This window comes from Megascapheus bottae, chromosome 20 (assembly GCF_031878675.1).
Source record: "Megascapheus bottae isolate mThoBot1 chromosome 20, mThoBot2.hap1, whole genome shotgun sequence".
Taxonomy (NCBI): Eukaryota; Metazoa; Chordata; class Mammalia; order Rodentia; family Geomyidae; genus Megascapheus; species Megascapheus bottae.
The window spans coordinates 16,740,079-16,812,167 of record NC_143528.1 but is presented as its reverse complement, the minus strand read 5'-3'; the positions used below and the strand labels follow the sequence as shown (position 1 = coordinate 16,812,167).

The 72,089-nt window shown below is 38.5% G+C and overlaps 1 protein-coding gene and 1 pseudogene across 1 annotated transcript; one reads left to right on the top strand and one right to left on the bottom strand.

Annotated features, from left to right (window-relative positions):
- Positions 1–26,893: 26,893 nt before the first annotated feature.
- On the bottom strand, positions 26,894–28,310 carry LOC150049229 (ubiquitin carboxyl-terminal hydrolase 14 pseudogene; annotated as a pseudogene).
- A 16,622-nt stretch (positions 28,311–44,932) lies between these two features.
- Frg1 (FSHD region gene 1) lies at positions 44,933–66,837 on the top strand. Its single transcript, XM_090354046.1, has 9 exons — positions 44,933–45,171; positions 46,943–47,013; positions 58,107–58,232; positions 59,095–59,152; positions 60,373–60,487; positions 61,737–61,841; positions 64,310–64,401; positions 64,889–64,999; positions 66,733–66,837. The coding sequence occupies exons 1-9, from the start codon at positions 45,110–45,112 to the stop codon at positions 66,767–66,769; spliced, it is 777 nt and encodes a 258-aa protein (XP_090210172.1). The 5' UTR covers positions 44,933–45,109; the 3' UTR covers positions 66,770–66,837.
- Positions 66,838–72,089: the final 5,252 nt, after the last annotated feature.

Sequence of the window (72,089 nt, the reverse complement as noted above, 5' to 3'; positions counted from 1 at the left end):
CTGATTTTCAAGAACACCAGAACACAGGCAATTAAATTAGTACTGCCATTTGTTGTGGTTCTAATCATTTGGACAGTACGAGAGTTTGAACTCAGAATTATGTGCCCACTAGACAGGCACTTGCTGAGCCATGCCTTCAGTTATGTTTTGCACTGACTGTTTCTGAGCTAGGATAGTGCCTTGTGCTTATATGCATACATAGACTATGATCCACCTGTTTAACACTCCCCATTGTGGCTGGCATGTAGCATCTCATAGACTTTTCTGCACACATAGCCTGGAGCACTGAAGCCCCACTCATAGCCTCTTCTTGTATTGAGGATGACCAGTCTGAGCCACTGGCTCCTAGACTGTATTGGGATTTTTTTTGGAGGGGGGGTTATTGACCTATATTTCTTTCAAGTTTGGGGATAAAAGGTATCTATAAAGAAAGATAACGATATATATAAATTTTCTTTATACAATGTAAATTCATTCATTCTGTCTAATTGTCCTTTTATTGCCTTTTTAAATCTGAAATAAGAATTCAGTATATATACTAAAACCTCAAAATCTCAGTTGATAATCACAATGATGAATTCAGCAGCCAGGCTGATTAGGTTTGACAAACAATAAACACTGGAGTCACAAGAAGCCAGTCTTCTGCCTAGAGTGATATACCTTTGCTTCCAGGACAATGTAATGATGAATGTAACTGTAACCCCACTATACATTATCCCAGCAATAAAAAAATTATTCTGAATTCTTGGTCTGTTATCTCATAGAGTTCTCTCTCTCTAGGGTTCATTGTTGGACCTTTGTTCATTTCTTTTGGAGGTGTCTTAGTTATGTCTGCATTTGAAGACATAACCACAATATTATCTTTTCCAAATATTCTTTGGCAGGGTTAGTATTCAGCCTATGATTTGGGTGGCTTCTTGTTAACAACTCTGAAAAGGCAAAGGTTGCTTTTACTTTCTTGAGTTGTCAAGGAGGACCTTGTCCTTAGCTTTGATGACTGGGCTCTGCTATCCAGCTTAAGTCAAGCCGAGTTTCTGAATGAATACTGGAAGTAACCTCTGATCAAGCTACCCACAAGGCTTTCTGTTCAGATGGCTTAGTAGTTAATCTGGTTTGCAAGAATGGACCTGTGGCTAAGTGGAGTTGTTGATCAAGACAAATGGAATTTACTGCTATGCTCAATTGAACTGCACATTAGACATTTGTTTCTCTGACTAGATGAGCCTTAGATTGACCTTTGAGGCTGGATTAAGTGATGTTTCAACTCCTGGTATAACAGGTCTTCTACTCTGACAAAACTTGCTTCCATGTAACCAAGCCATGTGATGATCTTACTTATGATCCAAGCTATATGGGAATCATAGGTAAGGGAATCAGGGTCTGAGGCTGACCCTGAGCAAAACTCATGAGGCCTTACCCTAAACATAACTAAACCAAAAGAGGCAGGGACATGCCCCCAAGTGGTAGAGACCTTGTCTGACTTGGAAAGCCCTGAGGCTGAACTGCAATACTGCTAAAAAAAAAAAGAAGAGAGGCCAGGAGTGTGGCCTAACCATAGAGTGCTTGCCTAAGATTCACAAAGCCCTGGATTCAATTCCTTTGTACCACACACACAGCAAAAGCTAGAAGTAGTACTGTAGTTCAAGTGGTAGAGTGCTAGCCTTGAGAAAGCTCAAGGATAGTGCCCAGGCACTGAGTTCAAGCCCCAAGACTGGCAAAAAAAAAAAAAGAAAAGGGAAGGAAGGAAGGAAGGAAGGAGGGAGGGAGGGAGGGAGGGAGGGAGGGAGGGAGGGAGGGAGGGAGGGAGGGAGGGAGGGAGGGGAGGGAGAGGAGATGAGGGAAGGCCAAGGGAGGGGATGGGAGGTGGGTAAAGGAAGGAAAGAAGCTCAACTTTTTCCGTACACAGGGTTCCAGGACAGGGTCTGAGCCTGTCATTGAAAGCTAGTCATTTGAGATTCAACCTAGATACAACTTCCCACCACTGAGAGTGACCAGTGTGGTTTTGCAGGTGGGCTATAATGTTAGCTGCCATTAACAGATACAAATCAGATCTACTGGGCTGTTTTGCTATAGGCTTCACCTTTTCTTTTCATATATTTTTATTGTAATTAATAGAAGGGTTACATTATATTTACCAGATAGAAGGTACATTACTTCACACATGTTGATACCCTTTCTCATGTCATGGTCCCCATTTCCCTCCCCCTCCCCCTGCACAACTTGATTTCCCCCCTTCCCTCTCCTATTTCAAATAACCGATTAAGCATATATAAAATATATCAGATAACAAGGTGAAATATTGTAACAATATGAGATAATCAAGGGACAGTAAAAGAGATGAGAGATAACATAGTACATTAAGGACAACAATCACTCATTATATAGTTTTTGTTTCTATATCCTGGAGGTCCTTTTATTTAGCATCATACTATATGGCCTTATATATCTAGATTTTGATCTATTGTGAATCTCTGACCATCCCATTAAAAGATGGGCCAAAGACTTAAAGAGAGACTTCTCTGAAGAAGCAATAAGAATGGCCTATAGACACATGAAGAAATGCTCAACATCTCTGGTCATAAAAGAAATGCAAATTAAAACAACTCTAAGATTCCACCTCACTCCAGTTAGAATAGCCAGGATCAAGAAATTTAATAACAACAGATGCTGGAGGGAATGTGGACAGGAGGGATCATTACTACACTGTTGGTGGGAGTGCAAACTGGTCCAACCACTATGGAAAACAGTATGGCAATTCCTCAAAAGACTAAATATAGAACTTCCCCATGACCCAGCAATTCCACTACTTGGCATTTACCCAATTGTCCAGAAACAAGGACATACTAAATCCACTAGCACAACGATGTTCATTGCAGCACTATTTACCATAGCAAAAATATGGAACCAACCTAGATGTCCCTCAGTTGATGAGTGGATCAACAAGATGTTGTATTTATACACAATGGAATTCTCTGCTGCTGTCAGAAAGAACGATATTGCCCCATTTGTTAGGAAATGGAAAGACTTGGAAGAAATCATAGTAAGTGAAGTAAGCCAGACTCAAAGGAACATAGGCTCAGTGGTTTCCCTCATCTGTCATAATCAGTAGAAACCTTAGGCTTCATCTTTTTTACACTTTTTGCTCGGGGTACTCTAATCGTGTCATTTTCTGCCCATAATCTCATTTAGTTTAGGCTGGAGTGGGCTTTCTAGAAGGCATCTCAGAATGCTGAAAGTAGCTTCCATCTCCTTTCCCTCTGTGAAAACTATGGCCCCTAAGGAAATCCTCTCTGTGTTCCATTATGCTCACTTGGGGAAAGAACAATGGACATGAAGTCAAAACAAGGTAATCTCTTGTCGTTTTCATGCACGTCTTATACTTTGTGTACCTGCAGGTGACAAATGAAGGTTTTTTCGGTGTATTCTTTCTTCTCTGTGGGTAGTTACTCTGGCTTTGTTTGGGATTTTTTTCCTTCATTGCTTTGGGTCAAACTTTCTGTGGAGTTTAGTAAAGCCTCTTCCATCATTTGCTGCCATCATTCCTGTCACAATAGTTGATTTGGTTCAGTGCTATTGCACACTGTAGTAATATTTCTGAATTTGAAAAACATGTAACCCCACTAGATCATAAATTACCTGCAGATTGTCTTTTAGCCAAGTGTCATTTCTATGTGTAGTTCACCTATGTATTTTGCCTACTAAATAGGGTCAGATAGAATGGGTCATCTTTTAATAGAGGCTGGAGACAAGTATAGTAACTGTTTCTTCAGTTTTACCATCTCCTAATTCTATGTACCCTCAAGCCACGTTTATCTGTGACACATTTGGATTTATAGAATTATGTTCTTTGTGATTTACTTGTCTCGGGGCACAAGTGCAGAAAAAGCAGTCAGGAAATATGCATAATTTAAAAGATGAATTTGGATTCTGCTCTAAGGGTCATTAAGTTGGCTCCCTGCCAAAGCAAGGCAGGTGGTGAAGTCTGTGGTAGGGCCTGAGGAGCAGCACATTAGAAAGAATCTTTTAGAACTATTACCGAGAAAATCCTAACCTTAAATATTTCCTGCAATTAAATACAACATAGGAAGTTTATATTAACTTTTTAAAGAAAATTCATGTCTTATATCTGTAGTGTCTTTGCTATCTTGGTATTAAACAAAATATGAAATTTAAACACTGAACCTACTTAGTCATTAAATATCTAAACAGCACCTGTCACAAGGAATGAGGGAAAGAGAATTGACTGTACTAATACATTGCACTAATAGTGTAATAATCACCTAACTATATATTTCAAATGTATATAAAAATTTGGCTTTAAAGAAATGAGATTGCTTGTATCTTTTAATGCTGGGACATATCATTAACCTGTCAGAACATCTACTTCAACAAAAATGATTGAAACAATTTGCCTAACATTCTGCCCCATCACAATTTGAAAAATAGGTATTATTCTTTTTCTGTTTATCCTTCTGCTTATAAGTCTGAAAATGTATTTTCATTCATTCAAAAGTATTTATTGCATACCATCATTATAGTTGAGGAAACCTAGAAGAGAAAAACAGACATGGTCAGTGTATACTGGGCTATATAATCTAGAGGGGAAAGACAGACAATAAAAAGAGAATCATATAAACTGCATACATATTCTAGTCACAATCTGTAATAAATGCTATGATAGATGAAGAAAGTACACAGAAGAGTCTTCATTTAGAAACTAGTAGAGGAAAATATTCTAGAAAGGGGTCTTCAAGGATTTGAGAAACGATAAAGTTACTGAAGCAAAACATAGGTGAAAGAGTTTCCAGGGCAGAGAAATCTGTACATACAAATCCTCGAGTCACACAAAAGCTTGGCTTATTCAGGAAACCAAAAATAAAAAGGCCAGGAAAAGCAACAGAAGCAACCAAGGGTGTTGTCTCGTGGTAGAATGCTCACCTAGTACACACAAGGCCTTGTGCTCAATTCCTCAGTACTACATACACAGAAAAAGCTGGAAGTGGTGCTGTGGCTCAAGTGGTAGAGCACTAGCCTTGAGAAAGTCCAAGAACAAGTGCCTAGAACCTGAGCTCAAGTCCCAGAACTGGCAAAATAAAAAAGATATATAAGCAACATAAATCTAGGAAACAAAAAAAGAGAAAGATCAAAAAGGCCTAATAGCGTATGCTAAAGATCTCTGAGTTTGTATTAACTATAAGGGGAAGGCTATTTGTTCTGCAATATCTGTCAGCTCAACTGCAGGCCTGACCTCTGGAAAGGCCTGATTTTCAGTTTTTTCTTTTCTTATGTATTAGCTTTTGTTTCTCCATCTCTACACTACAGTGTTAGTTGCTAGAGCAGCCATAGCAAGCTACCATGAACTTGGTGATCGCAGACCAAAGAAATTATTTTCTCACAGTGTTGGAGCCACAAGTCTGAAAGCAAGGTACAATATGATTTGTTCATATATAGAAGTTTGGGTAGAGAAACTTCCCATGATTCTCTCCTAGTTGCTGTTGATTACTGATGAGCCTTATGGCAGTATAAATCTCTCTCTTCATCATCATCATCATCATCATCATCATCATCATCATCTCTTTGTGTATGTCTGTCTCTGAGTTCACATGTCCCTTTAATAATGGGTTCAGCTGTGGTGTTAGGGAGAACCTTAATTCAGTATTATCTTATTTTACCTTGGCTACAACTGTAAATATTTTTTCATATATTTTTATTATAATTAATAGAAGGGTTACATTATATTCACCAGATAGGAGGTGCATTACTTCACAATCATTGATACTCTTTCTCATGTCTTGGTCCCCATTTCCCTCCCCCCACCCCCACCCCTCATCTTGTTTCCCCCTTCCCTATCCTATTTCAAATATCCAAATAAACATATATACAATATATCAGATAATAATGTAAAAATACTGTAACCATATGAGATAACCAAGGGACAGCAAAAGAAATGAGAGATTTTTTCATAATCAGTAGAAACCTTGGGCAGAGATTTATAATAGAGTAAAACCTAGATACATAAGGTCATATAATATGACGCTAAATGAAAGGACCTCCAGGATATAGAAACAAAAGCCATATAATGAGTGATTGTTGTCCTTAATGAACTGCAAAGAGTTTATTTCCAAACAAATTCACAGCAGCAAGCACCAGGAGTGAGGGGTTGAACATATATTTTTGCCAGTCCTGGCTTGAACTCAGGGCCCGAGCACTGTCCTTGGGCTTTCTCAAGGCTAGAGCTCTACCACTTGAGCCACAGCACCACTTCCAGCTTTTTTCTATGTATGTGGTACTTAAGAATCAAACCCCCATCTTCATGCATGCTAGGCAAGCACTCTACCAGTAGGCCAAACTTCTGGCCCCAAACATATCTTTTTGAAAGATGCATTTAGCCCATAATAGAAAGCTACTGAAATATTTTCACCAAAGGAATAATATGATTTATTTGCATTTTAATGTTATTTTGGCTCCTGGCTGAGGTATGAATTAAAAAGAAGCTACAGTAAAAGAAGAAGGCAATTGAGAGGCTGTGTGAATTTTATTTTTTATAATACAGAGGAGTAAGTGTTCTGAAATGCTCATTTATTTTGCTGATCCAGAGGCTTGAACTCAAGGCCTGAGTGCTATCCCGGAGATTCTTTTTTTTTTCTTTGTCAGTCCTGGGCTTGAGCTCAGGGCCTGAGCACTGTCCTTGGACTTTCTCAAGGCTAGAGCTCTACCGCTTGAGCCTCAGCACCACTTATGGATTTTTTTTCTATGTATGTGGTACTGAGGAATCGAACCCAGGTCTTGGTGCTTGCTATGCAAGCACTCTACCACTAGGCCAATCTTCCAGCCATTCCCTGAGATTCTTTTACTCAAGAATAGCATTGTACCACTTGAGCCACAACTCCACTTATGGCTTTTTTTTTTTTGTCATTTATTGGAGATAAGAGTCTCACAGGCTTTCCTGCATGGGCTGCCTTTAGACTATGATCTTTCAATCTGTGCTCCTGAGTAGCTACGATTACTGACATGCGCCACCAACACCTTGCTATGAATATTTAATAATCACATAAATACATAATTGACCTAAAGCTGCCAATACGATTCATTATAATGAGAGAGAAATGTTAGCACACCAAAAGAAAAAGAATGAAAGGAGACATAAACTCAGAATGATTAACTGTCACGGAGAGAAGGAAAAAAGAGAAGGAGGGGAGAAGGGGAAAAAAGTTAGGAAAGGAAATGAGATTGTGTTAACTACGTACCATGGCTGTTACTATGCTCTCTACCTAGAATAAAATACACTTTCGTGCAAGTTATGTCTCAAAACATCAGATGGCTGAGAGGGACTAGAATTTAATGAGTGTAAGGGACAAAAACAAAATCAAACTTGAAGCCTATTTGCATACAAAAGAATACCCAAACCCAGTCACATTAACAAAGACATAGTTTGGATAACATTGTACACTGTCATATGAGATGATGTGTTAGGCTTTCAGGTAGAATAAGGGATACTGAAAAGTTCACGAAAATCAAGAAGCAATACATGGAAAGAGTGGGTCTCTACTGATTGTGCCATGAACTGGTTCTCAGTATATCTGTTTTGAATTTTCTTTTTTTTTCTTTAGAAGTATAAGCCCCCAGCCACTAAATTCACAAAGGTTTAAACTGTCAACTAGATTGTGCACTCTCCACCTATTTTGGCTAATCTTTACAATTTAAGGATCTTAGATTTTATTCATTTTTATCTTCAGAAAGGTTTAATGAATTCAATATGTTTAGTTAGTAATGATCTGACCATGAAGGCACCCATTTACCCCACTAGCTGATGAGTGGCTATAAAAACTGTTCAGAGCTGGGCGCCAATGGCTCACACCTATATTCTATATTCTAGAACTGAGAAAGTTGAGACAAATGGGTTCCAAGCCAACTTGAGCTGGCAGAATATAGGTATGTTCTGTCTCAAGAAAAAAAAGAAAAGAAAGAAGGATTGGAGGGACACAAGGAAGGAAGGAAAGAAGGAAGGAAGGAAGGAAGGAAGGAAGGAAGGAAGGAAGGAAGGAAGGAAGGAAGGAAGGAAGGAAGGAAAGGAAGGAAGGAAAATTATGCAGGAAAATTGAGAAGAAAACAGTTGTCATATTTCTAGACAGAAAAACCTATCTGTAAGGCAGAAAACAACATAAAACTCATTTAGGTTTCAATGTTCAACTCTTTACATTTGAATGAGTTAACTTTTATGTAACTATTAAATTAATCTGTATTCTAATCCATTTTTAAAACAGGGTCCGGGAGTTTGGCCTAGTGGTAGAGTGCTTGCCTAGCATGCACGAAAATGCAACTTCAATTCCTCGGTACCACATACATAGAAAAAAAAGCTGGAAGTGTGCTGTGGCTCATGAGAAAGCCACAAGGACAGTGCTCAGGCCCTGAGTTCAAGGCCCCAGGCCAGCAAAAAAAGAAAAAAAGAAATATGTACAATTTGATCCATACTTACAAAAAAGTTGCCTGTATCTCTAAATTTTGAGCTGCCCTTCACCCTTTCTGTGTGTGCACATCTGTGTGTATGTGTGTCAGTTTTACCCAATTTGATTATAATGTTCAAGTAGTAGGATTTTAAGTATATTTGTTCTTAATTTTCCATATTGCTTTAAACTTTTTATTTTTTGCCAGTCCTGGGGCTTGAACTCAGGGCTTGAGCGCTATCCTTGGGCTTTCTCATGGCTAGAGCTCTAACACTTGAACCACAGAACCATTTCCGGCTTTTTTCTATATATGTGGTACTGAGAAATCAAATCGGGGTCTTCGTGCACACTAAACAAGCACTCTATCACTAGGACAAACTCCGGGCCCAAAAACTTTTTAAATGATAATGCACTTTTATAACATCTTTTAAAAGTAACTTATACTGGGGGCTGGGAGTTTGGCCTAGTGATAAGAGTGCTTGCCTAGCATGCATGAAGACCCGGGTTCGATTCCTCAGCACCTCACATACATAGAAAAAGCCAGAAATGGTGCTGTGGCTCAAGTGGTAGAGTACTAGCCTTGAGAAAGTCCAAGCAAGTGCTCAGGCCCTGAGCTCAAGCCACAGCACTGGCAAAAAAAAAAAAAAAAGTAACTTATACTTATTGTGGAACATTTAAAAATATTAAAAATTAAATTTTAAAATCACACTTTTGCTTATGTTTTGCTTATATTTGTTATATCACTGTTAACATATTAGTATTTCCACCAAGACTAGTTTGAATATGCAACTTTTTTTACAGGAAGAGTTTTATTTAACCGTCTTTTTTAATGGAAAGGGTTTTCATTAACCTTTTCAAAACATAGAAAAAGGGTTCTATTCCCTAGTCAAATAATAAGGATTGGTGGGGAGGGCTGGTCAGGATTGGGATGGTGGAAATGGGTTTAAAAAGAAATATGAAGATAAAATTGGCAGGACAGGACAGGGTATCAGACTTGATGTATATTTTGAAATAACATGCAAGTTGTACTAATGTAAAGGTTTCAGAATTTATCATAAATCCTGCACAAAGACCAAAAAGTACAGTGATGTCTTCATTGGAGCTACATGAAAATTTCATCCCCAGGGGCTGGGAATGTGGCTTCGTGGTACAGGGCTTGCCTGGCATGCATGACACCCTGGGTTCAAGTACCACAAAAAAAAAAAAAAAAGCTGGAAGTGGTGCTGCTCAAGTGGAAGAGTGCTAGCTTTGAGCACAGTGGCAAAAAAAAGAAAAGAGAAAAGAGAGAAGAGGGAAGGAAAGGGGAGGGGAGGGGGGAGGAAAGGAGAGGGGAGGAGAGGGGAGAGTACAGGAAGGAAGGGAAGGGAAAGGGAGGGGAGGGGGGCACAGGCAAGGCAAGGAGGGGTGGGGCCGGGCGGGAGGGGAATGGAGGGGAGGACTGGAAGTGTGGCCTAGTGGTAGAGTGCTTGCCTAGCAAGCACCAAGACCAGGGTTCGAGTCCTCAGTACCACATATAAAATGCCAGAAGTGGTGTTATAGCTCAAGTGGTAGAGCTCTAGCCTTGAGAAAACCCAAGGACAGTGCTCAGGCCCTGAGTTCAAACTCCAAGACTGGCAAAAGAAAAAAAGAAAAAGAAAATTTCATCCCAGATCAATTTTAAATATGGTTTCTGTTCCAATGTATTTACCTAGACTCAAAGAGTCAGTTTATAGCTATTATATTTTCTAACACTTTGATTTGCCACTATGAATAAGTGTATTCTATTCTGAGTATCAGATAGAAACAATAAGACCTGAAATAATACAAGAGAAAAGGTCTTGGCTCTTAGAGACTTCTATGGCATATTTCTGTTTTCGCTACATAATAGTGAAGTCTATTTTTAAAAAAAAAAAAAACTAAAACTGAAGTAAACTCATACTGTTTCAATAATTGTATTTAGAGGGTCTTTGTTACACACTTGAAATATATTCTATTTTGAAAGCTAACTGACTGATTTATGAAGAAACACACATGTGTTTTCCTGCTTCCCAAAAGCAACCAAAAGTACATTTGGATATTATTAAACTGAAAAGATAAAATATTGCATAGGTCTGAAGAATTAATTTTAAAATGTTTCTTTAAGATAAACAGCATATCAACTATATCTTAAATGTCATCACTTTGGATGACCAACTAAGCAGATTTATAGACAACTGCATGGCTAAAAAGGAATTGATTTTGGTCTGTCTGTCAAAAACCATTATGACTAAAGACATAGACATCATCTTTGTCTTGCAAGAAAGCTGCAGAACTTCAGTGGAAATCTCTTCTTATCAGTGGAACTGACAAGGGAGAGAATATACTCCTCTTCATGCATAATTCTTTAAAGAATTTTCTCAGCTTAAGTTTGGCTTGACAATGCTCTTTTCGGTTGGAGAGGAGTAAAATCTTAACTACCACAGATACAAAAGAAAGAACTGTCAGCATCCCGTCCCTCAGACTGTAATTTAGAGATGGTGTATGGAGACCTAGACACCTGGTCTTATCACAAACCTGCTTTCTTAGGTTTTCTTTGCACATTCCAACCTTTCTTCACATACTCTGCACTTTTTTAATGATGAAATAAGAACTCTAACATGTATTCCTTAGTTGCTGTTTTATACTTTATTAATCAAGTTAGTGCTGTTTATATTAAATCATGCAAGAATGATTTTTTTTTATCACAGAAAGTTTCCACATCTGGCTATGACCCAGCCCATAAAGCCATGTGTGCCTGAGAATGATCACTGGCATTTCTTTTCAGGGTTGAAACTATGGCCCAACACCTTCCATTTCTCAACCATGGCACCTTGAAGAACTATGGGGTTTGGCAATCTACATTACAAAGTTCTGTATTCCCTCAGTTACTTAGTTTAGAAGAAGGTAACACAAGTTCCTTCCAGAAACAAGGAATAAAAAGACAACCCTGGGGGCCGGGAGTTTGGCCTAGTGGTAGAGTGCCTACCTAGCATGCACGAAGACCCGGGTTTGATTCCTAGGTACCACATACATAGGAAAAAGCCAGAAGTGGTGCTGAGGCTCAAGTGGTAGAGCTCTAGCCTTGAGAAATCCCAAGGACAGAGCTCAGTCCCTGAGCTCAAGCCCAGGACTGGCCAAAAAAGAAAAAAAAAAGACAACCCTGGCAACTGTGCAACTCACCAGCAGAATTTTCTCTCCATGTTAAGGTCACTGACAATCAAGCTGCAGTGAATATCTGTCCTAGTTTTTCTTGAGGATTTACTCATTCCACAAATATTTATAGAGGACAAGCACTATAAAACATGTAGGGATAAGACATGTGACAATAGGAACAAAAAAATCCTTTTTTTTCTCATGAAGCTCACATTCCACCACCTTTTGTTTTTGTTTTTGTTTATTTTGACAGCCCTGGGTATTTAACTCAGATCCTGGGCACTGTCCCTGAGCTTCTTTTGCTCAAAGTTTGCAGTCTATCACTTGAGCCACAGCATCATTCTGGCTTTTTCTATTTATGTAGTACTGAGGAATTGAACCCAGGACTTTGTGCATGCTAGGGGAGAACTCGACTCCTAAGCCACATTCCCAGCCCCTCCACCACATTTTGTAAAACTTCACCACCAAAAGAACTCTTAAAGGAGGAGTCCTTCCTTCTCCAGCATCATCCAGAACCACGGTTTCATACTCGGCAATAGGCAAATCTAGGAAAAAAAAATTAGAGGTCCTAGGGCCGGGAGTTTGGCCTAGTGGTTAAAGTGCTTGCCTAGCATGCATGAAGACCCGGGTTCGATTCTTCGGTACCACATACATAGAAAAAAGCCGGAAGTGGTGCTGAGGCTCAAGTGGTAGAGCTCTAGCCTTGAGAAAGTCCAAGGACAGTGCTCAGGCCCTGAGCTCAAGCCCAGGACTGGCAAAAAAAAAAAAAAAAAAAGAAGTACCTAGTTTGGTTTTGCTTGTTTTGTATTTTGTTTTAGTTTTAGTTTTTTTTTCTTTTATCTTTTGAGCCAGAGTCTCATAACTTCCTTCCTCAGCCTCCTAAGTATTGGCATTGCAGACATGTGCCTGACTAAATTTCTTATTTTAACAGAGATTATTATTCTGTCTCGATCATTATTTATCAAGCTTAATTTGACAGATTTTCACTATTTCATTCTCCTTAGATAACAAATATTTTCTTCCCCTAATGATATTCCAATTAATGTGTCCGAGAATTAGAAGCTTTATCCAAGAGAAAAGAATCAAAGAAAACATAATTAGAATAAATATGTTCTTCCAAGAATAGATGCGTGCGCACGCCACACACACACACACACACACACACACACACACACGCGCGCGCGCACACACACACACACACACACACACACACACACACACACATACACACACACAGCAACTGGTAACCTAAAATGAAAAATTAGTATTTGTATTATTTGACTTGTTAATTTATTTTGTGACTGGGTTACTTTCTGATTTATAAGGAAATAATTCATCTTTTATAGATTTTGAGGCATAAGTAATAGATTTACACTCTCTAAATAATCATATACCTAATATAGCACTTACTGTTTAAGAGTTTTAATTTAAGGTCTCACAAATGAATGGGCATACCCCACATTTTAATAAATTTCTAAAAGTGCATTTTACTCATTACTTATATTATTGCTTATATTACTCTGAACCAAATCTCCTTCTAAGGAGCTGTTAAATTAAAATACCATCCTCTTCAGTAGGGCAGTAGCCTTGAGCTGAAGAGCTCAGGGACAACACCCAGGCCCAGAGTTCAAGTCCCAAGATCAACAACAACAACAACAACATACCATTTTCCTTATAAACAAATTACTTAGCTAAAAATACCAGAAACACATTTCTTTGCCACCATATTCTTGTATACTAAATTTTAAAATAATTTCTTCTAATTTTTTTTCAGGAACAAAAATCACCATGGAGCCAGGCTCGGTGGCTCACATCTGTAATCCTAGTTACTCAGGAGGCTGAGATCTGAAGATCTCGGTTCAAAGCCAGCCCAGGCACTAAAGAATGTGAGACTCTTGCCTCCAATTAACCACCAGAAAAACAGAAGTGATGCTGTGGCTCAAGGGCAGAGTGATAGACTTGAGCTGAAGACCTCAGGGACAAAGCCCAGGCCCAGAGTTCAAACCACACAACCACCAAAAAAATCATCATGGTATAACATTGAGACCAGATTTTAATCCAAAATTTCATTGAGATGATTGTAGATCTAAATGTAGTTGTAAGAATTGATACAGAAATACACTTTGTATGCTTTTCCCAGTTTTTCCCCATGCAAATACTTTGCAAAACTACAAGGGAATAGCACAACCAAGAAATCAGCATTATAGAAACCAGTGATAGCATTCAGTTCCCCAGGTTTACTTATCCAGCAGTCTTCCCCTTATCCATGGTGAATATATCCCCTGATCCCCAAGTAATACCTGGAATCATGGATAGGAACTAATCTCATATCTACTTATAATAATCAAAATAGAATTCATAGCCAGGTACCAGTGGCTTACTCTTAATTCTAGGTTCTCGGGAGGCTGAGATGCTAAGATTGTGGTCTGAAATCACCCAGACAGAAAAGTTCAGGAGAATCTTAGTTATAACAAGCCAGAAAAGGGTTGGAAGTGGTAGAGAGACAGCCTTGAGAGAAAAAGCTAAGGAAGAACACCAGGTCCTGAATTCAAGCTCCAGTATCAGCACTTGGGTTCACATATGCACACACGCATACATACATGTATCCAGACCTAGACACAAATAGCACCATTATAACAATATTCTAAAGTAAAGATGTGTATGCATATCTCTCTGTTTCATCAAAACAATTATTAGTATTTTCAATTTTTTGAGTTAGGTAACCAAAACCATAGGAAGCAAAAACTGAAACAAGTGGAACTAATGTGGTCACACATGCATATATGTGTGCGTGTGTTTGCATATATTGAATTCTATGCAGTTTTATCACCAGGATAGTTTTATTTATCTACCACCACAATCAATCTCCTGAATCATTCTAACCACCACAAGGATCCTTTGTAATTTACATTTAGTTTGACTTTCCTATCATAAATGGAAATTCCAAATGATTGTCTCTTTTTTCATATATTTTTATTGTAATTAATAGAAGGGTTACATTATATTCACCAGACAGAAGGTGCATTAATTCACATACATTGATACCCTTTCTCATGTCTTAGTCCCCATTTCCCTCCCTCCTACTCCCAACCCTCATCTTGTTTCCCCCCCTTCCCTATCCAATTTCAAATAACCAAAGACAAATACATCCAATATATCAGATAACAAAGTGAGATACTGTAACAATATGAGATAACCAAGGGACAGCAAAAGAGATGAGAGATAACATAGTACATTAAGGACAATTACTCATTATATGGCTTTTGTTTCTATATCCTAGAGATCCTTTCATTTAGCATCATACTGTATGGCCTTATGTATCTAGGTTTTGCTCTATTGCAAATCTCTGCTAGGATAACCCAAGGTTTCTACTGATTATGACAAATGAGGGAAACCATGGAGCCTATGTTTCTTTGAGTTTGGCTTACTTTACTTAATATGATTTTTTCTAAGTCTTTCCATTTCCAAACAAATGAGGCGATGTCATTTTTTCTGATAGCATAGAATTCCATTGTGTATAAATACCACATCTTGTTGATCCACTCATCAACTGAGAGACATCTGGGTTAGTTCCATATCTTTGCTATGGTAAATAGTGCTGCAGTGAGCATTGTTGTGCTAGTGGATTTGTATGCCCTTGTTTCTGGACAATTGGATAAATGCCAAGTAGTGGAATTGCTGGGTCATAGGGGAGCTCTATGTTTAGTCTTTTGAGGAACTGCCATACTGTTTTCCATAGTGGTTGAACGAGTTTGCACTCCCACCAACAGTGTAGTAGTGATCCCTCCTGGCCACATCCCCTCCAGCATCTGTTGTTATTAATTTTCTTAATCCTGGCCATTCTAACTGGAGGGAGTTGGAATTTTAGAGTTGTTTTGATTTGCATTTCTTTTATGACCAGAGATGTTGAGCATTTCTTCATATGTCTATAGGCCATTCTCATTTCTTCTTCAGAGAAGACTCTCTTTAAGTCTCTGGCCCATGTTTTAATGGGATGGTTGTTTCTGTGGAGATTAGTTTTGGAGTGATTCAATTTTTTTATTTTTTATTGTAATTAATAAAAGGGTTACATGATATTTTCCAGATAGAAGGTGCATTAATTCGCATATATTGATACCCTTTAACATGCCTTAGTCCCCATTACCCTCCCCTCCACAAACCCCCCATCTTGGTTTTCCCCACTTCCCTATCCAATTTCAAATAACCAAATACAAATAAATCCAATATATCAGATAACAAAGTGAGATACTGTAACAATATTATATAACCAAGTGACAGCAAAAGAGATGAGAGATAACATAGTACATTAAGGACAACAATCATTCATTATATGGCTTTTGTTTCAATATCCTGGAGGTCCTTTCAATTAGCTTCGTACTATATGGCCTTATGTACCAAGGTTTTGCACTATTACAGATCTCTGCTAGGAGAGCCCAAGGTTTCTACTGATTATGACAAATGAGGGAAACCATTGAGCCTAAGTTCCTTTGAGTCTGGCTTACTTCACTCAATATGATTTTTTCTAAGACTTTTCATTTCCTAACAAATGGGGCGATGTCATTTTTTCTGACAGCAGCATAGAATTCCATTGTGTACAGATACCACAACTTGTTGATCCACCCATCAAATGAGGGACATCTAAGTTGGTTCCATATTTTTGCTATGGTGAATAATGCTGCAATGAACATTGTTGTGCTAGTGGATTTAGTATGCCCTAGATTCTGGATGGTTGGGTAAATGCCAAGTAGTGGAATTGCTGGGTCATAGGGGGAGTTCTATGTTTAGCCTTTTGAGGCACTGCCATACTGCTTTCCATAGTGATGAACGAGTTTGCACTCCCACCAACAGTGTAGTAGTGATCCCTCCTGGCCACATCCCCTCCAGGATCTCTTATTATTCGTTTTCCTGATCTTGGCCATTCTAACTGGAGTGAGGTGGAATCTAGAGTTGTTTTGGTTTGCATTTCTTTTATGACCACAGATGTTGAGCATTTCTTCATGTGTCTATAGGCCATTTTTGTTTCTTCTTCAGAGAAGACTCTCTTTAAGCCTTTGGCCCATTTTTAATGAGATGGTTGTTACTTTGGAGATTAGTTTTGGAGTGATTCAATTTTTTGAATTGTTGATATATTTTAGATATGAGGCCTTTGTCCGTTGTTTGGTTGGTGAAGATCTTCTCCCACTCTGTAGGCTTCCTAATTATTTTACTAGCTATGTCCTTGGCCATACAAAAACTCTGCAGTTTAATGCAGTCCCACTTATCCAGCCTTTCTCTGATTTGTTGTGATTCTTGGTCCTTATTAAGAAAGTTTCGACCTGTACCAAGGAGGCCTAGTGTATCTCCTATTCCTTCTTTTCAGTGTGTCAGCTTTTACCTCCAGGTCTTTGATCCATTTGGAGTTAATTCTAGTGCATGGTGACAAAGAAGGATTCAACTTTAGTTTTCTGCAGGTGCTTAACCAGTTCTGCCAGCACAACTTATTGAAGAGGCTGTCTTTCTTCCATTCTATTTTTTTGGCTCCCTTGTCAAAGATTAGGTGGCCAAAGGTCTGTGGTTTAATATCTGGGTCCTCAGTTCTATTCCATTGGTCTTCAGGCCTGTTCCTGTGCCAGTACCAAGCTGTTTTGATGATTATAGCTCTGTAATAGAGTCTAAAGTTTGGTATTGAAATTCCTCCTGCGCTGTTCTTTCTACTAAGAAGTATTTTTGCTATATGGGGTCTTTTATTATTCCATATGAAATTTTGGATTGCCTCTTCTATTTCTTTAAATAATGACATTGGGATATTGATGGGTATTGCGCTGAATTTGTAGATAGCCCTTGGCAAGACTGTCATTTCCAAATGATTGTCTCTTATTTCTTAATCACTATATGTAATTTTCAGAATGGGTGTCCACTTTTTCAAATCATGTTTCATAATCTGCTAGCTCAGATGATACAGATAACACTATAATTCTTTTAATTAATCACGTTTTCAGTATGCCACTCTTGCTGTTTGTCATTGTCCACATGGACAAACAGAAACACTTTTAAGATAGCAAGGAAAGTATTGAAGTCTGTTGGGAGCCAGAGTGGAATCAAACTGTACCTTGACTTGCATCAGACAATGGCTTTATTGTCTTATTGTTTTCTGGCCCTATTCTATGTAAATGACCTGAGATTTACCATATGAATGTAACACCTGGAGGTTCCCTGGGTCTGGAGAAGGGAAGAAGCGGGAGTGAAAAATAAACGCGGCAGTCTTTACCTGGACTGCGGACATCCCGGACCCGGTGTGTCTGTCTCTCTTCTATTTCTTCCTAGTTCTTGCCCCCTATTTCAGGAACCCCAATCTGCGAACCCCGGTTTGCTGCCGGTTGGCCCCGGCAGAAGTCTCAACACTGATCAAGGTTAGAGTCCCAGAAGGGTAAAACCAAGGACTCATTGACCTTTGTTTTTTGTCTTGCTGCTTGCCTCCGGATCTCCTCTTTCACAATCTGCCTTGTTCAATATTTATTCTTCTGTACTTTTTAGGATGATATTAACAAGTAAAAGCAGTCACAATTGTTAATGGAAACCCTCTTTGCAGAAGAATTTGAAGCAAGACTGGCAGTTGATACAGAATAGAGATGATGAAGAAGAGCAGGAGGAAAGAAAATGGTAAAGGTAGAATCTTAACAATCGTAGTCCAGGTAAAACCTCTTTCATGAAGCAGAGATTTTAGCATAATACAATTTTTTTAATTTAAATTTTATTATCTGGTTGATTGTGTGGGGGGGTTCGAGTTACATTCATGAAATAGTGAGTACATTACTTCTTGAATTTTGTTACCCCTTCCCATCTTTTTTTCCACTTTTCCTCCCCCCACCCCCTCCCAAGTTGTAAAGTTCAATTCCAAGATATTGTCTTGTGATGGAACAGTGTAATGGTACTATTCACATGTGGTACATGTTTTTTGTTTGGTTTGGTGGGGATTTTTTGTGTGTGATTTTTTTGTTTTGTTTTGTTTTGTTTTGTTGGTCATGGGGCTTGAACTCTGGGCCTCAGCTCTTCAGCTCAAGGGTACCACCTTACCCCTGGAGCCACAGTGCAGCTTCCAGTTTTCTGATGGTTAATTGCAGATAAGAGTCTCATGGACTTTGGTGCCAGGGCTGGCTTTGAACTGTGATCTGCAAATCTCAACTTCTGAGTAGCTAGGATTGCAGGCATGAGCCACCCCACCCCGCTCAGAGTACAAGTTTTAAACTACAGAATTCCTGCATAGAAGATGCTCAAGCTCAAGCTCGTGAACTGTTCTGGTATTGCAGATCAAGCTGGGAAAGTAGGAGACATCACTATCTCTGCTCAAAAGGCATTCCTCACTGCGGGCTGGTTTAAGGCAATCTTAGTAAGGACATTATCTCAGATGCACTTCCAACTGTGAGAATTCAAGACTGATTCCTAGAGCTTTAGTTAGTCAGTAACTACCGCTTCTGTTTGGCCATTTAGTGTGTAGTCCTGTTCAATATGCTGATGCCATTATAAACTTGGACCCAAAAATCTTTCTCCACCCCTCTCCTGGTTAGGAGTTTGACCATGCTGTGACATGCTTGGGCTTTTTTCAATATCCTTTTCCAGAGTCATTCACTTCTCCAATGCACATCAAAGGGCATTTTCAATAAATTCTTTTTTAAAAATTTGCAAGTCATGGCATTACTCTTTTGATGCCGTTAATGCTGATTTGTAAATGACAAACTAGCCTAAAATCAACATTAACAAAGATGAAAGTTCGTCTAACTCAAATCACAAAATTGTTCATTCCTTTTTCCAAGAACATGGTAAAGGGATTTGACTGAGTCAGTGAAAGAAAATTAAAAGGACTGTTAAGGAATGGCATATTAAATTTGATAATGGGGTAGATTTTCAAATGCTACGATATATAGAGAATACTGTTAAATTTACTTTCCTTCTCTTTTTTTAATGACTTTGGGGAGAAGAAGCAAACAGAATATTAATAACCTCTTCAAGCAAATCCCAACATCTATCTGTTCAATGTTGTTCACATTCCGAGCTGAGAAATGAAACCAAGTACTACAGCCAGATTAGAAATGGAGGCAGGCAATAAAGAGCAGACCCAGCCTAGTAAGCTAATATCTCTGCAGGGAATGTTATAAAACACCTCTGTGTAATGGAAGGAAGGTCCTTGTAAAGGCATAATGGTAGAAGAGACATAGAACTGTTATAAAGTACTAAAATAGTGAGTGATGACAACTAAAAAAGTGACTGGACTGTGGATGGTAGAAACACGGATGACCCATCCACTTAGAACTGACAAAGAGTTTAAGAAAGGACCGCATGAGGCTGCATCATAGTGCCATAATTAGTTTTAAGTACTTTCTGGTGAGGAAAAAAAAAACAAGAGAAATTAAATTACACTTCAGAGGCAGAAAACAGGAAGCATTAAAGAGTATGTATGGGAAAAAGAGAAAAGCCACACCTGCATGATCTGCCTTAATAAGGAATCTGGCTACAGATTTTTAGGAAGAGTTAATATTAAATAAAACACCTAATAATCATCTAGAATGCTATGCTGATAAATAAAAACAAGAGCTTAAGTAGAGACTGAAGGCATGGATCAAGTGGTAGAGCATCAATCAGAGTTGGGGTAGAAGCAGTCACAAAATGACTCTCAAATATGCCTGATAAAATTCTACTTTCCCTCTACAACTGACTCATGAGACCTTCCTTGTTTTACAAACTGTCAAAAGTCATCCCAAGCCAAGACTATATTTCTGTATCTTCCTTTTGATTTCCCTTTTGTGCTTAGAACAGTTTCTTTCTATTTCCCAGGCCAACTTCAGAAATCAGTGTATTGAACCAATGAAGAAGTAAATAAATGAAGTTAACAAGAAACCAAAGAGTAGAAAGATATATTTATCCAAAAATGAAAAATAACTATTGCCAACAAGCTATCCTTGATGTTGGCAATCCACACCTTTGAAACGGAAAAGGAAAGAGGACTGGGTCCCTTAGTGTTGTATGTATGCTAGGAGAGAAGATGGTGAAGAGATCTGGTCAGAAACGCAGGCAGAACGAATGGATAATGAATTTGACTGGATTAGGGGGGATTAAATGCAATTTAAAAAGAACCAAAACCAGATGCCAGTAGCTCACATCTATGATCCTAGCTACTTGGGGAACAGAGATCTGGAGGATAGTGATTAAAGGCTAGGACAGGAGAAAATGTTCTCAAGACCCATCTTAACCAATTGCTGGGTACACTGATGTGTAACTGTCATCCCAGCTACATTGAAGGACAAAATAAAAGAATGGTATCCAGGCCAGTCCAGACAAAACATGATACTTTATCTAAAAAATACCAAAAATCAAAAAGGACTAAAGTAGAATTAAAGTGGTACAGAACCTACCTAGTAAGTGTGAAATATGGAGTTCAAACCCCATATACCCATAAATACATACATACATACATACATACATACATACATACATACATACATACATAGAAAAAAATTGACCAGGATTTAACAAAACCACACACCATCCATCTCAAACCTGTTCAGATCCTCTATTATCTCAGGCCCCATGTATCTTCAAAACATTGACTATGAACCACCAAACTGCTTTAGAGTATTCTTTGAGAACTGTTACTTCCTATTTGACCTATCCCACTTTCCTCACAGAAATTTCAGGAGCTTCCAGGATCATTCATGTCATTCCCTGCTTCCTAACAATTGGGTTTAGCTCCTCATTTTCTAGCAAGAATCCTGCTTGATTTCGTGTCTACTCTCTAGGAAATTAGACCTCAGAAGAAAGATTTCATGGGCAATCAGGAGGGCATAAAAGAGGGAGAAAGAGTCAGTGCACTGGATTTGAATACATGCAGTAATTCATCCACACAACCACCCTTAGAGGTGTGTGTGTGTGTGTGTGTGTGTGTGTGTGTGTGTGTGTGTGTGTGTACTATAGTCAAAATACTGAGGTTCAAATAAAGTAAATAACTTACCTAAGACCTCACCTGTATTGAGGGCATAGCCTGGATTCTCAACATCTGTGGGATCCATATCTGTTAGTTCCACTGTATGTGACACTCAAATGCCAATAACATCAACTTAGTCATGAAGTCAGACACTATCCATGAGGCCAATTATACTAGAAGTACTTTCAAAGTGTTGTATGAGCAGTAGAAGCATCATATATTGATACATTTTACATATGAGGCCTTTGTCTGTTGTATGGTTACTGAAGATCTTCCTCCACTCTGTGGGCTTTCTGTTTAGCCTGCTAGCTATGTCCTTTGCCATACAGAAGCTCTGCAGTTTAATGCGGTCCCATTTATCCAAACTTTCTTTGAGTTGTTGTGTTTCTGGATCTTTATTAAGAAATTTTTGACCTGTGCCAAGGATACCCAGTGTATCTCCTATTCCTTCTTGTAAAGTTTTCAGGGTATCTGCTTTTACCTAAATGCCTTTGATCCATTTGGAGTTGATCCTCATGCAGAGTGACATAGAGGGATCCAACTTTAGTTTTCTGCAGGTGCTTAACTAGTTCTTTCAACACCACTTGTTACAGAGGCTGCTTTCCTCTATTTTTGGCTCCCTTACCAAAGATTATGTGACCATAAGTCTGTGGGTTGATTTTTGGGTCTTCAGTTCTATTCCATTGGTCCTCAGGCCTGTTCTTGTGCCAGTATCAAGCTGTTTTGCTTACTACAGCTTTGTAATAGAGTCTAAAGTTTGGTACTAAAATTCCACCTGTGCTGTTCTTTCTGCTAGAAAGAACCATCCCATTAAAGGATGGGCCAAAGACTTAAAGAGAGACATCTCTGAAAAATAAATGAGAATGGCCTAATGACACATGAAGAAATGCTCAACATCTCTAGCCATAAAAGAAATGCAAATCAAAACAACTCTGAGATTCCACCTCATTCCAGTTAGAATGGCCACGATCAAGAAATCTAATAACAACAGATGCTGGAGGGGATGTGGACAGGAGGGATCACTACTACACTGTTGGTGGGAGTGCAAACTCGTTCAACCACTATGGAAAGCAGTATGGCAGTGCCTCAAAAGACTAAAAGTAGAGCTCCCCTATGACCCAGCAATTCCACTACTTGGCATTTACCCAACCATCTAGAAACAAGGACATACTAAACCCACTAGCATAACTATGTTCATTTAAGCACTATTTACCATAGCAAAGATATGGAACCAACCCAGATCCCCTCAGTAGATGAGTGGATCAATAAGATATGGTATTTATATACAATGGAATTCTATTCTGTCATCAGAAAGAATGACATCGCCCCATTTGTAAGGAAATGGAAAGACTTGGAAAAAATTATATTAAATGAAGCAAGGCAGACTCAAAGGAACATAGGCTCAATGTTTTCCCTCATTTGTAATAATTAGTATAAACCTTGGACTCTCCTAGCAGAGGATTACAATAGCTCAAAATCTAGATACATAAGGCAATATAGGATGAGGCTAAATGAAAAGACCTCCAGGATATGGAAACAAGGGCTATATAATGTGTGATTGTTGTTCTTAGTGTACTATGTTATTTCTCATCTCTTTTGTTCCTTGGTTATTCTCATATTGTTACAACATCTTACTTGTTATCTGGTATGTTGTATATATGTTTTTTGTTTATTTTAAATAGGACAGGGAAGGGGGAAAACAAGATGGGGGCGGGGTGGTGGAGGGAAATGTGGACATAAATATGAGAAGGGGTATCAATGTATGTGAAGTAATGTACCTTCTATCTGGTGAATATAATGTAACCCTTCTATTAATTACAATAAAGAAAGAAGCATCATGTGAAGAAACAGATAAATCCTCAAGGTTCAATGTAGATTCATTTGAGATTCTTCTCTATACATGGACTCAAATATAAGGAAAATGAATCGAAAGGAAGAAAAGAAACAAAACAGAACTGAATCTTCAATTTGTTAGCCAGAACAGATAATGTTAAAATTTATTCTCTTTTCTAGACAAAGCCAACAAAGTTGTCTGTTTTTGTTATCTAACATCAACTCGAAAAGTTTTGCCTTCCAATAGGTTTGAATAGAGCACATATTTGAACTTTCAGTTCCTCCAGGAAAGATTCCTTTCAATGCTTTTTTCGAATATATTCAAAGCAAGTTTATCCTTGACTGTAAGCAAAATGTCAACAATGCGAGTACATATTAGCTATATTAGAGAGAAAATGTCGAGAAACTCTGAAGTCCTCGATTATTGGGGGAATGAAAAATTCATGTCTTGCTCTGGTGAAGCAAAGCTTCTGTAATGTTAGTGAGCCACCTTCAAAGTGTACCAACCTGCTGTTTCAGATAAATGGCCTTCATTTTACTGTTTGCTTGTTCTTGATAAGGTTACTAGATTGATTCAAGTTGTTTGCAGTGCCTTGAGGGAGAAGATATTCCAGTATATAGCATCCTTACAACACACTACAGCTTTTCTAGGGAGATTATTGTCATAATAAATTAGATTTCAATAGAAAATGTTCTATATTTTATCATACATTAATTTTGTTCTGGAATAAATAAATATAACTACCAAAAATGCCAATGAGGATTTCATGTTGACGCCTATGTTTTTTCTAGCCTGCAGGTAAATAGCAAAGTATCTTTTAATCCTTCATTCCAAGTCTCACACCACAGCAACACAAGTATCAAAATGTCAATTGTTAACTTGGGATTAGAAATTCAAATAGGAATTTTAGTTTCTCCATAATCATAAAATAAGCATTAAGATAAGTCTCTTGACATTTAAAATTCAGACCCTTGGAAAGTAGATCCTTCTACGTTTACATAAATAAATTGTAAACCATTACCCCTTTTACCACTAACCTATATTTACCCAGACTTGACAAAAATCTTATAGCAGTGCATGAAGTTTTAAGGCTTTAACAGATATAAATGTGGACAGCCAAACCTATTGTTTTACATTAATCAGAGTATCAGTCATGTCATTTTCAAATGGAAAAACCATTTCTAAAAATATGTGGTCTTCTAATAGGATGTAAATTCCTACTTTTTTATCAGTGTACCCATACTGAAATAGATACACTCCCCATAAAGAAATTCTCCCCTAAAAAATACTGTCAACTCTTCCTTGCCACTTCACTCCCTATCGCCAACACACACACACACACACACACACACACACACACACACACACTGAGAGCATTGGTCTCTTTCTTCTTAAGGAGTCTAACTTTTAAGAAATGAAAAGTGAAATTAAAAAAAATGAAAAATAATAATAGAAGAGCAAACACCTGGCATGAACATATTTAATATCCAGCACCATGCACAGAAGAGTTATGGAAACAGAAATGGTGAAATTGCTTTGCTTTAAAAGTTTATAATCTAGAGACAGAAAGCAATATAGAAATTCTGAGTATAGAGCCGGGAGTTTGGCCTAGCATGCGCGAAGACCCAGGTTCAGTTCCACATACATAGGAAAAAGCCAGAAGTGGTGCTGAGGCTCAAGTGGTAGAGCTCTAGCCTTGAGAAAGTCCAAGGACAGTGCCCAGGCCCTGAGCTCAAGATCAGGACTGGCAAAAAAAAAAAAATCTGAGTATAGTCTAAAGAAAGATAAAAGCCAAAAGGAAGGGAAAATATTATAAACCAAAACATGTGAACAGTGCAGTCCAGCCTGGAGTGATCTCTGGAACTTTCCAGCTTCTCTTGTGCTACCAGGAGCCCCTTTCCCATCCCTGAGGAACTCTCCCTAACTTCTCAACTTGATTTATTTAGCCAAAAAATGTGTGTATTGTTCACTTTAATATAAGCATTGTTCTTTTTTTAACCCCTCTGTTTTTTATTAAATATCTTCATTTTCTAAAAACAAGCAACCATTGGGGCTGGGAGTTTGGCCTAGTAGTAGAGTGCTTGCCTATCATGCACAAAGACCCGGGTTTAATTCCTGGGTATCACATATATAGAAAAAAGCCAGAAGTGGTGCTGAGGCTCAAGTGTTAGAGTTCTAGCCTTGAGAAAATCCAAGGACAGTGCTCAGGCCCTGAGCTTAAGCCGAGGACTGGCAAAAAAAAAAAAAAAAAAAGCAACCAGTACATTATATTCACCAGATGGTGCATTACTTCACAAACATTGATACCCTTTCTCATGTCTTGGTCCCCATTTCCCTTCCCCCACCCCCACCCCTCATCTTGTTTTCCCCCCTTCCCTATCCTATTTCAAATAACCAAATAAACATACATACAATATATCAGATAACAAGGTATAATAATGTAACCATATGAGATAACCAAGGGACAGCAAAAGAGATGAGAGATAACAGTACATTAAGGACAACAATCACTCATTATATGGCTTTTGTTTCCATATCCTGGAGGTCCTTTCACTTAGCGTCATCCTATATGGCCTTATGTATCTAGGTTTTGCTCTATTGTAAATCTCTACTAGGAGAGCCCAAGATTTCTACAGATTATGACAAATGAGGGAAACCATTGAGCCTACTGAGTCTGGCTTACTTCACTTAATATGATTTTTTTCTAAGTCTTTCCATTTCCATACAAATGGGCGATGTCATTCTTTCTGACAACAGCATAGAATTCCATTGTGTATACATACCACACCTTGTTGATCCACTCAGCAACTGAGGGGCATCTAGGTTGGTTCCATATCTTTGCTATGGTAAATAGTAGAGCTCAACATTTTTAAAGCTGATTACTACAAAATGATTGCAAAGTTAAATGTACAAACCATAGTACATCAGAGGGACACAATAATAAATGTATAATCAAATATAATCATATTGATCACAATTTATTTTAAGTCATGAAAAGCCAGCAATTGTCAGGCTGGACAAAGACTTGCTTGCACCCATGTTCGGATGTGGACAAGCAGCACTGAGTTACACAATGAAAGCAACACTTCCTTTTCCATCAACTTGGATATTTTTTTTGTTACATAAGGCAAAGAATGGGCAGCTACTTACCGAATGGTAAAGTGAACCATGCAAGAACAAATGTAATAGGTAATAAGTGTGCAATAAACACCACTACTGAGTCTTGGGCTGAACAAGGATAAAAAGGATCATAGAATGTAATGGTTGAAAGAATTACTGTAAGAAATAAGTTTTTAAAGATTGTCATCCAGTCACTTTTACCCAGAGCAGCTTATACAAAGTCAATATTCTGTCATTTTCAGATTGATACACAAGTGGTCTGATACGGCTCTCTTGTTCAACATGAGGGAAACAAAACCACCTAAATGTCTTCCTTTAAAGTGCTGGCTTATAGAAATGATCAACAAATAACATTATCTCACATCTAAGCATAAATAGCTAAATTGAAGATTACTGTTTACTTTCATCTTTCATTACTTCAACTCTGAGAGGTCCATAGAGTAGAACATAAGCAATGTGCCGGTCTCACCACCAGATAGCCACAGGATGTCTTCTGGTATTACGGAGCTGACCTTGTCATCATCAAACTTGATTCATTCATCTTGTTTACTTTTCACCCATGATACATAATGACCTGATGAACTAGACCTTCCCTCATGGGTCAGCACGACTTATAAGTCATAACAGCCACAATTATTGGAGCCAAAATCACCAGCAAATGAAAAGGGCTCATATTTAACTTCTTTCTGTGGACTATCTTTCTTGTCGTATTCATTTGGCTGCTGGTTCACTTTTTTTTATCTTTGAGATCCTTGAATTTTGATCAAAAAGAGATCATTTTCTCTGGCAGTTCTGGAGTACATAGTTCATAAACATCCAACAGGAGAGGAAATTTAAGATCCTTACAAACTTTGGCTTTCACAGATTCTTTCTCTTTATAAAAAAAAATCAAACCATCTGAATAGTTAAATAAGCAGGTAGTCGGCTGATCTTTGAAGATTCGATGTACAAAGCATTTCTCTGCAATGTTGGAGACTGGTAATTTCTTCCTGAAGTTGTAATTTAAGTTCTACAAAAAAGAAACTTGACTTCCTGATTAATAAAACAGCTAAGCTGAAGCTGGTTTCCCTTCCCTTTGGTGACCTCTTCTTCAGACTCTGTACATTTCATGGTAGTTTCAAACTCAAGACCAAAGAACTGATCGTTTAAGCTTTTCTTTTTAGAAGGCAGCATTGCTGAGGCAGATGAAGAATCTGTCTCTTTAACAGAATCATCTCAGCAGCAGTTGTATCTAACATTCATTAGCATCCTGCTGAAGATTCTGTCCTTGCTCACCCTTTTCTGCAGACTGTGGGAAAGCCGTGTGCAAAAACTTGGTAGAATAATAGGTGGAATACTAGAACTTGTATCCATGGAACCAAACTAATCTCTAAGGGCTGCAGTGATATACTGTGCTGAAACCATTTCCCCAGAAGCTCTCAAGGCACCTGCATACCTTTTAAGGGCATCTTTGCATTCCTGTAACAAGTGTCACCAAGGTTGTCGATCCACATGGTAAATCCATAGCCAATGCTAGCTGTTCTTCAATCGTATCTTCTACGAAGACAGTTTTAGCTGAAGGCTCTTCTGGAAGAGCATCTGCTGGCCACATCATTAGTACAGTCATGCCAGTTTTAATTCTGATGTTTCCCCAATCACCGTTCTTCAATGCTCCTCCTCCTTTCACCATAACTTTCTGTTTGGCCGGCTGGACTCCAGTCAGTGCAAAAAGCTGAACCTTGACCACCATTGGCGGTTCATCAATATTCAATTCTACACCTTCAGATTTCTCCTTTCTCCATTTTACCGTACCAGAGGACAGAGGCATGGCGGGGCTCCAGGGGAGGCAGCAGTGCCTGAGGTTTGGCCTGGAAAGGGCCGGGAAGAGACCAGAAGGAGCTTGTGGCAGCGGAGGAGGCGAACACGTTGCGACAGCTCGGATGCTAAGCATTGTTCTAAATGACAATGGCAATGGTACAACATAAAAGTGTTTACCCTCCTGATTACATTTCAGTTGGGGTAGACCTATCAACAAAACAAAATTGCTAAATATATAATGTGCCAGAAGTTGATAAGGAGCACAGGAAGAATATAAAAATGAAAGAGGGGCTGGGAGTTTGGCCTAGTGGTAGAGTTCTTGCCTAGCATGCACGAAGACCCAGGTTCGATTCCTCAGTACCACATGCATAGGAAAAAGCTGGAAGTGGTGCTGAAGCTCAAGTGGTAGAGCTCTAGCCTTGAGAAAGTCCAAGGACAGTGCTCAGGACCTGAGCTCAAGCCCAGGACTGGCAAAACAATAAATAAATAAAAATGAAAGAGGCTCAGAGATCGCTGAGGGTGCCTAGGTACAAAGTTAAATAAGACAGTCAAGAACAGAAGGTTAAAATAATGACCCACCAACATGTTCCTCTCCATATGCACAGACATGTTTAAATTAAGAATCATGAGATGTGGGACTGGGGATGTAGCTTATGGTAGAGGGCTTGCCTTGCATGCATGAAGCCCTGGATTTGATTCTTCAATACCACATAAACAGAAAAAGAACAATAGAAATGGCACTGTGGCCCAAGTGTAGAGTGCTAGCCTGAGCAAAAGAAGCTCAGTGCCCAGGCCTTGAGTTCAAGACTTATTACTGGCCAAAAAAAAAAAGTCATGAGATGGGGAGAAGATGAATCCAAGGTAGTCACAATGTACTCATGTAGAAGAAAGTGTCAGCCGCACTCCTTTCCTCCCTAAAAAGGAAGAGGCAAGAACTATACAGAGTTCACAGTGAAACTACTGCTGATTAGAAGGGAGCCAGAAGTCAAGGAATATGGGCAACTTCTCAAAGCTGGAAGAGGTAAGGAAATCGATTCTCCTCCCCAGGGGTGTGTGTGTTCTTCTAACCTATTGTATTTATGGTATTTGTGATGGGAAACCAATTCAGAAGGTCTCCCTGCAGAAATAAGGTTTGAGCAAACACTCAAAGAACCAGCTCTGCAGGTAGATAGAGCAGGAAAGCCCAGGCAATTCTTATCTCCAATTAACCACCAGAAAACTAGTCTGAGGCTCAATACTAGCCTTGAGTGAACAAGCTCAAGGAGAGCATCCTGGCCCTAAGTTTAACAAACACGGAAATGAACATGCTGGGGCATCATTTTACCTACTGTTCTTGGCCATCTGATTTGACTTTGTACCTACTCGACCTCAGCCTTATCCCTCTTCCATTCTTACATTTTTCCTGTATCACTGATAAACTTCTGGCATATTATATATTTAACATATTTGTTTTATTGGTAGGTCTACATCCACGCACAAAAGAAAATTCTGAACATTTGCAAGATTAAAATTGGTTTAATGGCAAATGATTAAAAGCCTGAATTTGTAGAATGTACTGATTTCCATGATGTAAATATTACAACTATGGTCCACTTCAAGCTACCATAGATTTGGCAGCTACATCAGCTTCAATTATCATTTCCAGATGAGCACTCCTCTCAAGATTTACCAATTTTGCATTATTTTCCATCTAGGCCCAACAGTTTTGAGTGTCAATTAGTCTCTCTCTCTCTCTCTCTCTCTCTCTCTCTCTGTCTCTCTCTCTCTCTCTCTCTCTCTCTCTCTCTCACACACACACACACACACACACACACACACGTACAAATCAGAAAAATAAAAATCAGTGAGGAGATAACTATATCTATAGCTATATGAAATTCTAGAATTTATTTGTCTTTATCACCTGGTGATAAAAACGTAACTGAGAAACACTTTTAGCTCCATATTAGAATTTTGCCACCAAATAAAAAGATACATTTTATTTTTCAGTCTTGTCTGTTTTCTTTATCCATAAAAATAAAATATCAGGATCCTTGTCAACACTACAATGTATTTCAGAGTAAGGTGCTTGTCTAGCATGTGTGAGGCACTGTGTTTGATCCCTAGCACCGAAGAAAAATATAATGGAAATAAGCAGTAGAATCTTGAAGTTGAGTTAAAAAGAACTAAATTATGTATTGGATGAGTAGAGCAGAAAAATAAGTAAGTAGATAGGAAAGAAGAAGGATGGTTTGGCCAAGCCAAAAAAAAAAAAGGCTACACTTAAAAGGTAATGTGGGCCAGGAGCATAGCCTAGTGATAGAGTGTTAACCTCGCATACACAAATCTGAGTTTGATTCCTTAGTACTACGTAGACAAAAAAAAAAAAACTGGAAGTGGCACTGTGGCTCAAGTGGCAGACCACTAGCCTTGAGCAAAAAGTATCCAAGGACAATACCCAGGCCCTGAGTTCAAGCCCCAGGACTGGCAAAAAAAATAGGCAATGAGAGAGAAAAATCAACTCTGACATGCAAAGATACAATCTTGATTTTAAGAGAGCTGAGAGATTGTTCAGTACAATAGGACTTTTTGTATGTGTATCTCAGTACTAAGGTTTGATTTCAGGGCCCCATACTTCACTTAAGGATGGAGCTCTGTCACTTAAACTACAGCTCCACTTCCATCTTTATCTTGGTTAATAGACATAAGAGTCTAGTGGACTTGTCTGCTGATGCTATCTTTAAACCATGATCCTCAGATCTCAGCTTCCTATGCGTGAACCACTAACACCCAACCCAACACAACTTTGTATAAAAGGAAGCAAAATATGAAAAATAGCTCCCATAATCAATTCTGCATTTTGTTTATCCTTATATCCATCCATAGACTGATCTGTTGTTTTCCACCAGGGGAATAATGTCTCTATGATGATACTATGGCACAGGTGTGCAAGTTTCTGAATCTTTGCTTTCAAATCATTTGAATATAATAATTATAGCTATGAATATAGGTATTGACAGATCAATGGATGGGATTGTTGAATCCTATGATAATTCTGTTTAACTTTTGGGTCAACTGTTACTATACCCCACAACCGCCGCACCATCTTAGATTCCCACCAGCAATATGCAGGGTTACAATTTCTTCACACCCTGCCAGCACTTGGGACTTTTTTATATAGAAACCAGCATGATAGATATGCAATGTAGCCTGAATACTATTCCAGTAATTCTAAGAGGTAACCAGTGGTAAGATCTTTAAATCTGGGTAGAATTGAACAAGTAAAACCTACTGACAAGTTTTTATGATGACTGAATCTATGTCCCTTAGATGGCAATCAAAAAAAAAATGTTGGTCCCTCTCTTATTTCCCTGGATTTATATTCAACCTCCTCCTAGGGAAACTATATGAAGTTCTAAACTATGTAGATTTGAAATAGGGCTGATTTCCAACTTCTGTTTTGTTTTACCTCTGTATCTTGCAACAGATGTCAAATGTGTCCTCTATTATGTCTAAATAGCACTACACCTGCAACCAGCTTTCCACTCAAATTAACTACTCATCAACTCTATTATTAAACAAACAAGGAGCAGCTGTAATACTCAAGGAATGTGTGGGATTATACTTTAAAATTACATTCCTGCCAACACTTTCAGTTTGTTGCATAACCCAAACCAATTTTCCAGTTAAATTAACAGAATACTTTGGTATCCATAAAACCCTGAGATTCCTGGCAGAACAGGCTACAAGAGAGTTTATAAGCAAAGAATAAATGTATGACACTTCAGAAATGTTTTCAGAGACAAGTTTAAGAAGTGTTTATTTTTAATTAGTGTGTTTTCTTTCATCTCATGGTTATAAACAACAGTTCATCAGTTTAACACTCTTCGTATGTCCTTGTAAAATGCTAGATGTTTGCAAAATTTTAATTATTGGGCTTCTGAAAGAACCAGTCATTCAACTATGTGATGTTTAAAAATCTTTCAACAAAACACTGAACAATGGACTTGTAAAAAAAAAAAGCATAAATCAAACCCTATTAAGGAATAGGTATTCTATCTGTGTATTCTACAACGTACCCCATAGCCATAGATCAATAGAATAATGGAAAATTCAAACCACTTGCGTCTCACTGCTGTGTTTTTATCCTATAGTGTCATAATGTGGTAAAAGAAAACTACTCTATAGAGTGATTTTCTGAGGAAACTAAAAAATAGTTCCCAAACAAATAAAACTTCTTGCAGTTGTCAATTTGCTCATATCAACTTATTTGCATACTTCACATGTACCAAGTCAAACTTCCAATAGTGACAACCTCAGGTAAAACTCTAAAATACATAGTTTAACTTTCTTGTTTGGGCTTCTTGCTCTTTCCTTTCTGAATGGCATAGATTAGATACTATGAGCAATCTCATTAAACAATTTAATAAAATTGGCCAGTTGTAAAGACTTCTGTAAAGAACACCAAGCCAAGTACCTATGGTTCATGTCTATAGTCCTAGCTACTCAGGAGACTGAGATCTGAGAACCAAGGTTAAATGTGAGCCCAAGAAGATAGGTCCAAGTAACTTCTACCTGCAATTAACCAGCAAAAAGCTGGAACTGGAGACAGGCCTCCACTAGTAGAACTCCAGCCATGAGTGGAAGAGCCAATGTAGAAAGTGAAGCCCTGAGTTCAAGTGTTAGTACTGACAGGGAAAGAAGAAGAATCCTAGTTGAGTAATAATAGTTCAGGCCTGTAATTCTACCTGTCCAAAAAGCTGAGCATGGAAATATGGTGGTTTGAGGCCAACTTGAGCAGAAAAGTTTGAGAGACCCTATCTATAAAAATAACCAGTACAAAATGTCTAGAAGTATGACTACGTGGTAGAGTGCCAGCCTGGTAACCAGACCCTGAATTCAAACCAAGTACCAACACACACACACACACACACACACACACACACACACACACACACACACACCACTAGGCTAATCTATAGGAAACATACTAAGCATTAACATATGCATAAATCACCTATGTTCCTTATTGAAAAACAGACCTTGATTTATGACCTATGAAGTGGGACCTCAGTTCTCAAATTTCCCATAGACACCCATGCAGCTATCCTTGGATCTTAGTAGATGCTACATCAAACAAAAGATGGAAATGGATATGAACTATGCAAGTCAGAGAACTGAGCAAAGTCAACATACGAGGGACAGATGAGTACAGAGAGTGAGAGGTGAGGCTGAAAAGGCTGACAAGAGGTAGGCTAGTGGTGAGTGCCAAGTAAAAGGCATGCTTTGCTGCAGAAACAGAAATAAGTACCTCAGCCTACTGCTTGCATTCTTAGAACCTGCATTCTATGAGAGTTATCTCATGGGTGGGCATATAAAGGCTCTCTATGGAGAACAAAACCAATAGGATATATACATATATAATTTATATAACTATATTTAAATAGATTTATAAAATGTATACCGTTTATAAACTCATATTATATAAATGTATATGTGCATTTATGTATATGTAACATTTATCATTTACAATATAAAAAAAGGGATTTTACCAAATTGCCTCACTTGTTTTGGGGTTGGGCAGTTCCACAATGGCTCTCTGCAGGCTGGAGAGTCAGAGAACCTAATAGATGCTTGGTCCAAGAAGCTGGAAGCCTAAATGAGAGACTGATGGTTCAGCTCCAGTCTGTAGCTAGAAGCCCAAAAGCTTGAAGAGTCATTGATGTGAGTCTATGTTGAAAAGCTGGAGAAGCTGATGTCCACAGACAATAGACATACTTGCGCAAAAAAAAATAACAACCAAAAAAATACCTTTGTTCTTTTCCTGTTTTTATTCCCCAGCCTATTAGATGGTGCTCCCCATACCCGAGGTGGTTCTTTCCACATCAGTTACTATCTTAAATGCCAGCCATCTCTAGACATGCCCTCAAGACATGTTTAAAATTGTGCTTTAACAAATATCCCAAGCTTCTCTCAATCCCTTGACTACCAAGATTAGCCACCCCCGTGGGAAACCATGAAAGATCCTTCAACAGAAGAGACACAGTCTAGTGGAATCTTTAAAAGGAGTTGTGGTTCGAGTGGTAGATAGCATCCAATCTTGAGTAGAAAAAACTATGGGAATGAGATCCTGAGTTCAAGCCCCAATACTGGTACAAAACAGCAGCGGGGGGGAATAAAAAGCTGGGTACCGGTGGCTCATGCCTATACTCCTAGCTACTCAGCCAGTTAAGATCTGAGGATCATGGTTCAAATCCAACATAGGAAGAAAAGTTCATGGGACTCTCATCTCACTGCCAGAAAACTGGAAGTGGTGCTGTGGCTCAAAGTGGTAGAGTACTAGCCTTGAGAGAAAAAGTTTCGGGAACAGTGCCCAGGTCCTGAGTACAAGCTCCACTATCCAAAAAAAACCCTAAATAATGTATTTCTGGACACAGGGATTGGAAAAAGGGTTCATGCGTGTAGAGCAGATGAAGTTAATGGTGGAAGTGGTGACGGGAGTGGATTTCTTTAGGAAGTAAATTTAAGATAGAATAACTAGATTTGGGGGTCACGGGCATGGTCTAGTGGTAGAGTGCTTGCCTAGCATGCACAAGGCCCTGGGTTCTATTGGTAACACATACACAGAAAAAGCCAGAAGTGGTGTAGTGGCTCAAGTCGTAGCGCACTAACCTTGAAAAAGCTCAAGGACAGTGCTCTGGTCCTGAGTTCAAGTCAAAAGACTGGCAAAAAAAAAGAAAAAGGAATAACAGAATTCAGTGGCAATTTGATGGTAAGGGAGTGATAAATGAAAAATAAGCATCAAGGATTATTCCTCATGTCTGTCAGAAACAAGTAGCTAAGTGAAAATGATGTTTTGTGCATGATAATCCTGGGCTTGAACTTATGGCCTGCACTGTCCCTGAGCTTTTTTTTCTCAAGGCTAGTGCTCTACCATTTGAGCCACAGCTCTACTTCTGGCTTTTTTGTTAGTTCATTAGAAATAAGAGCCTTACAGTTTTCCTGCCTGGACTGGCTTCAAACATTGATCTTCAGATCTCATCCTTGTAAGCCACCAGAGCCTGGCAAGTTAAAATGATTTTTATGTGATACAGGATGGCTGGAAAAGGAACTAAATTTAATTGATTTAGGAAGATGCATATATTTGGGGATACAACTCGAGTGTCCAATTCTAATTTTAGGAATGTTTATGAATATTTTAACATGACAAGTGTACACAAAGTTCTGGAGCTTAATAGAAAAAAATCAGTATATGCTGCTTATACGCATACATGAATAACAGAACAAAATACGAAAAAGATGCATTAGAAGGACACAAAGTTGGGGAAAAAGTTCATATATGTAGAACAGATGAATTCAGTGATGAAGATGACAGAAATGGTTTTCTCTGGGAAATAAATGAAAGGCAGAATAACAGAATTTAAGAGATATAATAAGTATTTACAGAAATTAGAGTTATTGAAATTTTGTGTAGAGGGCCAGGAGTTTAGCCTAGCATGTACGAAGACCTGGCTTCAATTCCTCAGTACCACATACATAGAAAAAAGCCAGAAGTGGTTCTGTGGCTCTAGTGGTAGAGCTCTAGCCTTGAGAAAGCCCAAGGACAGTGCTCAGGCCCTGAGTTCAAACCAGGACTGGAAGAAATAATAATAAAATAAAAATGTTGTGTAGAGTCCATGTACAGTGAAAAGAAAACAAAACTCAGGGTATGTCAAATTGATGTCCCTTTGACTGAGGAATTTCAAATTTAGATAATTTAACAAAGAAAAGAGCCATAAGAAAAGCAAGTAAACAGCATGGCTGAGAGAAAGGAAATAAATCAGCTACTAGAGTCAAAGCACTTACAACTCTACTCCCAAAATTCAGAATTTTAAGCCAGAGGAAGAAGCTTTCTCAACCAACTGGTCCAGAGATCCCTTCCCATTGGTCTTAGAACTAGAAAAACAACCAGTGACAATTGGGCTAAATTTTGTGACACCCTCTCTCTCAATTCATATGACTCCCACTACCTCAGAACATAACTATCCTTGGAGGTGGGGGTTTTAAAGAGGTAATTAAGGTTAAAAATGAAACCATGGTGTTGAATCCTAATCCAATATAAGAGAAGGAGATTCAAAATGACAGTAAAATTAAACATGTTTTGATGTGGGGGGGGGTCTAGCAGAAGGGAGGAAGGATAACAAAAGGGATGAATGAAGATAAATATGTTGAAGTGGTGTATATGCAAAATAACAATGAAGTCTGTTGCATTTTTCTTAAGTGAGATGAGAAGCAAAAGAGATTGATGGGGAAAGGGAGGTACGTATGTTGTATACATGTGTGCAAATGTCACATTCACTCCCCACCTTTACAACTAATGTGTCATAATTGTTAAAACAAAAAAGGAAGGAAGGAAGGAAGGAAGGGAGAAAGAAAAAGAAAGAAAGAAAGAAAGAGAGAGAGAGAGAGAGAGAAAGAAAAAAAGAAAAGAAGATTAGAACACAGAACACAGAGACTAAGACAACTAACTCTGTGCCAGCACAGCATGAAACTGGTCATCTGTGAGCCACAAAGGCCTCCAAAAAAACCCCAAAACCTTCCAACCCTTGAACCATTTTTTATTTGTTTTCATTTGAATTAGTATACATTATTAATATTAGAGAGTCCCACTGTGATAATTCCATAGATGCAGAGAGTGTCTATCAAACAAGTTTCCTCCTTTCCCCTGCCTTTGGAGGGATTCATTGTGCTATCTTCATAGACACATGCATAATGTTCTTCAGTCTTCACTCCTCAGTATCCTTTCCTTTTTCCCATCTTCCCTCCCACTGATCCTCCTTCCAGACAGATCTCCTCTTACATTCATGTATTATTATTATATCATAACCATCATTTTAGTTCTAAATTCCACTAATGTATAAACATCTCCAGCCCATTAATCTTGACCGTCTAGCCTCTGGAAATAAGAGAAAATAAATCACTCGATGTGTTACAGCAGCACTAACACACTAACACAGAAACCTTCAAAGAAGTAGTTTAATGGTCTTAGAAAAGTGAAAGCCAAGTTTCCCTGAATAAAGATCAAAGAGAAAATGAAAATAAGGAGAAAATAAGTGTAGAAAACTCTTGAGGAAAATTTGGTCACAAAGGACAAAGAGGAATGACTTGGAAATAGGCATGCTGTGAAGGGAAGGTTCTCTCCTAGACAGAAGCTAACAGTTTTAAATGCAAGACTGATGTTTAAATGCTGAGAGAAAGTATCAAGAAAGAGCTAGAAATGAGTGATGCAAATGAAAAATGGAAAAGCAATGGAGAGAATTGTTGAAGAGGAGAGCCCAGAAAAGCAGACACCAAAAGCCCATGTTAAATGAGTTCCTTTTTACTACAATAGGAATACTTCCCCTATGGTTCCAGGATTAGAGAGAAAATTTTGCACCTAATAGTGCAATAGAGCTTTAGTCTTTTCAATACACTTTGTTGCAGATAAGCTAAGACAGTCACCCTCATGAATAAAACGGAGCAAGGTTATCCTTATTTTACTATGAGGAAGGAAAGCCAAAAAGAGAAAGCCATTTGTTTGAGGTCACAAAGAGAGCTAGCTCTGTCCACTTCAGAGCACAGGGATCCAGACTTATTATTCTATGATAGTTATAGAAAGAATTAGGTAAAATGTCAGTTGTTACATTCTCTTTAACTTAAATGCAAAAATATTCCTAAGTCATCTTTATTAGCACCTCAAAATATTTTGTCATGCCAAACATTTAAATGCAGATCCAGGAGTTTGGCCTACTGGTAGAGTGCTTGCCTAGCATGCACAAAGACCCAGGTTCAAGTCCTCAGTACCACATACATAGAAAAAAGCCAGAAGTGATGCTGTGGCTCAAGTGGTAGATTTCTAGCCTTGAGAAAGTCCAAGGACAGTGCTCAGGCCCTGAGCTTAAGCCCCAGGACTGGCAAAAAAAAAAAAAGCCACTTAAATGCATTGGAGAGGTCTCTGTGTTCTGCCTATTTGAAACTGTAGGTCAGGATTAGAAGAAACTCAATTAAGGGGAGGGAGCTTATTTTGAAGTGATAAAATTAAGGCTAGCATAATAAGTGGATATTGGGGATATTCTAATTAAATGAAAGGTGAGAGTTCACAGTGAAAGAATTTAACTTTCGGGTATCTGAGATTTGGTGAAAGAAATGGGTAGTAAAAAATGACAGTAAATCAGAAAGAAAGAAAGACTACAAAACATCAATTAGAAAATGCTTCAAAATTCAAATGGACTGTTTCAAACTATTGCATCGTTGGGACTTGACTTCAATTGGGAAAACTCTGAAGGAAATGACCCCTTAGTCCCATGAGATAGCAAACATGATTTAGGTAAAAAGCTTTTAGTTTTATGGCCGGGGAGGCAGCAATAAAGAAAATGAACTTCCTGCCAGTGATTCTTTTTCAAGCCCTGCCAATTCTTGTGTCTGGGGAAGCTATAAAGAATGTCCAGCCTCATGTCAAAAGAATTGCTGTGGATTCTCCAGCTTGCCTTCATCCAAGTTTCCAAACATCCACAAACCTGTTCCCCGGCAGGCCTGGAATTAAGAGCCAAGAGATTCTGTTCTGTTTTCCTGCTGCAGTGACACAACTACGCCCCGGCACAAGCAGGGTTATAAGCAATAGGTGCTATAGAAATACACAGAGCAAATGTAAACAGCTGATGAAAAGCAGAATCCTTTTCTTTTTGGCAGCTGTAGTAATAGCACGAAGCACATCTCTTTTGGAGCTTTCCAAACCACTTCAAAAGCAAGTTTTCTGGTGTGGATCAAGAAAGCTAGGCAAATTGCCCCCATGGTTCTTGGCCAGTGGCTACCAGCCAAGGTATTGATGAGTGTAAGCCATGCAAGACCACACTCCGCCTCAGTGCTGTCTCTTTCAGAGCTCTTTTTAGTCCCTATAGGTATGGGCAGCATAGAGGTGGTTTTTGTGATCTTAAGCCAATGCAAAGACAGTCAAGCTTCCCATCACGGTGGCCTCCCAGGCTCACTAGTCCCAGTCCACACTTCCTCCCCTGCCAAAATCTACCAGTCCTGTGTGCTACAGATAAATGGCCTTCTACTGGTATTTTAAGGAGCATTGGACATGGAAGGGTTTGCTCATGATTGCCAATACCATTCCTGTCCTTTTCAAACTGGACCAAGACCTGTTTAGAACTAACTTACATTGTCTTTCTCTGTGCTTTTTTTTTCTTTTCTTCCTCTTTCTTTCTGTTTTGTACTGGACAGTAACTTCAGGGTTTTATTAATTTAGAACTTTGTTCTTGATAGGCAGACAGTCTACACCTTCAGTTCTTTTTTGTATTGATTATTGTCAATATAGGGTCTCTCTTTTGGCCCTGGCTAGCCCATGTTTCCATCCCCCTGTTGGTGTTTTCCCAAATCACTGAGGATAACAGGCCCCAAGTCATTGTGCTGGGGCACATATCTGTGCCCAGCGGGAGTTGAGATGGAGTTTCCTGAGCTGCTTTTCACTGGATTGGCCTCAAAGTACCATTCCCTGATGTGCACCTCCAAAGTAGCTGGGATTACAGGCTTGCACCACCATGCCCTACACTCTTAATCTTTCTTTCTGAAATTTTCTTAGAAATGTTTTTTTAGTAAGATACAAGGAGCAACTCATGATCTGTACTAATATGTAAGAGCCAGCTGGACAGAGAACTTGCAGAAAGTCTTTCAGAACGTCACAAACGACATTAAAATTCGTCAATAAATGCTCACTTATGCCTCACACCCACTTCCAGATCTCCACTTTTAGCCAATTTCCACTAACAGGCAGTTCCTTCATATAAATGCAAATATAAATACAATATACATGTAATGTTTAGCATTTCACATATAATTTTTAGCATTCCCAGTTAACATGTTTTCAGTGAAATTTCAAAGCACATGCTCTTACTTATAATGTCAAAGAAGCAAAGGTTCCCTGTCCAACTTTGAACTATTAACGGTTTTGTGTATATAACTGTACTCTTTTTTAAAAAAAATAATCAGTGAAAAGAAATCTCTAGCAGAATATGCTTGGGTTTTAACAAATTCAAAATCTTGGTCTTTCACTTCCTAGCCTCTAGAACTGCGATAAATAATTGCTTCTTATTTAAGTTTGTGATAATATGCGAAAAAGCCTAGCAGACTAGGTTGTTTTTTTCCTCCAGAAATCCAGATAACTTGTAGCCACCTACTATCTTTAAAAGTTAATTCTTCCCTTTTCCTTTGAAGTATAAACTTCTGGACTACACTTGAGCTGAACCTCTAGCCCACAACTGAAGAACTTGCCTCTGCTCCTGCCAGGTGATTTTCTCTTATGTAAACAAAGAACATTCTTGCTGAATAAATTTGACCAGCCAGTATCTGTGCAGTGCAATTCTGTGGGTTCAGTCTTACTTAGACTTTAGACACTACTTAATCCTGCCCATTGGACTGGGGTCTCTGATTCGGCCAGTAAGGTCAGATTCGTGTATTGGCGCTGCATTCTGAATGCACAGCCATACCCTGGTTAGCATTGACCACTAACCGGATATTATCACTGGCCATTGTCTTCTTCACGTTCCACTTGCCACCACCTCTAGCTCCCATTTAGCCTTACATATTCCTTGTGCTGTTGAATACCATGACCATCAATGATTTAGGCAAAGTCATTGATCTGTGGACATCCAATTACAGGACTTCCCTTCAATTTATGGGTGCACGTACATAATAACTAGCATTATTTTTATTTTCTCATTTTCCACTTCTCAGAATTCCCCACTTAGAGAATCTTGACCTACCAACATCTCATAATCCTTTTGAAAATGATACAGAAAAAGATGATGCACGTACAGTGCAGACTGCAGCTGGCTTCGTTTTTCCATCATCTAAAAAGCACAGAAGGTAATTTCTGAACCAGCAGTAAAAATCTATTTATAAAGAATGCTGATTTGTTTTGGGGACTCTGCAGCTCAGAAGTTCAATTTATTTCCTTACCATAAAAAGAACTATTACTTTTTTTTTGAACAATCATAGTGCATTTTAGAAATGTCTTAAAAAAAAACTTGCAAATTGGTATATAAATAGCTTTCTTAAAATGGCATCATTTAAAATCCAGTCTGCTGATTGATGATTTTTTAGTGCTCCAGGGAAAATGATTTCATGGTCACCGAACATACAACATAAATATGTTTTTATACAGCAGCTGGTATCATTAAAAATACAATTATTAAAATAGAAATTATGAAGTTAAAATGAAATCTTTACTCTGACAATGTCGATTTTTGAGCTAACTTGTTGACAAAAGTTATACTTTTTTGGAAAAAAAAAACCCTATGCAATGCTTCTTTGATAAATCTAACAGCAGTCTGAAAAGTTACTACTTACGGAACAGGAACAGCAGTAATTTATTTTGAAGTACATTGTGATCATGAGGTCAGCTATCTTGTGTTATTAGAAAGGAAACAGCATCACCTTGTGGACAAATAAGAAAGTGGACGGAATTTGCTCAAATAGTATCAGGTTGTATTGTCCACCCATTCCTATTATATTGTTAAGGACAATACTTGACTTATCACCTAAACATCCCCTCATGCCACGTGTTGCAAAAATCAGTCTTTTCTACAGCATCCACCTGCTTATGGTCATTGCTGTTTAGCATCTTCATTTCTTCTACAGCTTCGTTGAGATATAACTGACACAAAATCTATGTAAGTTGTACCACTTGATTTTTTTCTACCACTTGATTTTCTTTTAACCACTTGATTTTTTTACTGGGGTTTGAACTCAGGACCTTGCACTTGCTAGACTGACACTCTACCATTTGAGCAATGCTACCAGCTAGAGTTTGATATGTGGATACCTTGTGAAATAATCATCCCAATCAAGCAAATTAATGTCATCTGTACATAATTACCATTGTTTATGTGGGGGGAGTGTAAAAATCATTTTTACCTATACTCATCAAATTACAGAAATACACGATATTGTTAACTATCATCTGGAACTGCCAAAATTTGCTTATATATTTTAAGGTTATGTTATCAGATGCATACAAATTTAGGTCAAATATAGAAGACAAGCCTGTAATCTTAGCTAAAGCATCAATGTGTGAGAAGTAATGCACCTACTACCCGGCAAATGTAACTGTAACCCCTCTATACATTACCCTGACAATTTAAAAAAAACCCATAAAATAAAAAAGAAGCATAAGTAAAATTTGTTCTAAAGATGTCTCCCAGGCAAAAATGAGATCCTTTTTATTAAAAGTAGAAGCAAAAAAGGGATAGATGTGTATTTCAAGTGGAAGAGCACCTGCCTAATAACTAATTATACTAGTTGTTTAGAAATCTTTTGTCTTCATAGCGAAGTGATTATTATGATTATACAGAGATCATATTTATTCTAATAATTTTTATTAGAATACATAGAGTGCTTACTTGGCTCTGCTCAAGATTGGTGCTCTACCACTTGAGCCACATTTCCACTTCTGGCTTTTGCTGGTTAATTGGAGATAAGACTTTTCTGCTTTTCTGCTTCAAACTCCCCCCCTCATATCACAGTATCCTAAGTAGCTAAAATTACAGGCAGAGACTACTGATGTCAGCTGGTTTTCACAATGAAACAAAAATGTGGACAATATTTGGAAGCATTCATTCTTCCTTTTAAAAAATATAGTGGTACTGGGATTTGTACTCAGGGCCTCAGCTTGCTAGGCAAGTGCTCTCTGCCACATAAGCCACACCCTTAGGCCTTTTTGCTTTTTCCTTGCCTTTGCTCAAAACCAACCTTGGTCTACACTCTTCCTACCCACAATCTCTCTCACAGCTGGGTTGAGAGGACTGTGACACCATGCCTGGCTTGTTGAGATGAGGTCTTGCATTTTTCTGAGGCTGACCTTTAACTTTGATCTCCCCAGTCACCACCTCCCGCAAAGCTAGGATTACAAACATGTGCCACCTGGCCCAGCCTACATTCATTATCAGCCTCTGCTATGGTCCCAAAGTGACTTCAATGCTTTAACAGCATTTATTTAGACCACAATGGAAACCACGTGGTAGGAACACCTCTGTTGTCTGCACTTAGTGTTTTCCTTCACTAATGTGAAACCCCAGAAGCACAGGCTCTGCATGTGTGTACATATGCTATTTATTTATTTAGCAGTGCTGGAGGGCAGAGTCAGGGCCTTACAGATGCTAGGCAAGTGCTGGATCACTTTCCTAGTCTCTCTGCTTCTCTAAGGATGGGAAAACCTATACTGAAAATGGTCAGGTGCCCTAGGTGATTCTTAAAAGAATTTGAATTATTATTTAATTGGGGTCAGGGGGATTGAAAGCTGGCAAAGGAAAGTGAAGCAAACCCTAGGGTGGTTTCCCATCTTTTGGCTTTGTTGGCATTCAAGCTAGACAATTCTTTGTGGTGGAGGTGTGTCTTGTACATTGATACATACATGGAGCAAGCACCCATATCCAATTCCCAGTTTCTCCCAGCTTTTTTTAAGCAATAATGTACCCCTATCGTTGGAAATTGTCCCCTAGGAGACAAAATAGCCCCTGACACATCATCAGAACCACTTCTTTGGGGGGAGAGGGTCAGAGTATTTAGCATGTTCTTAATTATGGATTAGAAGATAAAAGACTGAGGGATGTCCTCAGATATTAGAACTGCAATGCCAAGTGGAGACTAGTTTGTACAGGGGCTAAATTAAAGGTCTGATGGCAGATGGAATACAGAGGCTAGAATTAGAGGATGGCAGGATAGGCTAGACCTTAATCCCAGTTGTACAATGGATTCAGCATGACTTTTTAGAAATATCCTGATGTCAGAGCCCGCTTTGGCCTTGAATCACTCATTTATCATAATAAAATCCAAAGCCATCTGATGATACAACCTGAAACAACCACCAACATCACATTAGAATCTAAACACTATGTGCAGCACCCAGATCTCAGCAAAGCACACCTCAGCAATGGTTACTGTCTGAATCTCTTGTAGTAGCTCCCACCCCACCCCACAGTGAATGAATCACACATCCCCATTCTGGGTCAAGTGTTCTCAGGAATGCCCTGCTACCCTTCTAGAATTGTTCTTTTTTTTTTTTTTTTCTGAGTGTACTTGCTCAACCAACAGCCTTTTGAAAGGCGCCAGGGGCCTCAGGCTCTCGTCTTCCCTGGTGCACCCTCAGAGCCACACAGAAAGCCTCTCAATCCAGCCTCCACCACACCGCCACCAAATCCCCAACCGCACTGGCAGTGTGGAAGGGAACCCTGGGTACTGAATAATCATTCTTCTAGGCCCCCTCGCCCCTCGTGGAACAATTCAATCAACCATTAGAGGACTGAAATGGCTACAGTGCTTGCCCCCGGGCCAGGACCCCAACCCACTGCTTGCCCTCAGTGCTGCCCACGTCCCAGGCTGCGTAGGCTCTAGGATGGCTGCTCCCGGCCCTCGGACCCGGTCGGACTCATTTTACCCTCTGGTTCTTCCAGAGACCTAGCAGGTGTGCCTCTAAAGGTAGGAGACACCGACCACTGCTGTTAAGCCTGGCGTCCACCAGAGGGCGCGTCTAACACGGCTTTATTCACTGGTGGGGCTGGGGGGGGGGGAAGTTCCTGACATCCGGGACTTCCGCCACTGCGAACCAATGAGCGCGGGAGTCGTTCGTCCCTCGGCGGCCGCCGTAGCGCCGGCCGCGCGGGCCGGGTAAACAGGAAGTGGGGTGGTTTGACTTGTTGGGGGAGATCGGTATTTTGGTGGAAAAGGCGGGTTCCTGAGCGCAGCTTTCGCCGCCTTAGCTAGCCGTTTTATCTGACGTCGGGCTCGCAGCTCTTTCTACTGTGGTCCGTGACGAGCATGGCCGAGTACTCCTACGTGAAGTCCACCAAGCTGGTGCTCAAGGGCACGAAGGCCAAGAGGTGAGCCCGGGGCTTCGGGGAGCCGTGAGGAGGGGCCCTGGGCTCTGAGCGGGGAACCCGGGCTCCGAGCGGGGAATCCGGGCTCCGGGAGGGGAACCCGGGCTCTGAGGGGGACCCTGGGCTCCGAGCGGGGAACCCGGGCTCTGAAGGGGACCCTGGACTCCGAGCGGGGGCGCTGGGCTCTGAGGGGGACCCTGGGCTCTGAGGATGACGCTAGGGATTGGAGGGGGACCCTGGGCTCTGAGCGGGGAACCCGGGCTCCGAGCGGGGAACCCGGGCTCCGGGAGGGGGACCCTGGGCTCCGAGCGGGGAATCCGGGTTCTGAGGGGTGGCCCTGGGCTCTGAGCGGGGGCCCTGGGCTCTGAGGATGACGCTAGGGATTGGAGGGGGACCCTGGGCTCTGAGGTTGAGGCCTGGTTTCTTACGGAGGGCCCTGGGCTGTGAGCCGGGCGGGGGACCCTGGGCTCTGAGGTGGAGGCTATGGGTTGGAGGGGGGCCCTGGGCTCTGAGGTTGGACCCTGGGCTCGGAGGGGGAGCTTAGTTACCTGAATTGGCTTCCTGTCCTGCACCCCGGACTCTGCGTGATGGTCATGGATCTAGTCTGGTCGTAATGATAACTTAACTTACCATCAGTTAAGTCATCATCGGTTAAGTCATCAGTATGTCCTTGATGACCGTCATCCATATGTATTTGGCTTCTTTTACTTAGCATAATATCCTTGCTGGAAAAAAAAAAAAAACCTTTGCTGGTCATTCATATTGTCGTGCAATGTACTTGCTTCATTTTATGATTGAATAATATTCCTTTCCATGATTATCTTATTTTTAATACATCTTGTTCACCCATTCATCAGTTGCTGAATATTTAGGACATTTACACCTTGGGTCCACCAGGAACAATGCTGCCATGAATGTTCTTAGTTAGGAGTGTAAAAATACATCGTTTTGGGCCGGGAGTTTGGCCTAGTGGTAGAGTGCTTGCATAGCATGCATGAAGACCCGGGTTCAGTTCCTTGGTACCACATACATAGCAAAAAGCCAGAAGTGGTGCTGTGGCTCAAGTGGTAGAGCTCTAGCCTTGAGCAAACACAAGACAGGTTCTGAGGTCAAGCCCAGGACTAGCAAAAAAAAATGTAAATAAAAGGCTATTTTTAATATATATATATATATATGTCTTTTCTCTTGGAAATATTACTTAGGAGTGGAATTACAGACATAATGATTACTCTGTGTTTAACTTTTTTAGAAACTAAATTGTTCTAAAGAAGCTTTGTATGCAGATACATATCAACCCTTAATTCTATAACAATTATACTGTGTTTTTCTTTGTGTGAAGGACAGCTGGTTTCTCATGTCTGATTCTGCAATATGCTATAGATATTTGTTTTAATTGAAGTGTGTGAAGGAAATTGGGCCTCACACAGATGTGTATTTGGGAAGAAAGGGAATATTTTCATAGCCTTTCAGATCATTGTAGAGATTCGCTTTTAAAACTGTCAGAAAGTGCCAAGTGAGCTTATTAAAGGTTAATTTCAATGTGAAATCTGAAATCATTTCAATAAACTTTTCATACTCTGTTAAATGGAAAAAAAAAATCAAGGCCAGACAGTCACACTTAACACATGGAACACAAAACCAGAACAACTTTTCAGTCTCTTAAATTCTTGTAAATAATCAAAAATCATTCACATTCATAGATCCCTATATAGCAAGTTTCCATCTAATGATATTTACAAATCAGTATATCTAGTCTTATGTATTCTTCTCCTAGTAAGAAGAAAAAGAGTAAAGAGAAGAAGAGAAAAAGAGAAGAAGATGAAGAAACTCAGCTTGATATTGTTGGTGAGTCCTCTCAGTTCTTTATTTTGAGAGAAATTAACATTTGAGAGCTTATATAAAGTGTTTTCCTAACTTAATTTTTTTTGTCTTAAAGTGCTTAAGTGTCATTTATAGTTGCAGATTCCTTTTATTTTCCAAGCATAGTAGATACTTCATTATCAGAACAGTGTGCAGGAAAAGACTGACCTCAGGTTCAGTGGACACTACTCATTAGCAGTCAGATGCTAACTATATATATCTACCTATAAATGAGCATTCTAAAATCAAGTATTTTACAGGTTTTTTTGAAAATGCATTAATTTTAGTTGTAGAAGTCAGTCAGCAATTTACCTTCAAGGGAAATGTAATCATAATAAGAATAATTGTACTGTTAAAAACGGAAATGAGGGCTGGGAGTTTGGCCTAGTAGTAGAGTGCTTGCTATCATGCACCAAGACCCAGTTTCCATTCATCAGTACCACATTCATAGAAAGCTGGAAGTGGTGCTGTGGCTCAAGTGGCAGAGCGCTAGACTTGAAGAAAAAGCCTAAAGACAGTGCTCAGGCCCTGAATTCAGGCCTCAGGACTGGCCAAAAAAAAAAAAGAAAGAAAGAAAGAAAAAATACACACACATACACACATACACACACACACACACACACACACACACACACACACACACACACACACACACACACACACACACACACACACACACACACACACACACACACACACTCTGAAATGAATGGAAACTCTTAAACAGAATTGAGCATCAAAGTAGCTTCTAACTTCTAAAATGGTACCAGAAACTATCTGTCTCAAACACACAACCAATTATTTATTGTCCTCAGTTTTAAAACATGATAACTTACATTTTGAAATGGTGTGAATTTTGGCTTCTTTAAAACTGTAAAATAGAAATAGGTCACTTGCACTGTGTCCCAGCATGTGGCAGTTGAGACAGGATGTATTGAATTGAAGGCCTGCCTGTGCTACATAGCAAGTTCTAGTCCACTGGAGACTTTGTTTCAAAAAAAGAAAAAGAAGTGATTGTATATAGAGATTCCCTTCTTGAATACTTGTTTGTTAAACATGTCATTTGAAATATGATGTAAAAATCAATGTTAATAAATTCTTTAAGAAAAAAAAGAGGCAGGGAGTTTGGCCCAGTGGTAGAATGTTTGCCTAGCATACACAAAGACCTGGGTTCGATTCCAGAAAAGACTGGGTGCTGGGGCTCATGCCTGTAATCCTAGCTACTCAGGAGAATGAGATCTGAGAGTCACTGTTCAAAGCCAGCCAGGGCACTACAGAACATGAGACTCTTATCTCCAATTAACCTCTAAACATGGGAAGTGGGGCTGCGGCTCAAGGGCTAGGGTGGTACCCTTGAGCTGAAGAGCTCAGGGACAGTGCCCAGGCCCAGCCCAAGGACAGGGTTCAGGCCCTGAGTTCAAGCCCCAGAACTGGCAAAAAAAAAAAAAGGGGGGGGGGGGAAGGAAGGAAGAGGGAACACAAGTAACTGATTTTACTTTTCTTGAATTCCTCTAGAAAATGTCTAGACCTGGTCCGAAAATGAATCTACATTAGTAAAATAGACAAAAGGTAATTTTTCCCCAAGGATTATGTCTAGTTTTAGCAGTATCTTCCCTTAAACTAATCATATATGTTAAAGTTTACTTTTTTTTTTTAATGTGTGCTGGTACTAGTGCTTGAACTCAGGGCTTTTTAAGGTGTTATTGTTTTTTCATTCAAGGATAGCACTCTACCACTTGAGCCACAGTTTCAATTCCAGCTTTATGATGGTTAATTGGAAGTAGGAGTCTCATGGATTTTTCTGTCCATGGTGGTTTCAAACACTGATCTTCAGAACTCAGTCTCCTGAGGAGCCACTCAGGTGTGAACCATGCCCACCCACCCAGCTGAATTTATGTTCTTATCTCATTAAAATAATAAAATTCAACAAATTATGTCTTCTTCAGGTCTTCCTTATAGTTCTAAAATTTTATTTTTATCTGAAGATAAAGATATGTGTTCTCTAATTATTGAACCACAGGCAAATATGAGTTGGAGGAAATGTTAAATCCCTGGGACTTTTCACAGTGTATCTCTATTTTTTGAATGTGATGAACTCTCAAATTCAATTCAATAAACTTTTGTAAAAGAAAAGGGGAAAAAAAAAAGAGGGAACAACATAAAAGTTGTATCCTGAGAAATCTCACCATGTTTTAAAAGAACAAATTAATCCTGAAGTTAAGACAGTCTCAGTAGAGAAAGGACAATGAGTGAACCAATGTACCAGCTATATTCACAAGACAATTTGTTAGAAATGAACTTTACAACTTGGGAGGGGTGGAGGGAGGAAAAATGGGAGAAAAATATGTGAAGGAGTAACAATGTTCAAGAAGTAATATACTCACTACATTACAAATGTAATTAACCCCTTTATACATTACCCTGACAATAAAATAATTTTTTAAAAGACAATTTCAGGGTAATAATGTAGATGTAGATTTTCTGCATTAAAAGGTATAGGTAAATATTTGTCAAAAGTTTGCCAAACATTTGTACCATTTTACTGTTTCACTAAGAATCAGAAAGGGATGGAAGTTCCTGTTGCTCTTCATTCTTGCCAACAGTTGATAGCAATATCAGCCCTTTCTCCCACTTTGGTGCTCTTTTTAATTTTTGTTTTTTTGTTGTTGTTTGGGGTTTTTTGTTTGTTTTTTGTTTTGGGTTTTTTTTGATAAGCTGAAGTTCTTTTTTTCCCTAAAGCTTTTTGCTCTTTCTCTTTCTTTAATAGTTACTGCCTTATTTCTCTGTATTAAACAATGCTTTACTTACCTCAGGTCAGACAGAAATTCTACATTTTTTTATAGTCCAGGCCCCAGTGGCTCATATCTATGATTCTTAACTACTCTGGAGGCCGAGATCTGAGGAGCATGGCTTAAAGCCAGCCTGGACAGGAAACTCATAAGACTCGTATCTCCAATTAACCACCCAAAAGCCAGAAGTAGAGCTATGGCTCAAATGGTAGAGTGCTAGCCTTTAGCATAAATAGCTCAGACAAAGCGCTTAGATCTTCAGTTCAAACCCCAGAACACACACACACTCTCTCTCTTTCTCTTTCTCTCTCTCTTCCTCTCTCTCTCTCTCTCTCTCTCTCTCTCTCTCTCTCTCTCTCTCTCTCTTTCTCACACACACACACACACAATTATATACATGATAGATCTTGAACTTGTCATCCATTTCAAATTAATTTTTAGTATAATGTGAAACAAATGTCAAGGTTTAGGTTGTTTGTTCCTTGAATATGTTTTACTTCTCCATTAAATTTTTTGGAAGGCTGATGATATAACTCATTGAAAGAATATGTACAGGGTCAGGCTGGGAGTTTGGCCTAGTGGTAGAGTGCTTGCCTAGCATGTACGAAGGCCCGAGTTCGATTCCTCAGTACCACATACATAGAAAAAAGCCGGAAGTGGTGCTAAGGCTCAAGTGGTAGAGCTCTAGCCTTGAGAAAGTCCAAGGACAGTGCTTAGGCCCTGAGCTCAAGCCAGGACTGGCAAAAAAAAAAAAAAAGAAAGAAAAAAAAGAATATGTACAGGGTCCTGAATTCATCCCCAGCACCATGAAAAAATTAAGTGAACAAAGAAACAATCAAGCTGCTTTGGTCTATTTAAAATCATCTGGCTAACTTCACATGATCTTGATTTATTCTGTCCCACTGAAATATTTTTCTGTTCCATTAATGTCCTTGTCTTTATTACTGTAACTTCACGAATTTTGACATCAGGTACTATTAGTCCTCCCACTTCATACTTCTTTTGGGAAAATTAACTATGTCTTCTATATTTCCATATAAATTTTAGGTTCAGCTTATCCATTTCTTAATAAAACCTGTTATATATTCTGGGGAAATTATATTGAATCTAGATCATGTAGGGAGAATTGGTATTTTTAGGCATGTTGCTGCTATATTTGTCCTTTTCAGTATAGCACTCTTGCACATCTTTTTTTAATTCCTCAAGTATTTTTTAATTTTATAATGCTGTAAACGGAATTTAAATTTTTTATTTTCAATTGTTTGCTTTTGATAATTATATAACTACTTTTTCTATATTGAACTTGAAAGTGTTAAATTCACTTTTTTCTACTAGTAATTTGTTTAATTAGAAAGTCAGAAATCACCAATGTTACCTATGAATTTAGTTTTGTTTCTTTCTTTAGAATACTTGTATCTTTTGTTTCTTTTACTTATTTTGTACCAGCCAAAATGTTGAGAAGTAGTAAGAATAATCACAATTATGTTATTCCTAGTCTTAAGCAGAAAATTTTCAATAATCCTCTATATCATATGAATTTTGTGAAATGTAACTTAGCTACAAGAGAATGAACAGATTTTAATGGTCTGCTCAAGAAGTTTAGGTAACTGTATACACCCATGAAACCATCTTGCAAAACAAGCTGTCAATCATTTCTATCCTTCCAGGTAGTGTTCTTGTGGCATCATTTTCTTTTTTAAATAAAAACTGTCCTCATCTTCCCATTAGCCAGAAGGCTCCGTCTTGAGCATGGTAACTACCATGGTAACATCCAGTTACTCTGACCTCATTTTATTTATGTGGCCTTCTGGTCATCATGTTTTGGGGCCTTCCTATCTCCTGAAGTGGTAGCTTTGAATAAGTTCATCTTGGCAAAATCAAAAATGGAAATTTCTTCAGAAACTGACACCGCAAGAGATTTCATCCTAGCTACTGAGGACACTGAGAACTAAGGGTCAGAGTTCTAAACTACCCAAAGCAGGAAAATCCTAAGAGACTCTTTGACTGACTAGCAAAAAGCTGGAAAGTGGATATCTGGTTTGATTCAGAGCTGAGCCTGAGTTGAAAAGCTAAGCAAAAGTGTGAAGCCTTGAGTTCAAGCCCTAGTACCAGCACAATACAGAGACAGACTTCAGACTTCAAGATGAAAGACTGCTATTTTCTGGAGAATAAAGGAATTCTGGAATGTGACAATTTCTTTGGATTGGATTTCATAGAAGTTTGTCACTGAAAACCTGTGGAATGCCAATGGATAATTGCTGTTATCTGAGACTTGGCCTCCTATTTAGGCATGAATTCAGTCACCTGCCCACCCTCCCCTATGCTGTATTGCCTCTCCATCTTACACTATATGATGACATCACTACAAAAAAAACCTTTGGCCTTGGACTTCCCAACCTTCAGAACTGTTCAAAATAAGCCTCTACTCTTTGTGTGTGTGGGGGGGGGGGGATCATGGGGCTTGAACTCTGGACCTGGGCACTGTCTCTGCGGTCTTCAGCTTAAGGTTACCACCCTACTCTATGAGCCACAGCCTCACTTCCCCTTTTCCAGTGATTAATTGGAGGTAAAAGTCTCCTTTTCTTTAGTGCCCAGGCTGTCTTTGAACCTTGATCCTCAGATCTCAGCCTCCTGAGTAGCTTGGATTACAGGCATGAGCCACCACACCCAGCTGCCTCTACTCTTTATAAATCTCCTCACCTGGGGTATTCTGTTTTAATAGCACAAAATAGACTAAAAGAGTGGACTGACTGGAAGCTCTGGCATAGCATAAATTTGTTCAAATGGAGAAGCCAAAATCCACAGCTGAGGAAGGAAAAAATTGGTAGGAAGGAAGGGATGATATGGTCCAGAAAGAAATTACTTATTACCTGACATATGTAAACTGTAACCCCTTTGTATATCACCTTTATAATAACAATAAAAATTAAAATTTAAAAAGATGTTCAAGATCCTATATAATTAGTATTTTTATGGGTATCTTTTTTCTAAATGAGAGTTTCATCTTAAACTTAGTATTGAAAGTGTTCAGTTCTGTCAAATGCTTTTTTTCTTCCTCTGTTGAGATGCTTGCATTGCTTTATTCAGAGGTTCCTCAAAAAATTTCCTTGATTTCATGAATAATCCTTGACCTATTTTCACATTTATTTAAACTGCACTCAGCTATGATGTGATTGTTTTGGCATATTAGAACTTTTTATTTCAAATATATTTTAGGATTTCACTATTTATGTTGATGACAGATAGTGGACTTTCATTTTTTGTTCCTCACAGGGCCTTGCTCTTACTAGGCAGGCACTGTACATTCAAGACATACCTCTAGCCCTTGTCCCTTTTTTTTTTTTTTCAGATAGGCTCAGACTTTTGCACAGGACTGACCTCAAACCCTGATCCTCTTATCTATACCTCCCACATAGCTGGTATTGCAAGTGTTCGAAATCATGGCAGGTTTGTAGATTGAGATGGAAATCTTACTCGCTTTTTGCATGGCCTGACCTTAAGCTACAATCTTCCCTCCCAAGTCACTAGGATTATAGGTGTGAGCTACCACTATGTCACACACACATGAATGTTCTAGTTTTTTGTGGGTGTTCTAGGGTTTGAACTCAGGACTTCAAGCTTAGTAGGCAACTAAGTCCTGAACTTCTTGAAGCCATACTTCCAGCCAAGATTAAGTTCCTTTCTTAATACAGAGGCTTCTCATTAAAGATAGTGGATTAGATTCATCCACTTTGTTTTTTAGAAGGAATTCTACCACTCTTGGATTAACAAATCTTACAGACTGTAAATAATACTTCATAGGACCCCAAGAATTACTTAGTTCAGTACTCTTCCTGTAGGATATAGGAAGCTCGTCAGAAGTAGTTGTTGACCTGTTGGGGATGTCATGCTACCTTTTTTTCATATTTACCTTGTGTTTGCATTTAGATTTGTACATCTGACATCACTTGTCTTACAGTTAAAATGTTTTCAGTAGTTAGTAGGACTGGACAGGGAGGTCATGGCGTGGTTCATCCCCACAGGACTGGGGATAGGTTAGCAGTATGGCTTTTTTCCCATGTGCTTAAGGAACCTCCAACACAGATCAACTGCAGGAAAACTAACTGGGCTGATGTTACATGCGCATTCAGGGTGAGTCTGGTTAAAGGTCAGTTGTCCACTTTCATGTTGCTTCCTTTTTTTGTGTGTACCAGTGGCTGCTTTATAGTCTGCAGACCAGTCAAGCTCTTGGTTGCTACACCCATCCTCCTGTCGATGAGCTCTGAGGCAGCAGATAGATCTTGGGGTAGTTCTTTTCTAGTCTGCTTTTTCAGTGTTTTTTCTTGGCCTGTTTTGTTCGTAGGGCATTTCCACTAATGTCCTTGTTGGTGGGGAACAAGTAAATCACTGAGTTCTTCACCCATGGTGGAAAACTGAGGGACTTAAAACGTTACACTTTCAGGTTTCCCATTGTTTCAGATCCTGTCCCTTAGCTTATCACTCTGTAGTGAGGCTGATGCGGTGTGGTGTAAGTTCCAAGTCCCACACCTGGGGTTTTGAGGCCTGCCTGGTATCAAACCTCTATAGCACCAGATAGCTTCAGATGCTGAGTACTTTGACAGCTAGATGCTATGTCTGTAGTCACCTTCAGGAAAAATGGGGTCACTAAGCCCCCAACTTTTCACTGCCTAAGTTCTTGTTGTTGCTTTGAATTCTCAACTTGCCTTCCTGTCTTAGCCTTTCTCTTTCCACAGCTGTGTCTTGTGGTGTGGTTCCTTATTTTCTAAGCCCTTGATCTGTGACTCAGTCTCTAGCCTTCCTGGCCACAGGCTACTTACTGACTAGGAGCTAATGTAGACCGGTCTTCCAGGTAGGTCCTACAATCTGAGCATTCCAGCAGCCAAGGCAAGGGCCCTTTCTTCTTAAGTGTCCATCAAGCAAGGAAACTGCTTTCACTAGCTGGGTGAGGCTGCCTGGTGCTTCTCTAGCTCTGATCAGGAGCCCTCAGCTTGCCTGATTCTAAATCTCTCCTATTTGTTGGCCTTACAGTAGCTGGCTATTGCATAAATCCACATTCCCCAAATATTCTTCAGTCTCTGAGAGTCATAGTAATCATCTAATCTGAACCATCTCATCTACCACCGGAGGGTAGATCATTTGTTTTTTGAAATGGCATACTGTAATGAAGTTGCTGGGTAGGGCTGTCAACTTTGGAGCCCTCATTTAACTCTTCCTCTGTGTTTATCTCTGACAATCTGCTAGATGTCCCAGCACTTCTCCTCGTCACCAAATGTCTCTTAGTTTCCAGGTCTTCCCTGCTTGCTGGCAATCAAGGTAAAGGAATCACTCTGTAATTGGACCTCCATCAACAGAAGCTAGATCTTTTGCTTCCTGAAATGATCTGGGGGCAGTGAAATTGCAGTCTGTCACACTGGAAGGAAGCCCTACTTCCTCTCGCAATCTACCTGTTTTGACTGTAGGACAATGGCTGGGTGTTCCAGAAGGCACTGATGGATGACAAGTTGTTTATTTCCAAACTCATTTTATATCTTAAGGCCTGCCTGGTTTGAGTTTGCTTGCATCTAGCTCATGTAATCTGATCCTCCTGTACCTCAGTCTCAAGCAGAAGGCCCTCCTAACAAGATGGTTTAAGGCTTGTGGGAGGCATGAATCTGCCCCCAAAACAAGGTTTACCACTCCATTGCAGAGGCTACCAAGCTCACCTTGTAAGCAGGCTTCAGCTCCTCCTTCCTAGCCTCCTTCCCTACCAGCTGTATCAGAGAACTGCTGCTCTTGTCTGTTTATTGACTAGCACAGTGATTTCCTGTACAGATTATACATACCATTTTACATTTCTACTGGAAATGCATAAGGATTTCAATTTCTCTACATGCTCCCCCAAACCGTTTTTCTGTTATGCTTTATTTTGTTTGGTTACAGTAATACTAATGGGTATTAAGAGGTATCTTTTTTAACATAAAATGCCTAACAATTAAATTCATACTTGTTAGGTTGAAACCACATGGTTTTATGTACAATATTTGTTTCTTTTTACTTTCTTTTTCATTATGGCTTTGATTTGCATTTCTCTAATATCTAGTGATGTTAGCATCTTTTTTATGGGCATTCATTTCATTCATTATTTTTTTTTTTTTTGCCAGTCCTGGTGCTTGAACTCAGGGCCTGGGCACTGTCCTTAGGCTTTCTCAAGAATAGAGCTCTTCCACTTGAGCCACAGCACCAATTCTGGCTTTTTCTGTGCATGTGGTACCAGGGTTTCGTGCATGCTAAGCTAGCACTCTACCACTAGGCCACACTCCCAGCCCTCATGTTTTTAATCCCACTTTTAAATGTGTTGTTATTTTGGAATGTCTGTATATGCTGGAAAGTAATCCCTTACCATGTATGTGATTTCCAAGACTCCATTTCTGTGGGTTGCCTTTTTAATGTGTTCTGATGCACTAAAGTTGCTAATTTTTGTAAAGTCTTATTTGTCTGCTTTTTTTTCTATCTTTAAGTTGTATGCAAAAGGTTTCCAATTCAACGTGTTGGTTATGACTACACTGCATCTTGATTAATATCACCTGTTCCATTCTGTCCTATCTCCCAATCCCGCTCATCCTCTCAATTTACAAAACTTCTGATAAATTGTATTACTTGTAATACTTTGATAACTGTAGACCTAGGAAGTTTTGTATAGTATGAACTCATTTTTAGAAAACTTTGATAATTAAAATTTCCAAACTAATATAGAAGTTGAATAATTCAATTAATAATTCAACGCAATTATGAGTTACATTATAATTATATGATACATTACTAATTATAGTTTATTATTCAATAATTAAACTATAATGAATTTTTCATATACTCATACTCTTCAATATTAGTAATCATAATATTTTTCTGGCTGTACAAAAGGTTTTATTTGTACATGAGCCATTTTTTTTGTCTCTGCCAGTCCTTGGGCTTAAACTCAGGGCCTGGGCACTGTCCTTGGACACTTTTTGCTCAAGGCTAGTGTTCTCTGCCACTTGAGCCACAGTGCCCTTCCAGTTTTTTCTGAATATGTTGGTACCAAGAAATTGAACCCATGGCTTCATGCATACCAGAGAGCACTATACTACTAGGCTACACTCCCAACCCCATGAACCATGTTTTTTTCTGGCAACTTTTACATAAATCATAGATACTATGATATGTCAGGGTCTCCTTCCCTCTGTTTTATACTTTTTCTTTTTTCTTTTTTTTTTTTTTTTTGTCAGTCATGGGACTTGAACTCTGGGCCTGGGCACTGTCCCTAAGCTAAGGCTACTGCTCTATCCCTTGAGCCGCAGGGCCACTTCCGGTTTTCTGGTGATTAATTGGAGATAAGAGTCTCACAGACTTTTTAGTGCCCAGGCTAGCTTTGAACTGTGATTCTCATATCTCAGCCTCCTGAATAGCAAGGGTTGCAGGCGTGAGCCATTGCGCTTGGCTTGTACATACACACACACACACACACACACACACACACACACGCACGCACACACACATATATATATGCTATTATCAGATCTTGCAAAATTAACAAGAATACCTTAATATCTCACATCCAATTAATATTGGTTGGTTTCTGTTCTATTTAATCTACAATTCAAGTGAAGAGTTTAGATCTTTTTCTGTTAAAATACAACTTTTAAGTGATTGCTAAATCAATTGAACTTTTTGATTAGACATGAGTGTTCATAGACCTACACTCTGCTTATTTTATTTCTAATCTAAAATCATAGTTTAAAAAATCAGAGTTAAGTCTACAGAAAGTTTCTCTTATTTTTGCATTTCATTTTCACAGTTTGTTACCTGCAGCCAATTGTGGTGGTCTGAGAATATTACATAGAAAATTTCTGAAGATAAACAAGGTGTTGTGAAAATATGCACCATCTGTGTAGCAGTTCACAATAGACATTGATACTAGAAAGGGTGCATGGATGGGTGGATAGGATCTGGAATGAAAGAATGAAAGAAATTGTTCTGTGTGCCATTTTTATACCTTGGCTTGTTTTAAAGAGAATCTAATCTTGTCTGTGGAGGTAACTGCCTCAGTCTACCCATACACAAACAAGTCAATAAATGTATAATTGTCGAAATCCAAAAGATTACTAGCTTTGACAAGTAGAATACTTATGCAAGATGTTTCCATTAGGAGAAAGTGAAGAAAGGGTAAACGAGCTTTCTGTATTATTTCTTAAAACTGCAAAATAAAAGCCTCTTTAAATAAGTTGTATATAGTGACAAAACTTGAGCAAATTTAAATACTTTTTTTTTTAGGCATCTGGTGGACAGTATCCAATTTTGGTGAAATTACAGGAACCATTGCCATTGAAATGGATAAAGGAACCTATATTCATGCACTTGACAATGGTCTTTTTACACTGGGAGCACCACATAAAGAAGGTTTGTATCTGATGGAAATAACACATGGGAGAGGCCCTGTAAATTGCAAACTTTATGATGTCCATGCACAGAAGCCAAATTCTAATTAGTCTGAAGCACATTCCAAATGAATAGAATTATTGCATCAGACCTTTCTGTTTTTTTCTTCCTTAACCAGTTATTAAGCCAGGTGTTGGGTGGTTCCCACCTGTACTCCTCTGTAGTCAGGAGGCTCAGATCTCAGTGAGTAGAAAGGACAAGGAGAACTTTTTTGAGTTAGAAATTTCAATTTCTGTTTTCTTCCTTTTGCCAAAAACAACCTGGGTATAGTTAACAAAATTTTCTCAATGTGTAACTCAGGAGAAGCACTAATGAGGTCTAAAGTTATTAGAAGGTGGAAAGGAGTTTTGCTCAGTCTGAATGGTTCCCTTGAATAAATGAAAGCATTTAGAATTTCAAATGTTCAATTATTTATTTATTCCAGCACTTGGGAGATGGAGGCAAAAAGATCAGGAATTTAAGACTGACCTAGACAACATAGTGAGTTATCAGCTAGCTTGGACTGCAATGGCAAGGCCTTATCTCAAGGGGAAAAATTCCTAAATCACAAAAAGAAATGCCTTGGGCGTGACTAAATAAATGTCATTCCAACTTATAGATTATGTTAGAATATATGTCATTCCAACTTATAGATTATGTTAGAATATATGTCAAAGTAGCCATGTAGTAATATAATCAAATTATATTCTGAATTTTATATTATTATAATTGTGTCCAAATAGCTTAATATTCTTGCATTTAATTGTTAAGAGGGAAAAAGTATCTATTTTAAAGCAGAGTATCTAAGAGACGTTAATACTTTTCCATTTTTTTTTTCCTGTAGTTGATGAAGGTCCTAGCCCTCCAGAGCAGTTTACTGCTGTCAAATTGTCTGATTCCAGGTAAGCTTGAGTTGAACTATTAATGAATAACTTTTTAAATTTTTTTTCGTGTGTGTGTGTGTGTGTGTGTGTGTGTGTGTGTGTGTGTATGGGTGCGTGAGCGAGCATGTGTGCTCAGAGCCTGGGGACTAAGCTTTTGCACTCAAGGCTAGTGTTCTACCACTTAAACCACAGCACCAATTATGGCTTATTTTTGGTAATTAAGTGGAGAAAAGAGTCTCCCAGACTTCTCTGTGCTGGTTTCAAACAGCAACACTCAGATCTCGGTCTCCTAAGTAACTAGCATTACAAGTGTCAGCCACCAGTGCCCAGCTTAAATTTAGTTTCATTCATTAAAAAAATTCTAGTTAGCTAGATATAGCATGATGCATCTAGCAGGCTGAATAGGAGGATCAGAGCTCAAAGACTATCTAAATGGCCAAACCTATCTAAAAAAAAATGTTAAGAAGAACAAAGCTGATATCATTCTAGTTGACCTCTGTGGTTTCATTGTAGGCCAGCTTGTACTACATAGTAATACCCTGTCTCGGAAAAAAAAGTTGATACTCTTCAATGATTTTCTTTTCTAGGAATGTCCTCTAAAGATAAATAGCAATTTTACATAAAGAAAAGATATAAATAGGATTTTTATAATGTTAGAAAAACTAAATTTTAATACAACTGTAATAGAAAATATGCATTTATTAAAAATCACATTCATGAAGACTGCATTTGGAAAACGTGTGTGTGTGTGTGTGTGTGTGTGTGTGTGTAGAGTGAGAGAGAGAGATAATGTAAGATACAATGCTTATATTAAAAAGCAAAATATAAAAATGAGTGCCAGTGACTCATGCCTATAATCTCAGTGATTCAGGAGGATGAGATCTGAGGATCATCTGATGTCGAAGCCACCCAGATAGGAAAAATTTAAGAGACTCTTACCTTGCATTAACAACAAAAAGCCAGAAGTCCTAACATTGAGAAAAAAATGTTCAAGAACGGTGTGTCTAAGCCCTGAGTTCAAATCTTAGGATCAGCACTGAAGAAAAGCAAACTATATACTGTATGTATAGAACTACAATGTCAAAGATGGCAACGACTAGCCATATTTAAGCAGAGAATACTAAACATATACATATACCCAATGCAAAGGCATACATACGTGCATAGTACACATAGTGCTTACGTTCTACATTTAATATTCTAAGTTTTTAACATTTATCTATCTTATTAATCTCAAGAATTGCCCTGAAATCTGGCTATGGAAAATACCTTGGTATAAATTCAGATGGACTTGTGGTTGGGCGTTCAGATGCAATTGGACCAAGAGAACAGTGGGAGCCAGTCTTTCAGGATGTAAGTGTTGCTGTTATAAAAGCTTCCTGTCAGCCTAACAGAAAATCTTGAGTGGTTAATGAAAAGCATGCTTTCTTAGTCACATGTAGAATTTACAGAATTAGTTTTCAAAGTTGTATTTAATAAGAGTAAGCATAGGGCTGGGCCTGTGACTCAAAAGTGGTAAAGAACCAAAGGAACAGAAGGCACATGGTAGCCTTAATATGTGGCTATTAGATCCACACAGTACAAGAGCGAGGACTCAATATCTGCATAACCAATGCTATGGACATGGTACTGGAAATATAAACACAACTACATAGACATAAAAACCTATGACTACAGACATAATGTTTTATTACATAGATTAGTAAGTATGTAGGACATACAAACCCTCAGCCTAATTTTAATTGTTCTAAAATCTAAGTGCCAGTGATTGTATATAGAGATTCCCTTCCTGAATACTTGTTTGTTAAACGTGTCATTTGAAATATGATATAAAAATCAATGTTAATAAATTCTTTAATAAAAAAGTGGTAGAGAATCTATCCATGTTTAGAAACATCTCCTTAAATGGTTGTTTAATCAGCTTAAATAATATAACATTCTATGCACAAAAGTCCTCTAGATATTAATTCTTAAATTCAGAGCCACCAAAGACTGGCTTTTACTTACAACACCAATAACTTTGTTAAATGTTTATGTATTAGGCAGTTTTTAATTGTCATTTTTTATTTGTTAGGGTTTGAAGTCAAGGCTTTGTGCTAAGCATGTAGTCTATTGTTCCAACCATACCAGTAAACCTTTTTGCTTATGTTTTAGACAGAGTCTCAACTTTTGCACAAGCAGGACTGAACAGCAGTTCTCCTAACCACACCCAGCTATTGGTTGAGATGGAGTCTCCCAAATTTTGCCAGGATTATCTTGAGAGGTCCTCCCAGTGCCTGCTTTATGAGAAGCTGGCAGTGCAGACTTGACCTACCATTCTTGATTTTTACTGTTTTAGGAAAGCACTTTACCAGTGCTTTCTATTGTCACACATTTTACTGTCTTTAAACCAATATTAAACTGAACTAAATCAGCTATATAGAAGAATTTATAAAAAATTATTTTCATATTTGAGTAGTAAGAGACAGGTTGCTTGAGTTTTTTTTTTCTCCATGTTCTTGTATTTCCCAGATTTACTATAAGTTTTTCTGGGAAAAAAAAGTGCATCTAAAGTTTTATTCTGCAGGTATTCTCATAGCCCTCTTTTTTTTTGTTTTATTAGGGGAAAATGGCTTTATTAGCCTCAAATAGCTGCTTTATTAGATGCAATGAAGCAGGTGATATAGAAGCAAAGAGTAAAACGGCAGGGGAAGAAGAAATGATAAAGGTAATCATGATATTTTCTTGCAGAATGACATGTCGCTTAAAACAATAGTCACTTTAAAATTCTAATTTTTATAATGTGATGTTCCACATTTTTTGTATTTTTTAAAGTGGTATTATAAAGGTGATATACAGAGGAGTTACCATTTCATAATTCAGGCAATGAGTACATTTTGGGTAGGGGGGTGCGCAATGTCACCCTTTCCCTTATTCTCTCCCAGTTTTTCTATCCTGTACCACCCACAAGTCCATTTTCAACCTAGTGTCTAATGAGTATTACTGCTGCATTTTTTCACCTTTGGTGTCAATTTGTCTCCTACATGCCCTCCCAAATACAAATAAATGATTTTTTTTTTCCAGTCCTGGGGCTTGAACTCGGCCTGAGCACTGATTTCTCAAGGCTAGAGCTCTACCACTTGAGTCACAGCACCACTTTCCAGCTTTTTCTATATATGTGGTACCAAGGAATTGAATCTGGGTCTTCGTGCATGCTAGGCAAGCACTCTTACCACTAGGCCAAACTCCTGGCCCCACACTTTGATTTTTTTAATAAACAATATTAAGAACTGATTTGTATAATGTGGTTGAAAGTAGAGCTGTCTTACTATATCATTTATTGATGTAGCATCTCCATGAGCTTTTTAAAAGCCTTTCCTACATTTAAAATTTAATTTTTAGAACATGATATGTTGTCAAAGTAGAAAAAAATTTAAAGTACAATTAAAATACACTAATAAAATGTAAATAAGGGACTGGGAACATGGCCTAGTGGTAAAATGCTCGCCTAACAAGCCCGAAGACCCGGGTTTGATTCCTCAGTACCATATACATAGAAAAAGCCAGAAGTGGTGCTGTGGCTCAAGTGGTAGAGTTCTAGCCTTGAGAAAGCCCAAGGTCAGTGCTCAGACTCTGAGTTCAGGCCCCAGGACTGTCAAAAAAAATAAAATAAAGATGTAATATATATATATATATATATGTATGTATGTATATGTAATTAAATAAATCTAATAAATAGTTTTTTTAAAAAGAAAAGTTGAAATTTTTTGAAAAATATGAATATAGTAGACACAAGGTGTGTACACGGGCCCAACTAACTCTAGGAGTTTCTATATTTTGTAACAAGCTGCTCTTCATTATATAGGCCATGAGGAAAATGCTGGTTAGAACTATTGTCATGTTTAAATTATGTTTTCATTTTTATTAACTTACATTAGTTACACAAAGAGAGATTTCATGATTATATTTCTACACCCACTTACAGTATTAGCCAGTCTACATTTCATTTGCACTTCTATCAAGAAAACACTCACAGGATAAAGTAGTTTTCATATGAAGTTTCCTGACTCTCTTTAGTCAAGTCCCAGGAGTCTCTGAACAGTTACCACCAAGGACTCTTCTCTTTGTCATTTCATGGCAGGCTCTGATAGGCTGTGTCAGTCATCAGCATCTATGTCCTGGCCCTATCTACCAGAACACAGATCCCTCCCAACAAAAGTTGTGCTATTTCAGTGCCTAGCCAGCAAAGTTCCAATTCTTCTGACAAATATATGGTATTGATAAATATGGTCATTACGTTATAACTAGTCCTAGAAGTGGAATTTGGGCCTCAGAGATCATTTAGAGACATATCTTTTAGGTTACAAATTGCTAGATCTATGGCTCATCCTAATTGCTATATCACAATCACTTAATTTTTGGAAAATGATAGTAAATACCTGCCAGAACTTAAAAGAAGCTGTACGTAAGATTTTAAAAAGATGGATACCAACTAAGTAAAAACAGTATGTTATGTTACAAGTTTTAATGCATTTGATAAATCTATACTAAGTAAAATAGGTACTTACTTAAGCTCTCTGAATGATAATGAATATTATCTACCAGAGATAGTTTGACCCAAGTATATTTACTTTAAGGCCAAAATTAAATTAACAGAAATGTCTTATTTATTATCCTGAAATAGTTTCAATTTATTATTATTATCCTTAAGCAGTTTCAATTCAACATGTCAGTCTGAGTACAATGCATTTTAGTCAGTGTTACAGCACCACCCCAATACATGTTCCATTAGCTGAATTGTTGCATAATTACTTACTCTCGTCTGATCTCTAATGTTTTTCAAGTGATTTTTTAGAGTATTTTTATTGTAATTAATAAAAGAGTTACGTGATATTTGCCAGATAGAAGGTGCATTAATTCACATATATTTATTCCCTTTCACATGTCTTGGTCCCCATTACCCTCCCCTCCACTCCTCAAATGATTTTTTTTCTTAAGTGTTTTTGATCTAAATAATGGCAAATCTTTATATAAGTTATAAGTGAAATTTAAAAAGCTTCTATCACCTTTTTCTGAATCTAATTTCTGAACTATTTTTTTTCTTAAAATATCACCTAGAATATTCTTGCTTAACAAGTAGAATGAATGGGGGAAAATACATACATAACCTGTTGGGTTTTCATTTCCCATATCCAGATTAGATCCTGTGCTGAGAGAGAAACAAAGAAAAAAGATGACATCCCAGAAGAAGACAAAGGAAATGTGAAGCAGTGTGAAATTAATTATGTGTACGTAATCATCTCCTCCAGACTCACAGCTTTATAGTGAAACATATTTTAAGCCAAAGAAAAGGAAGAGGAAGCCTATAGGAGATCGTGGGACAAAGCATTAAACCAATATGTTTTTCTCCAGATCTAATTTCCCTCATTTTCCTCTTAGAGCCAGTCACTTAAAGCATTAGTCAGTTCTATAACTGTCTATATTTGGCCACCCACGTCATGCTCAGGACACAGAGGGCTTCAGCCAATATTTCCTGCTAGAATGGGGCTTTGCAAGCTACCCAAGAAACAACTGTTTTGGTGGGTCAAAAAAGTCATTTTGTTCAAGCGCCACAACCGACTTCTCCCCCAAAAGTCATTTTGTAGTTGAAAAAATATAGATTATCAGAGAAATGAATCATTTTTTTAAGAGTGAAAAAACTTAAATGTTTATAATCTCAGTAAAAAAATATATAAAATCAAAGGTTATTTTTCAGTGAATATATTTTCTTTACAGAAAGAAATTTCAGAGCTTCCAAGATCATAAACTTAAAATAAGCAAGGAAGATAATAAAATTCTTAAAAAGGCTCGGAAAGATGGATTTTTGCATGAGACACTTCTGGACAGGTAAATATATGTTTATATAATATCAACTATTTTTGTCAATCTGAATAGCTCAAATCCTGTATCTCATTTGTGTTCTTGTGTATGGGGCTTGAACTTAGGGTCTGAATGCTATACTTTGGGGTTTTTTTGGGGGGGTGTGGCTCCACTTGAACCACAGTTCTACCTTAGTGGTTAGTTGGAGATCAGAATCTCTTGGACTTAACTGCCTAGGCTGCCTTTGAACCTCCATCCTCAAGATTTCGGCCTCCTGAGTAGTTAGGATTACAAGTGAAAACCACTGCCAACTAGCTCTTATATGTGTGTGGGCTTTTTTTTTTTTTTTTTCCCACCAGTCCTGGGGCTTGAACTTAGGGCCTGAACACTGTCATTGTGCTTTCTCAAGGCTAACACTCTACCACTTGAGCCACAGTACCACTTGCAGCTTTTTTCTGTGTATGTGGTACTGAGGAATTGAACCCAGGGCTTCATACATGCTAGGTGTGCACTCTACCACTAGGCTCCATTCCCAGCCCTTCTGTGTATGTTTTTTGTTGTTTTGGTTTTGGTTGTATTTTTTTTTCCTGGTCCTTGAATCTGGGTCTTGGCACTATCCCTGAGTTTTTGTGTTCAAGGCTACCACTCTGCCATTTAAGCCACAGTTCCATTTTCAGATTTTTGTGATTAATTGGCAATAAGAAAATCTTATAGAACTTCTTGCCCTGGTTGGCTTCAAACCTTAATCCTCATATTTTAGCCTCCTAAATAGCTAGGATTACAGGTGTATGCCACTGGCATCCCACCTCTATGGTCTGTAGTATTTAGATTTTTGTCTTCACTTCTGTTTTATTTGTATGGTAGTATTACTAGAGAAGATATAACTTTTCCCTTTGGGGCTGGGGGTGGCAGGGACCAGGAGAAAATGAGACAGGAGTTAACACTGTTCCAAAAGAAATGTACTCATTACCTTACTATTGTAACTAACCCATCTGTACATTACCTTTACAATAATAGTTAAATTGTAGCCAGGCACCGTGGCTCACGCCTCCTAGCTACTCAGGAAGCTGAAATCTGAGGATTGTAGTTCAAAGTCAGCTTAAGCACTAAAGTCCATGAGACTTTTATCTACAATTAAGCACCAGAAAACTGGAAGTAGTGCTGTGGCTCAAGGAGTAGGGTGGTAACCTTGAGCTGAAGAGCTCAGGGACAGCACCCAGGCCCAGAGTGCAAGCTCTACGACTAACAAAAAAAGAAAAGAAAAAATTGTAAAAAATAAATAAGAATTATAAGTAGCTGTAGGTGTGGCTCAAATGGTAGAATACTTTCCTGGTAAGTCTGAGGTCTTGCTTGAGTTCACATAGTAGTTCTGACCTGAAATGCAGTAATTGACTAATATGCATTAGAAAGATATGAAATATAGCCAGGGTATGGATTCTGAAATAGAACCATTTGCCCAATAACCTTAATCATTTGTAAAAATACGTAAATGCTACCCTTAGAGCAAATTTACTTTCATAATTAAGTTACCATTGTGAATTGAAAATGGCCTAAGTCAACATATGCTAATTTTAGGACACAAATTTCATAAGACTAGAATCCATGTTATATAAAAACAAAGTAGGAAAATAAAATCTAATTAAATGTTTAATATAACTGTGGTAATATAATAACCAAACAAACATAATTTCTGTTTCCTATTTTAAGGTAGATATGTATGGTATATTTTAAATTACTTAACTTTTATTTGTCTTAAACAGGAGAGCCAAATTGAAAGCTGATAGATACTGCAAATGAAAAGGATATTTGTTTTTGTCTCCCTTTTTTTTCTGAATAAAGTATTTGGTGGATCTGCTTTTACAGAATATTGGGGCTAATGTGGAATTATTGCTTAAATCACGATTTATCAGTATTCTTCATGAACTTATTTGTCTTTTTTTGATTACCTGTTGTAGAAGGTCTAGTCAGACCAGTTCCACTCCTGAATTTTTATCTTGTTGCCACACAATTCATGATTAATCACTACGTTTAGGGGGAAGTAAGAAACACTTATATCATGATTCCAGTTCCACTCCTAAATTTTATCTTGTTGCCACACAATCCACAGTTAATCAGTACATTTAAAGGGAAGTTAGAAACACATCAAACCATCAGCAACACTTTGATTGTCCCTCTTAGTTTTGTTTGATTTGGTTTTGTTTACACTGAGGATGAACCCAAGATTTACTCCTGCTAGAAAGCACTCAATTACTAACCTCTTAAATAGTGCCCAAATCAAAGACAATTCAACTATTTCTTACAAATATGGGGCTGTATAGAAACCAAGAGTCATCTTCTAAGCAATGAGACAAAAAGGAAAAACAGTATAAAAAGGCAAAGTAGGCTTAAAACAAAGGTGGAAGAGTAATATTAGGGAAGTTGATTAATTAGAACAGTTTAGTCATATTTGGATATGTATGTGATTGATTCTCTTGTGTGGGATGGGAACTACCAAATGAGTTCAGACACTATGTATTTTCTCAGGCCTGTCTTTCTGAGTTCCTAAACATGGTATTCAGAATGCTGATTGTAGGGAATGTTCCAACTCTTAGGTTGTTATCAGATGTCTGGATTTCATCATAGGAAATAATGATTCAGGGCTGAAGTTGGATCTGACATCTGAATACTTCTGAAAGTTCATGTTGAATCCATGGTACAACTAAAGGAATACTGCCAATTCTACCATTTATATTCTGTCTGCCACCACATTAGTTGTTACTAGGAGGCACTCTTGCTAAACGTCTATTGTAGTTCGGAAAAGCAACTGATAAGACCATTCCTTGACAAAGACTGCCCTCAAGAATATTTATGCCAGGGATTGGGAGGGTAGCCTAGTGGTAGAGTACTTGCCTAGCATGCGCAAAGCCCTGGGTTTGATTCCCTGGTACCACATACACAGTAAAAGCCAGATGTGATGCTGCAGCTCTAGTGGTAGAGCACTAGCCTTGAGAAAGCTCAAGGACAGTGCCCAGATTCTGAGTTCAAGCCCCTGGACTGGAATAAAAATATTTATGCCAAACATTAGCTCGGTAACTAAGACTCTGCCTGCCAATCTGCTGAATGATTTTCCTTCTGCCTCCATTTCTATATATACTGTGTTCCTGGATCCCTTGTCACTTCAGCCTCAAATTCCCTTACCTCCTGCCTTTATTTTAGTGAACAGCATAATTTACAGGTCCTAACAAGGAGATAAAGATTGAAAATGCACATTGTCTGACCTTGGTGGGTTAATAAACTCATGAGACAACAAATGTAATAAGTACTTCTTCTCTGGTTTTCATAGTATTTTATACCATTGCTATTAGAGCATTCAAGTCAGTATAGAAAAGTGGCAGAGCCTGAGAATGAATGCCCCTTGGCCTGGGGGGGGGGGCTCTAATTCAATTGTAGAATGCTAGCACTAGATTATATGATCTAGGAGTTAATCCCAAGAATTAAAAAGAAAATACATCTAAACATCTGGTCCACATTCTTCACCTGCCTAAGATTATCATGAGTACATTTATTTAAACAAATCAAGTTAATCTGATTGAGTATTCCTCTGAATTACTAGTGTTAGTAATATTAAGAAAAATAAAATTGTAGCCAGGTACTGGTGGCTAACATCTGTAATCCTAACTACTTAGAAGGCTGAGATCTGAGGATAGTGGTTCGAAGCCACCCTGGACAGGAAAGTCTATAAAACTTATCTACAAATAACCACCAAAAGCTAAAGTAGACCTGTGGTTCAATAGGTAGAACACCAGCCTTCAGGGGTAGAGCACTAACTAGGCAATGAGTGAAAGTAACGAGTGCCAAGTTCAAGTCTTGGTCTTGGACCTTAAAAAAAAAATTGCATGAATCAAAGAAAAAGTACATTTTTGTGTGTGTCAGTTGAGGGGCTAAACTCTTGACCTGGGCACTGTCCCTGAGCTCTTTGGCTCAAGGCTACCTACCTCTTGAGCAACAATACCACTTCTGATATTGTGGTGGTTAATTGGAGATAGGAGTCACGTGGTCTTTAATGCCAGGGCTAGCTTTACTGCGATCTTCAGATCTCAGCCTCCTGAGTAGCTAAGATTATAGGTGTGAGCCACTGCGCCGGCACTCCTATTTTTCAAATTAGCTAATTTGAATTGTTTAATCTTCAAGTTTATTGACTTAATAACTTGACATCTCTAAAATGGGCAGCTTTCGAAAAGATACGTTATATTTTTACTTCTAGACTTTCTACTAGATGCACTGTGAATAATTTTTAAAAAATTTACATCTAGGGGCTGGGAGTTTGGCCTAGTGGTAGAGTGCTTGCCTAGCATGCATGAAGACCTGGGTTTGATTCCTCTGTACCACATACATAGAAAAAAGCCGGAAATGGTGCTGAGGCTCAAGTGGTAGAGCTCTAACCTTGAGAAAGTCCAAGGACAGTGCTCAGGCCCTGAGCTCAAGCCCAGGACTGGCAAAAAAAAAAAAAATTTACATCTACCATCTGGGTCACTTGGGATCATTTTTCTTGTTTCGTTTTTCACTTTTGTTCCCTTTAGGTTTTTTTGTTGTTGTTGTTTTTTTGTTTTGTTTTGTTTTTTTGCCAGTCCTGGGCTTGAGCTCAGGGCCTGAGCGCTGTCCTTGGACTTTCTCAAGGCTAGAGCTCTACCACTTGAGCCTCAGCACCACTTCTGGCTTTTTTTTTTTTCTATATGTGGTACCGAGGAATCGAACCTGGGTCTTCATGCATGCTAGGCAAGCACTTTAACCACTAGGCCAAACTCCCAGCCCTGTTCCCTTTAGTTTTACACAGGAGTTATAGTTCAACATGTCAGTTTATGAGCACATTGTGTCTTTATCATTGTCACCCCTTCTGTTGTTCCCTCCAGCTCCCCCAGTTAGGTTTTCATTTGCATTTCCTTAATGGCCAGAGATACTCAGCATTTTGGCATGTGTTTATTGGGCATGTTTACTTCTGAAAGTCTAGGAGACTCCACTTTTAACCACCAAAAAACTGGAAGTAGTGCTGTGGCTCAAAGTGGTAGAGTGCTAGCCTTGACCAAAAGAGCTCAGACAGAGCACCCAGGTGCTTTTCCAGCTCCGTGACCAACAAAATAAATAAAAATAAATTACCAAGAGGCTAGATGCGTACCACTTTCAAGCAGTAGCATGCCAACCAAGCACAAAACCTTGATTTCAAATTTTAGTAAAAAAAAAAAGGGGGGGTGGGGGGAGGAGAAAACAAAAGAAACTTAAATGCAATAGCAAAAACTTTAGAAATGTTTTAGAATGTTTCCCAAGTAACCACAATAAGTAACCACAATTGAAGATGTGAGACAGTGATAAGATAAATAGTAAGCCAGTGGGTACAGGACACCAAGGAAAACACTACTGAGAGTTACAAAGATGATGAGTATGGATTGTTTTTCAGTGTGCTTGTGTAAGGTGGGACAATGAGGTTTCCAAAACTGGTCCTTGGGTCATAGTCTATGGTTCTCCAACTCTACATACATTCAGAGAAGGGCCGAACCCATATTGTTTAAAAGAAAACAAGTATTTTTAAGTGGAATAATCCAAAGTAAATCTATAGAAAAACATCATTTTTTTCCATTCTTTTGAAATTGTGGGTTCAAAGGATCCTCTTGCCTCAGACTCCCATGTTCTGAGATTTTAATTATATGCCCCCATTCTTGGCATCACTGGAAATTTGTTTATCATTCTGCTAGATATGAAATTTGTACCACACTCTTCAAGGATACACTGATGTGGAATGAACTTGAAGTTATAATAGGAACAAAGAAAGTGGGTAATAGGCTAATGAAAGTGGGTAATGGTTGTAGAGAGGTAGAATAGGTTGAAGAGGCAGTAATAGGGTACTTGGTAGGTTTCTAGAGTATTTGGAGTCAAAACAAAAACAAGGAACATGATGGCATAATCAGAGCAATTATTTTCCCAAAGTACAACAAGAGGATTATATTCAAATAATTCTTGCTTCTCTGCTTCATAGCTAATTTAATTTAGTAATCAGTACTGCAAGGACATAAAACAGTCTGTGTTGGTCTGAGGGCATTGCCAAACAAGTCACTCTGCTTTACCTAATAATTTATGTATTCATTGGCAGCTCTACTGATGGTAAGTGATCTAACTAAACTATTTTCGCCTCTCCAGAGCCTCTGTTTGCCTTGAAATTTTCCTGGTATCAGTTTTTAAAAAGTCAAGACTTCAGGTTTCACTTAAAGTCTTGAGAGAACATAGCAGTAGGCTGAAAGGGGGTGAATAACAATTAGTGACTAAACATAAGGGGAAATGGAAAAAGAATAAGTGACACTTGAAGGTTAAGCCTTTTCATACTTTTTTTTCTTTGCATGATTGACCACAGCTAGTTGGAGTCAGTTAAGCAATAAGTCAGTTTCTCAGGTGACAGTGAAGAAGTTAAGGTTAGAAGAACTGATTGCTTCCTATAGAGTCTACTTATAAATAAGGTGCCCCCTTTAAAAAGAATAAAGATACCCTCAGTTTGCTTTGTTTTCTACCTTACAATTTTGTTTAGTCTCAAGGGCCAGAATCAAGAAAGTTTATCATGGAAAATTGAATAAAGTGCTGTATACCTTTATTTCCAATAGCAGAAACCCTCTTTAGTTTTGTAAAACAGTAAGTAAACAATGACCAGCAAAAGGAAAGCCACCCCTCAGAGTTCCTACACTTATTCCTTAGCTTCACATGCTTGGGGCTGACCATAGCCCTACTAAAATTACAAGAAACTAAAGAGTGACAGCACCTGTTGCCACTGCAAGGAAACTGAATTTAAAGGCGAACATCTTCCTAAAAAAAATTCTCCAGAGGGACAATCCAGTTTCTGCAATTCAGAATAAAGTCTAGTCATACCAGATGTATGCAAAGGCGATCAATGAAAACATTCCCTGGAACTAGAAATGTGGCTCAATTTGGTACAACACCAGCCTTCGGGGGAAAAAAAAGGCAGGAGGTCCTGTATTCCAACTTCATACCAACACACACACACAGAAAAACTGACCTTCCCATAGTGACCCAGATGATGAATAAATTAGATATGATTGCTCAATTCTTAACAAATAGACAAAAAAGTATCTGCAGAAGA

Bases quoted from the DNA above. Each gene is read 5' to 3' on its own strand.
- Frg1 (XM_090354046.1), top strand. From the start codon at position 45,110: ATGGCCGAGTACTCCTACGTGAAGTCCACCAAGCTGGTGCTCAAGGGC. The intron at 45,172-46,942 runs GTGAGCCCGGGG...TTCTTCTCCTAG, and splicing joins AAGGGCACGAAGGCCAAGAG to TAAGAAGAAAAAGAGTAAAG. The intron at 64,402-64,888 runs GTACGTAATCAT...TTTTCTTTACAG, and splicing joins CAGTGTGAAATTAATTATGT to AAAGAAATTTCAGAGCTTCC.